Source organism: Vulpes lagopus, chromosome 3 (genome assembly GCF_018345385.1).
Source record: "Vulpes lagopus strain Blue_001 chromosome 3, ASM1834538v1, whole genome shotgun sequence".
In the NCBI taxonomy this organism is placed as follows: Eukaryota; Metazoa; Chordata; class Mammalia; order Carnivora; family Canidae; genus Vulpes; species Vulpes lagopus.
Window position 1 is genome coordinate 159,795,407 of NC_054826.1, and position 72,089 is coordinate 159,867,495.

Below are 72,089 nucleotides of genomic sequence, written 5' to 3' on the forward strand. Positions count from 1 at the left end.
CTAAAACACACCGGTCCTGGGGTGTGGTTCCCTAAGAATGGACTGGCGGTGTGGTTGGGGTGATAGGGAAAAGCTGTACCTTCCTACAGAAGATCAGCTGACCGGCTCTCCTGCCCCAAATCTCAGTGAAGGCAGGAAGCTGGGCTTCTCGGAGCAGAGAAGCAGTTTAAGAGCAGAAAGGTAAAGGAAATCTAGAAAAGAACCGTCCTGACGCAGATTTATCCCATGGTGTGAGGGGGAGGGCAAAGAACCCAGTGGCGCTTTGCTTATCCAGCAATTTCTGTCACTGTGGTGACCAACTTCTCCCCATTCCATAGGGTCCTGGGAATTCATTACAGTCACCCCTTTCGGTAGGAATGAGGACATTCATCTCAGATTTGGCGCTGACTATCTCGCAATCCAGGGAATTCTTGCTCAGGTCAACATGGCAGCCATGTGTTTTGTTGATGGAAATGGTTGGCACTTTACCCATTACCTGAACTTTGACATCCCTACTATTGTTTATCTCCACGATGCCCACCACGTCATCGAAGAGCAGACCGAGTGTCTTACAGCTATCTACCGTAATGGAGTTCATTTTGCCCTTGATTTGCAATGTTGTGTTGACACATTTGTATGTGCAAGCCACCTGCTTCAGCTCTGTGTCATCAATCACCAGGTTGGAAACATTTCCCGGATTTTCCACTCCCCACTTCTTGCCCTCCAGTTCAAGTACAGCTGGCTCCCTCTTTGTGGTTGGCTTGGGGGATGGGCTGACTCCTGGTTTAGGTGCAGGCAAGTGTCTGGGGCCGCTTCGTACTGGGCCTTCAGGGTGGGGTTCTTGTGAGTCTTCATGTCATCAGATACACGTTTTGGGGCACGTGTGATGTCTCCCTCTGATTAATCTGTGCAAACAGTGCTGAGCGGGAAGCAGACTCATCTGAGACTGCACTGGTGGGGACTGCTGGCGGGGGGGGCTGGTGGGGGACAAGGGGGACCCAATCCAGCAGAGGGGCCCGATGGCGATCCACTCAATTCTTGTGCCACAGGCCCCGTTTGGCCCCAGGCCAGGCCGGTGGTGAGGAACTCCTTAATGGAAGCCTGTAGCTCTGTCCATAAACTCAAGTAAGCTTTGACCCAATCCACATGCTTCTTCCCGACGTCTCTGTACTCCTTGGGGACTGGGTCTGCGTGAAACAGGGCAGCAGCTTCATTTCTTTCACACAGGGACCAGGCTTGGGAGCCATAGCCACCCACCCCAGGGCCTGGATACTCTCGCCGACAGCTGACAGGTGACTGAACAACCTGCTGCCTGGGTTCTTGCCCCGGAGGTTATCACTTCTTGGATCTGCTCTGAGATGGGCGCCAAGTCGGAAGGCCTGCTGCCTGCTGGCTGCGCCCCCCCAGAGGCTGGGACCAAGAGGGCTCGCCCCAACCTCAGAGCTGTGTGGGCCACGTCCGCTTGTTCCTGCACACCCCTCGTCCCTGTACTCACCTTGGGGCACTCTGCCACAGGACCAGCAGGGGTGCGTCAAATGCTTGCACACATGGAGCTGCTCTTGCTTTGGACGCTGTCTCCATCCCACAGGCGTGGCACAGGCTCGGGTCAGTGGCTCCAGGGCCCACTGCCCTCTCCAGTCTTTCCACCAGCTTTTGCACGTCAGCCCCCATGTACCACCTGCTCCGAGTCCCACCTCCCCTCCCCTCCTGACTCAGAAGGGAAGCTTCTTGAAAGCAGTTTACTGATTCAAGATCCAGCTGAACAATTAGAGAGAACTGGATGAGCCAATGAGGGGAATTTAATCATGGTTACTTATTTAGAATAGTGGTTGGTTTTTTTTTTTTGAAGATTTTATTTATTTATTCATAAGACACACAGAGAGAGAGGCAGAGACACAGGCAGAGGGAGAAGCAGGCTCCATGCAAGGAGCCTGATGTGGGACTTGATCCCGGGGTGGGGGTGGGGAGCCCACACCCTGAGCCAAAGGAGCCACCCAGGCGTCCCTAGAACGTCGTTCATGTAGTTGTAATGTTCTGTTTCTGTGACTATATGAGGAAGCCCTTTTCAATTTTTTAGGCTCTCTTCAATTTAGTGGACTGAGCTTTTGTAAACTGGAAGTCTAAAATGGTGTCTGATTCTCACGGAGTCCCTAGAACTGAGAAACATTTTCTGAATTTCCTTACATTCTATGGCAACATTCAAAATGAATCTGTACTCACGTTTAACAGGATATAATTGAACAGATTAATTGTGTCACCAAGGCCACACCTGGTGTGTCATATTTGAGGATAATTCTCATCTAATCAGATTTGATAAGCACATTTTTTTTTTAATTTTATTTATTTATGATAGGCACACAGTGAGAGAGAGAGAAGCAGAGACACAGGCAGAGGGAGAAGCAGGCTCCATGCACCGGGAGCCCGACGTGGGATTCGATCCCGGGTCTCCAGGATCGCGCCCTGGGCCAAAGGCAGGCGCTAAACCGCTGCGCCACCCAGGGATCCCAGATAAGCACATTTTTTAAAAAACAAGTTGACTGTGTGTGTTGAGTCAATGCTTACAATGCTGTCCTGGTAAAACTGGAATGGTACAGGGTTCCAGTTTTATAGGAAGTAAGGAAGAGCCCTTTTAGGCAAGCCAGGAAACTTGGTAAATTTTGGAGATGCTGAGAAGAGAAATTCACCCAAAATCTTAGGTATTACCAGAAAGCTTTGGTGCAGAGTTTCTTGGGTTTGGTTCCACAGCCTTGAGATACCAATTATAGAGGCTTTTAAAAGTCTGATTTGAGTGTCCTTATGAAAACTTACAGACAGAGGTTAATCCTGCAGCTTTAGTCATTGTTCAGCACAGTATGTCTCTGGATTTGCAAAGTAAATTCAAGGAGGCTTACATGGTTAATTAACATTGTGGCAGTAATCTGCCCAAACCTAATGAAACCTGTATTTTTGTATCAAGAATAATCTCAGCAGGTTATTTATAATAACAAGGAAGAGGCTGTCAAGAATTTGGAAATGGATAAAAGGAATGACTGAGTGTCCTTTTAGTGGAGCGCGAGGTATTATTTAATGGATCCTGAGGGTATTAGCTGAAGGGGTATATACCTGTGATTGTCCTCCTAGGGGCTAGGCTGTTTTACAACTCTGTAAAGTTAGAAGTTAAATTATAGACAATGGATAGTAATGCAAGTGAATAATGAACTATAGCTGATTCCTGTGCTCCATGGAAAAGATGAGCCCTTTAGATTTTTTTTTTGCCCTGAAAGTTATTAGTTTTATATCTCTTAGCAAATTCTTTTTAAGAATTTCAAACTGCCTATGTGTTTTTCAAATTCTCCCTTATATCAGTTTTGACATCTTAATGAGTTCCCTTCTTCATTAATGAGTTAAATGAAATCTTTAACACATTTTTAAAGTTGTTTCCTGTAGGATTTAATCTACAGTCTCCAAAGACCTTTTGTAGTATTTTCATCATGGGTAATGCATTCGAATTAATGGACTTCATTCTAGAGGCCATATAAAGAGCCATTTTTTTAAAAAAAAGATTTTATTTATTTATTTGGCAGAGTGAGAGATAGAGAGCACACACAAGCAGGGGGAGTGGCAGGCAGAGGGAGAGGGAGAAGCAGGCTCCCCGCCAAGCAGGAAGCCGGATGCAGGGCTCAATCCCAGAACCCTAGGATCATGACCTGAGCCAAAGACAGATGCTTAACCAACTGAGCCACCCTAAACAGCCATTTTTAAATCTGGAGGAGTGTTGGAATAATCTTTTCTCCCTTTATACAAATTGATGACTGTGGCATATTGCTTAAATATTTACTAAAATTTCCAGAAACATACCAGCTATGTTACAAAACATCAATTCAAATGTAGGTAACTAGGAATTGTGTTTGTAGTCTAGGACTCTCCCCATGCTGGCCGGAATGGCCCTAGCCAGTCAGTTTATATAAGTGGCAAGAAATCAAATATATAAATATTCATTCTTAGTCTATCACTGGATCAAAGAAGCAGAGAGAAGTAGGGTACAGGATGAGAAAAAATGAAACATGACAGAAGTAGAATTGAAAGGTAGAAAAATAGTATTTCATGGATTTTTAAGGACTATTTGGGTCCTAGATCCTTCCTAAAACTGACTCCATTCCTGTCCTTAGGACCCATGAGGACTTCAAAACACTTAAAATACATTTGCTCACTCTTTTCATAAAGTAGCTTAACCTCATTTGTGACTAAAAAGTCTTGATAATTGCTTAATACTTATAATCAAGGGTATCTTAAATATTTTCATCATCATATGGCTTTGGAATACATTTGTATGTCTGGAGGCCTTATGTTTAAAACTTGTATGTAAATTTTTGGAGTTATGTATTGTAAGTCCAAATCTGCATTTTGAATATATTCTATTTTACTTAGAATTTCTGTGTAATCTCTGTTTCTCTTTTTGAATTTTCATTTAAATTCTAATTAGTTAATATATAGTGTAATAGTGGTTTCAGGAATAGAATTTAGTGGTTCATCACACATACAACACCCAGTGCTCATCATAACAAGTGCCCCTTTTAATACCCATCATCCATTTAACTCATCCCCCATCCATTTCCTTCCAACAACCTTCAGTTTGTTGTCTATCATGAAGAGTCTCTTATGGTTTGCTCCCACTGTCTCTTTTTTTTCTTTTCCGATAGGTTCATCTGGTTCGTTCCTTAAATTCCACATATGAGTGAAATCGTATGGTTATTTGTCTGTCTCTGACTTATTTCGCTTAGTGTAATATACTCTAACTCCAACTACATCCTTGCAAATGGCAAGATTTCATTCTTTTTTGATGGCTGAGTAATATTCCATTATGCGTGTGTATAGTATATTGTGCATATTGTCTGTGTGTGTACACCACCTTCTTATCCACTCACTGTCAGTGGACACTTGGGCTCATTTCATAGTTTGGCTATTGTTAATAATGCTGCTATAAATATCAGGGTGAATGTAGCCCTTTGAGTCTCTATTTTTTTTAAAGATTTTTTTATTTATTTGAGAGAGAATGAGGAGGGAGAGCAGCAGAGGGAGAGGGAGAAACAGACTCCCAGCTAAGCAGGGAGCCCATACAGGGCTCAATCCCAGGACCCCGGAATCCCGACATAAGCCAAAGGCAGATGCCTAACCGACTGAGCCACCCGGCACCCCTTGAATCTCTATTTCTGTATCCTTAGGTAAATAACTAGTAATGTACTTGCTGGGTCATAGGGTGGCTCTATTTTTAACTTGTTGAGGAACCTCCTTGCTGTTCTCCAGAGTGGCTGCCCCAGTGTGCATTCCCACCCACAGTGCAAGAGGGTTCCCCTTTCTCTGCATCCTTGCCAGCATTTGTTATTTCCTGTGTCGCTAAGCTTAGCCATTCTGACAGGCGTGCGGCGGTATGTCATAGTGGTATATTTGCATTTCCCTGATAAGCGATGTTGAGCATCTTTTCATGTGTCTGTTAGCCATCTGGATGTCTTCTTTGGAGAAATGTCTGTTCGTGTCTTCTCCCCATTTTTTAACTGGATTACTTGTTTTTTGGGTGTTGTTTGGGTGTAAGTTTAGGTTGTATATTTGACACTTTTTTTGTTTCTTGAGGTAGGTTTGATATCACAATGTACTTCCCTCCTAGAACTGCCTTTGCTGCATACCAAAGGTTTTGAACTGTCGTGTTTTCATTTTCGTTTGCTTCCATGTATTTTTAAATTTCTTCTTTAATTTCCTGGTTGACCTATTCATTCTTTAGTAGGATGTTTTTAACCTCCATGTATTTGTGGTCTTTCCAAGTTATTTCCTGTGGTTGACTTCAAGTTTCATAGTGTTGTGGTCTGAAAATATGCAGGGTTTGACCTCAATCCTTTTGTAGTTGTTGAAGGCTGATTTGTGATCTAGCACGTGATCTATTCTGGAGAATGTCCCATATGCACTTGGAAAGAATGTGTATTCTGTTGCTTTAGGATGAAATGTTCTATGTATACATTACCTTAAGTCCTTCTGGTCCAGTGTGTCATTCAAAGCCATTGTTCCCTTTTTGATGTTTTTGCCTAGAAGATCTGTCTATTGCTGTAAGTGGGGTGTGAAAGTCCCCTACTATTAATGTATTATCAATGAGTTTTTTTGTTATTGTCTATTATCTAGATATCTATCATCTATCTATCATCTATCTAGATCGATAATAGACAATATGTTTATATAATTGGGTGCTCCCAAGTTGGGTGCCTAACTATTTACAATTGTTAGATCTTTTTGATATATTGACCCATTATGATATAGTGTCCTTCTGCATTGCTTGTTATAGTCTTTGGTTTAAAATCTAGTTTGCCAGAGATCCCTGGGTGGCTTGGTGGTCTAGTGCCTGTTTTCAGCCCAGGGCATGATCCTGGAGTCCCAGGATCGAATCCCGCATCGGGCTCCCTGCATGGAGCCTGCTTCTCCCTCTGCCTGTGTCTCTGCCTCTCTCTCTCTCTCTCTCTCTCATGAACAAACAAAATCTTAAAAAAAAAAAAATCTAGTTTGTCTAATTTAAATATGGCTGCTCCAGCTTTCTTTTGATGTCCATTTACATGATAAATGTTTCTCCATCTTCTTACTTTCAATCTGCAGGTGTCTTTCGGTCTAAAATGAGTGTTGTAGGCTGCATTTAGATGGGTCTTGTTCTTTTTATCTTGTGATATCCTATTTGAAGCATTTAGTCAACTTATATTCAGAGTGATTATTGATTGATAGGAGTTTAGTGCCATTGTGCTACCTATAAAGTTGGGGTTTCTGGTGGTGTTCTCTGTTCCTTTCTTATCTTTGTTACTTTTAGTCTTTTTTCCCCAAAGTGTCCCTTTTAATATTTCTTGCAGGGCTGGTTTAGTGGTCATGAACTTCTCTAGTTTTTGTCTGTCTGGGAAACTATTTATCTTTCTATTCTGAATGACAGCCTTGCTGGATAAAGTATTATTGACTGCATAATTTTTTTCCATTCAGCACGTTGAATACATCCTGCCATTCTCTTCTGGCCTGTCAAGTTCTGTGGACAGATCTGCTGTGTGCCTACTCTGTCTTCCCTTGAAGGTTAGGGGTTTCTTTTCCCTTTCTGCTTTCAGGATTGTTTCCTCGTCTATGCATTTTGTGAAGTTGTCTATATGTCTCAGTGATGGCTGCCTTTTGTTGCACTTAATGGAGCTCTCTCTGCTTCTTGGATATCTGTTTCCTTCCCCATATTGGGGAAGTTTTCAACTATAACTTTCTCAAATCTTTTGCCCCATTTTCTCTCTCTCCTTCTTCTGGGACCCCTATGATAGGAATGTTATGCTTTAAGAAATTGCTGAGTTTCCTAAGTCAACATTTGTGATCCATTACCTTTCTTTCCCTCTTCTTTTCGGCTTCATTATTTTCCATAATTTTATCTTCTATATTACTAATCCATTCATCCTTGTCATTGCCTCCAGTTGGTTATGCATCCTGATTATAGAACTTTTTGTTTGTCTAGTTTTTAGTTATCTCTGCATTAAGGGATTCTCTAGCATCTTGCTTTCCTCAAGCCCTGCTAGTACCCTTGAAATTGTTGTTTTAAATTCTGGTTCAGGCACCTTACTTCTATCTGTATTGATTAAATCTCTAGCTGTGACTTCTTTCTATCTTTTGGAGTGAATTCCTGTGTCTTGCCTTTTTTTTTTTTTTTTTTTTTTTAAGGTCACTGTTTTGTGTTTCAGAATGTGTGCTAGGCTATTGTGTTTTGGTTGCTCCTCCCCTCAGGTCGGTCCTCTGCAAAAGCTAGATCCTATTTCTCCTAGACCTAGCTGAAGCTTTGCAGCATTCTATGATCATCAGTAGACTTGTACACATGAGAGGTTTGTGCTGGTCTTTTAGGGGAGGGGCCTGCAAGGCCAATTGTCAGGTAGACTTGTTTTAGGGGAGATGCACCTGCAGGATGCAGGGGAGCAGGGCTTGGTGTGAGTGCCTCCAGCCTCCACTGCGGGGTGCTGTGTTGCTCATTGAAGTTGGTTGGTGCTGATGAGTGGGGATGAGAGGGTGGGGTAGGCACTCTTCCCCAGAGTCTGTGCCTTCTACCTTCGGGAATCCCTCACAGAAGAGCAAATAATCACTTGTGTCCCCTCAGCTTCCACCAAATCCCTGCCTTCAACCTGTGTCCAAGCTGTCTGATAGGTGGCACAGTAGTCCCGTATTTTATCTCAAGTGTGCAGCTGGCTTTCAAAACTCTAAATTTTAGAGGCCTGCGCAGCGTGGGCCCACCGTGATCCTCTGGCAGAGGGCCGCAGCGCACTGTGGCTGGTGCTGGCTTGTCTCGGAAAACAGCGGCGTGACCATACGGCAGTTCAGAGTTTACGGTAATGCACAGCAAAAAGCCAGCACCAAGGCTTGCTGTCCCCAGCCAGGGTTTTTGATCCTGTGCTAGTGAATAGGGAAACACATTGGCGCCACCAGTTTTTTGTCCCCCGAGAGGCTGTGCCACTCCAAGAAGGGGAACTGTTTCTCCCTGTGCAACCCGGGGATCCTCGGGCCACGTTGCCCGCTCCCAGGTCTGCACCTTCCCTCCTCACCAGAGCACCACTCAGCCCACCAGGGACGATGCTGGCGATGGCTTAGGCTTCTAAAACTTCAGACTTTGAGCTCTGCTTCTTTAAAAACTTGCAATAGCCAGCCTCTCTCATTTTCCCAGTCAGTGGTTTTGGGGAAGAGTTTTTCTCGTGCAGTTCCCTGTGTGCTGCTTTCACTCTTTCCGTGATTAGGGTTCCTTCCCCTCCAGTTCTTTTCTCCCCCAAATCAACTCTGCAGCTCCTGCCTTCCATGAGGTGGCCACTTTTCTATGTGTGGATGGGCAGTTTGCTCTCTCGGTCCTCATTACTTGGGTGTTTAGAATGATTGGATACTTACCTAGCGGTGTTCGAGGGACGAGGCAAATTTCGGGTCTCCATTCTCCTCCAGCATCTAAACTCCCAGCTATGTGATACTCAATTTAATTAGGAAGTCTCTAAAACTCCTTACCGATCTCTAGCTGTGCCATTAAAGTACAATTTCATAATTAAGCACGAAAAGGAAGTCTTTTAAATATCTTTTGTAAAAGATTAGATTTTTTTGTTTTCTTTAAGATTTTATTGACAGAAAAGAGAGAGAGCATGAGCAGGATGGATGACAGGCAGACAGAGGGAGAAGCAGGCTCCCAGCTGAGCAGGATGCCTGACGCAAGGCTCGATTTCAGGACCTGCGCCGAAGGCAGATGCTTGACTGAGCCACCCAGGTGCCCCTAGATTTTTATCTTCTTAAGTGTAGCAAAAGAAGAAATGTATTTGGCCTTTGTCCCCAGTCCCTGGCTCTGAGCTCCTCAAACCCCTGGAATTTTCCGAGTGTCTGTTTTTATTTATAACCAAACCTTTCCAAAGATGATATGAGTTAATGCTAATGAGGCGACTTAGGGGTGGGGCCCCTAGTTGGGAATTTAGGATGGGGCTGATGAACAAAGACTAAGTATTTAGGTGGTGGTGTTACAGACTGAACGGTGTTCCCACAAAATTTGGTGCTTGAAGTCTTAATCTTTCCCCATGTGACTGTATTTGGATATAGGCTGAGAGAGAGATGATTATGGTTAAATGAGGTCATAAAGGTAGGGCCCTAATCTAATAAGACTGGTATTATATGAAGAGAAAAACACCAGAGCTTTCTCTCTTCCTATGTATGTGCACAGACAAGAGCCATGTGAGAACACAGTGAGAAGCTGGAACTCTACAACCCAGGAAGAGACCTCACCAGAAACCAACCTAGACAGCACCTTGATCTTGGACTTCTAGCCTCCAGAACTGTAAGAAACTAAATTTCTGTTTAAGTCACCGAGCCTGCAACATTTTGCTATGGCAGCTATATAGCCCACTAATACAGGTGGAAACTCTCAGCTCCATACTTGACCTCTAAGAAGGAGATAAGGGCTGAAGACCCTCCATAAAGACTCTTGAATACGAAGAGGTCCAGGAGTTTCCAAATTGGAAAACACTGAGGTACTAGGAGGGTGGTGCATTGGGAGGAGGTATGAAAACTCAGTGTCTTCCCCTATACCTCACCCTATACATCTATCTCTTCCATTGGCTGTTCTTCAGTGTGTCCTTTATAATAAGCCAGTAAAGTATGTCAAGTGTTTTTCCTGAGTTCTGTGCACCATTCTAGCAAATTATTGAATCTAAGGGTGGGTCATGGGAATACCCAAATCTGTAGCCCAATTAGACAGAAATGTGGATAGCCTGGGGACCCAGGACTTGTGACTGGTAACCTGAAGTGAGTGTAGTCTGGCAGGACTGAGCCCTGAAGCTAACTATCTATTTGGAGTTTGCATCAGAATAGGACTGAATTATAGAAGATGCCCAGTTGGTGTCAGCAACACCATGTAGTATAACATATTTTAGCAGTATCTGATGTTAACTATTACAAAGAAACATCAAATTCACAAACTTTCTTACATTATTTAATATTTATATCTTTTGAGATGCCCATAATACCATCTAGTGAAACATGAGTGGGTAACTTTATGCAGTTCAAAATCAGAACAGGACTTTTTTTCAACACAGTAAATAAATCAAGCATACATTATTACACGAAGTAATGAAACTTCCTGAGAGAATACAGATATATGAATAAGCACTCAACAATTTTATTTGTTTCTTTCCATAATGTATGCATGTGAAATGAGATTGTATACAATAGACCAAAGCCTACACAGGTACCAGGAATCATATAAAAATATTTTAAGGCAAATTTTATGAACTTATTTCTAAATAAGGCAAGTGAAATGTAGATTCAGAATTAAAAAGATTTTCAATAACTTCTGGTCATTGTATGGTGAGAATATGAACATTAAATTTTTTACTATTACAAAACTGAAAATGAATGCTTCCCAAATTGTAGCAAAATGAACTCCCCTAATATAATTCCACCAAGTCTAAAAAGACACTAATAAGTTATTTAATGGCATCCAAATCCTATAATGCTTTCTCAATGTAAATTTTGGAACATTCTGAATACTTTTATAAGCCCACTTTTCAAAAATGTCCTTGGAAAAATATTGAAATCCAAAGAACTTCTGTTACTTTAAGTAGTTAACATAAGAAAATAAATGTACTTTTCTAGGTTAATACAATTACAAAGTACTAAAGATAAACACATAATTTTAATGAAACCAAATCTTTTTGAGAAAAAGTAAGTCATAAAGTTAAACAAAAGTGGAAAACGGATACTAGAATCAGCTGCATAGATTTAGTTTGAGTGCTTATTTTAAAGTTTTACCAGAAAAAAATCTTAAAGCTCTTTCTCTTCTTCCAAGATTAAAACAGTAGATTGTGTTCTAATAATTCAGCATTAATCACATTTCTATAGCCATCTCTTTATTTTTTATATCTGCCAATGTGTTCACGGGCTATAATAAGTCTTTGAATTTGTGCCGTTCCTTCATAAATCTGCAAGAGAAAAGGATACATATAGGTGAAATATCTTTAGTACATAAATACTTTGATTACTAAATATTTTGGACAGTACTATAAACTCCATTGCAATAACAAATTGAATCAAACCACATATGGGGTCTGTAATCTATAGAGATTCCGAAACCTGATTTTGTGAAGCCCATGAAAATATATTCTCTAAAGATTAAATTATAAAATGTCATTTACCAAAATTTTGGGAGAGTCTTAAAAACATTCCTAGTAGCCAGCCCTTACTTCCAGTTTAAACCTCTAACCCTAGCAATTTGTTATATATAGTTTTCTCAGATGAACTTCTATCAAATGATTAATGATTAATACCACTTTATCACTGTCTCTTCATGTTGTTTTACTCCCAAATATGCTTTCAGTTAATTCAATAGTTGTCAAGCAAGAATAAAAATAATTTATCTTAAATGATACACATACTTTCAGGAGAGCAAAGGGTGGATTACGATTAGCTAGGATGTTAAGACTCAAAGATGGGTGATCCAGACACATATGTACATGTCTGTGCCATTTACTTTTAGCCTGTTCTCTCTTAAGGCATATACTTAAAGGTAACATTCTTCAGTGTTAATTAGTTTTAAAAACTTCAGTTTACAGCCATCTATGATAGTTTATTATTTTTAAAAAAGATTTTATTTATTTAAGAGTATGTTAGTGGGAGGGGCAAAGGGAGAGGGAGAAAGAATCCCAATGTGGGGCTCGATCCCACGACCATGATCTGAGCTGAAATCAAGAGTCAGACACTTTTTAAAATTTTTTTTTTTTAAGGGTCAGACACTTAACTGACTGACCCACCCAGGTGCCCATATGATAGTTTATTATTTTTAATGGCATAAAATCCCTAAATAATCAGAAATTTGTCATCCATGAGTATTCGTTTACCTAAAAAACAACAAAAATCATTTTTAACCTTACCTGATAGATTTTAGCATCCCTCATTAGTTTTTCTACAGGATATTCTGTATTAAATCCATTGCCTCCAAAAACCTGCACAGCATCAGTAGCTATCTGATTTGCAATATCTGCAGCATATGCCTTTGCTATAGAGGCAAAGTAGGTGTTTCGACGACCAGCATCAACTTCCCAAGCTGCTCTCTGGTAACTCATTCTAGCTAGTTCAATTTTCATTGCCATTTCAGCCAGCAAAAATGATATTCCTTGGTGCTAGAATTAAAAAGGAAAAAATTTAAGGGTATCTATCCAGTAAGTTTTTCTCCTGGAACTTTTTTTTTTTTAACTTTAAAACTAATTCTGACTTAAAAAGTTATACTCCATTTCCTCCAATGTTAACATATTACATAACAATAGTATAATGATCAAGAATAGGACATTACCACAGTATTACCAACTAAACCATAAACTTTATTCAAATTTGGCCAAGTTTTCAACTAATGTCCTTTTTCTGTTCAAAGATCCCATCCAAGATTTCAACTGTTACTGAAATAACAGGCTGTTAGGATTCCTCAGTTTCTCCTTATCTGTCATGACCTCGACACTTCTGAAGAATAGGAAGTGGTTATTTTTTTGCAGAATGTCCCTCAAGTTGGATTTGTTGGATGCTTTCTCTGAGCTGGAATGAAGTTAAGCATTTTTGGCAAAAATACCATAAAAATTTTATGTATCCTCCTGGGTATCTGCTGGGACCTTTTCTTTTTTTAAAAAATGTATATACATATGTATGTATTTTAAAGTAAACTTTATACCCAAAGTGGGGCTTGAACTCACAACCTCAAGATTAAGAGTCACATTCTCCACTAAGTCAGCCAGATGCTCCTGTGAGGACTATTTAACTAAAAGATGCTTCTTACCCTCCCTTTAGAAGTTCATCATCCAAGAGGAGACATAAGACAAACACCTCAATAAAAGACAGTAAGTCTTCTATCAGTTGTATGGCCAAAATGTTATATGATAGAAATATGTTTGCCATCCATTGCTAAGTGAAAAATTCAAATATATAGTGTGGTTATAGCTTTGGAAAAACTTATGCATAGAAAAAAATAATACAGAGCAAAATGGTCACTGTAATTATCTCTGGACAATGGGATTATGTAGTAGTTTTATTACTTAATTTTGCTTATACTGTGTCATAAATTATTCTACAATGAACACAGAATGGAACATATGCTTTTTAAAATAATACACATTAAAAGAAAGCCTATAGGCATTCAGAAACAAGAATACTAAAATTATTAAAAAGATGATTTGTTGTGGGCAACATCAAAATGGGTTTTGAAGACTAAGAGGTTACAAAAACCACACAACTTATGACTATGTACAGACTAATATGTACTAAAGGTCACATAAAACAAAAAACTGAGCTGTTCAATTTCATATATTTACAGTAGAGACGGTAAAACACACTCTACTTTAGAATGACAAGTTGCTTGAGATTAGCATGGTAATTGAGTCTTAAGGAGAGGCAATTATTAACCAATATAATTAATCCCTATATAGAGCAAGGAGAGTAATATCCTCCCGTATTTCTACCTGCCTGATTATGCCCATTATTTTAAGCCAATGATTCTTTCAAGTTGTTTTTAGTTTTCACTCTATTTTTTGAATAGGTAATAGAACCACCAGTTTGAAGCTCAAACTTTCCTCCTCCTTCTATCATCCCTGCCCTCCCCAATGCCACTTAATTCCCCCTTCATTCCTAGAGGTAACCAAGTTACATGTTTTTCATCTTCTCAGAGATGTTGTATATACAGATAAGCAAATACATTTACAGTCTTTCCCCTTTTTACACATATGGTGGCCTACTACGTTGCTGGTTCTCATTTTGCTTTGCTTATCAATAAATCTGATGCTTTCTATAGTGGTTCCGTATAAAGGAACTTCTTTATACTTTTTTTATAGCTGTAAAATATTCCCACTCTATGGATGATCAACATTTTGGTTGTTTCTACATTTGGTTGTTTCTACACAATGCTGAAACAAGCTATAGATAGGTCATATTGCACATATGGGAATAAACCAGAAAGATACATATGAAATACCAGTATAGAATAACCACTGCATACTGGCCCTTTTTCTGATACGTCATCTGCAAATATCTTCTCCCATTCTGTAGGCTGCCTTTTAGTTTTGTTGACTGTTTCCTTTACTGTGCGGAAGAAGCTTTTTATCTTGATGAAGCCCCAATAGTTCATTTTTGCTTTTGTTTCCCTTGCCTTCACAGATGTGTCTTGCAAGAAGTTGCTGTGGCCAGCAATTGTGCTACTTGGTATTTACCCCAATGATACAGACGTAGTGAAATGACAGGACACCTGCACCCCAATGTTCATAGCAGCAATGTCCAATAGCCGAACTGCTGGCATTTGTGGAAGGAGCCACGATGTCCTTCGACAGATGAACGGATAAAGAACATGTGGTATATATACACAATGGAATATTACTCAGCATCAGAAAAGATGAATACCTAACATTTACATCAACATGGATAGAACTCGAGGGTATTACACTGAGTGAAATAAGTCAGTCGGAGAAAGACCATTATCATATAGTTTTAATATGTGAAATATAAGAAATAGTGAAAGGGACTCTAAGGGAAGGGAGAGAACTAAGTGGTGAAAAATTAGAGAGGAAGATAAACCATAAGATACTCTTAATTCTGGGAAACAAATAAAGGGTTGTAGAAGGGGAGGTGGGTGGGTAGATGGGGTAACCATGATGGGCAGATGGTTACCAGATGATGGGCATTAAGGAGGGCACATGATGAGATGAGCACTGGGTGTTATACTATATGCCGGCAAATTGAATTTAAATAAAGCATTAAAAAAAAAAAAAAGAATAACCGCTGCAGTGTGGGCCAAAATATAAGTACTTTTGATATATATATTTCCAAAATGTGGTTCATAAGTTATATCAAATTATAGTCCCACTGGTAAACAGAAGCACTTATATCACCACAGCTTGGGCAACCTGGTATAAGATGCCTATGCTTCTCTTGTGAGATTTTGATGAAAAAAAATCCCAATGTGTCTCATTTAGTTTCTTTTTAGCCCATGCTTTGGGAAATCCTGTTCTAACATAGCTCAGAATCCTGTAATGTCTCTGGCCCACCCATGACAGTTTCTCCTTTTGGTTTCTGTCTATAGCTCTCATTTAGGGACTTAATCTTTCTTACACTGCTCTATAGTATTTCTCAATATTTGTCTTAAGATTTGTATCCTATTTCCAAAGTAAAGTTAAAGATTCCTGAGTACAGAGGCTATGCCAAACTTCTTTTCTGTTCCTGGAAATAGCACATGTAGTGTGTAAAAAGACAGACTCTAAGTGACTACCTGGGTTCAAATCTTGGTTCCATTACGTAGGTAGACCTAATGTTTTACATGCAATAAATATAAATAAATAAATCTCCACAGTACTGTGAAGATTAAATGAGTTAACACATGTAAAACCCTGAGAGCAGTGTCTAGAACACAGAAAGCATCCGATTATTAGTATTTTAATATAGTAGGTAGGTGTTCAGTTACTATTTGTTGAATGGATGCAAGAGTTCACAGTGGAAACGTATTTAAGTGCTAGGAGTATAAGGGTTACCATAACAGGAATTCACAGCCTGTACGGTGCTTACATTCAAATGGGACAGTAAGGAGAGACAAGAACCAAACACATACATGATGATGTAATGCTGAGTGGTGTTAGAAACTATGGAAAAAAAACCCAAGTGGGATTAGTATACAGAATGTTGGAGGTGTTATTTTACATTGAGTGACTAAGGGAGATTCATTAGTGAAATGAATGAGGAAGTGGCTATTGTGGGGGCAAGGGAGAAAAGGTAAAAACAGCAAAAGGCCAGCGTGGCTGACAGAAGTCCGCCATAGACTCTGGATTTTAGGGATGCCTGGGGGGCTCAGTGGTTGTGGGTCTCCCTTCGGCCTAGAGCGTGATCCTCGAGTCTCGGGATCAAGTCCTGCATCGGGCCCCCTGCATGGAGCCTGCTTCTCCCTCTGCCTGTGTCTCTGCCTCTCTCTCTGCATGTCTCTCATGAATATATAAAAAAAAAAAATCTTTATAAAAAAAAAAAAAGGACTCTGGATTATAGTCTGAGTGTGATTTGAACATAACAAGTACAGTCTTAACATTACCTCTACAAGCAGCTTTCCAAAAGTCTTCCTCTCCAGGGCGTATTTGGTAGCTTCATCCAAAGCTCTCTGTCCTAGTCCCACAGCACCAGCTGCGACCTAGTATTTTAACATTTTACAAAGCTTAAGTTCATGCTGTTTTTAAAACACAGTACAATGACTATTTGCCTAAAATTCTAAGTTAAGGATTATACAAAGAGAAGGAATTTGTTGCCAATTCCTTCAGGCAACAAAAGAAGGGGTGGGGGAGAACAAACATTTAAATTTATATTTTTTATGAATTAAAGGCATTTGTGAGGCACAGGATCATAGCCTAGAGAGTAGTCACTTCTTCCGTTTAACAAGGGAAAGCTTCTTAGGGGAAATATTCCTAATGAGTAAAGGATAGGAAATGAGCACATATCAGCAGGAATGATTAAGTATGGACTGCCTCTCTGTAAATCTAGCAGTGACTACAGTAATTTTTGTATTTGCTAAAATAATTTCTGTAACAGTCAGCAAGCCAGTTGAAGAATTCTAAAAAATAAAGAAAAATGACAGTATCTCTCCATCTTTAATAAAAGAAGTAGATATTAAAAAGGAAATAAACACACACACACACACGCAAAAAGAAAGAAACACATACCAAATATTCCATGTCAAAATAAAAATAAAACTACTCAATGTAATAAAATAAAAAATCCTATAAGGACTGTCAAGTCACTGATATTACTTACTGGAGGTCTGGTTTTGTCAAAAGCTCCCATAGCAATTTTGAAACCAGCTCCCTCACCAATTAAAACATTTTCTTTAGGCACTTTCACATCCTCAAAGACAATTCCTCTTGTATCTGAACATCGCTGACCCATATTTAGTTCCTAATAAGGAAAACAATATATGTTAAGGAACACGTTTTGAGCTAAGATGAGGTTTTGCTTTAACTGTTTTAGGATTTTTTGCAATTACCTAAAACGGGTTGACAATCAATGGCTTCTAATGCCCGTTTTGTAAAAAGAAAATTTTATTAGAATAGAGTCAATACCTATTTGTTTATGTATCATCTATGGCAACTTTCTTGTTATAAGAGCAGAATATTAGTTATGGGACAGTAACTTTGTGGCCCTCAAAACCTGAAAATATTTATAATCTGGATCTTTAGGAAAAAGGTTGGTCAAATCCTAGTTTAAAACAATGTTTCACAAACTTTGAATCCAAAACTAGTCTAATGATCTACATGTATGTACACTACGACAAATTTCCTGTCTGAAGACTACCTTTTTTACTATGAATGTCAGCTTAATGGAGCTAGCAAAGTAATGTACCAACGCTTTCTTAAATTTCAGCACCCCCAAATTTCCTTGTGCCCCTTTTAATTCCCTTACTTTACTCCCAACCTGAAGCAACCAATGATCTAACTTCTGCCCGTGTAATTTTTCCTTTTCTAGAATGTCATGTAAGTAGAATGACAGCAGTAAGTGCCTTCTATGTCTAACTTTTCACTTAGCAGAGTGCTTTTGAGATCTACCTATGTTGCTGCCACTCAGTAATTTATTTCTTTGATTGCTGAGGAGTATTTCACTATGTGAGTGTACCATATATCCACTATTTATTCACCATTGATAGACATTCCTCTTTCACTCCAGTTTTTTACCAATTATATAAAGTCACTATAAACATTTGTGCATACCCCTTTGTTTTTCATTTCTCTTGGATAAGTATCTAGGAGTGCTGGGTATGTGGTTAAGTGCATATTTAATTTTATAAGGAATTGCCAAAGTAGCTATATTCCTTCAACTTTTTATTTTGAAAAATTTCAAACCAACAGAAGAGCTGTAAGAGTAATATAACAAATACTTACGTATGCTTTACCTCAATTCACCAATTATCATTTTGTCACATTTGTGAGTGTAACTTATTAGTACTATTTGCTGAATTATTTGAGAGGAAGTTGCAGATACAGTGACTCTTCTTAAGGAAAACAATTTTAATCTCTTTTAATGAACTGTGAGAAGCAGAGGAAATGGGAACACAGAGCTGTGGGCAAACTCTTTAATTTGCTTAGTTTAATATTAATAATCTGCTTCTAGGCTCAAAGAAATGGTAACAATAGAATATATAGTTTTACCAAGAAAGAAACCAACATCACTTTTTTTGGTCTGTAAGTCAATAAACTCTAGTGCCTTAGACCTTCACTCAATATAATGAGAAAACACTGTTTACAAAAATGCTTTACTCCAACCTGTTTCCCAGACTCACCCCAAACACTAGAACATTTTTTTAAAGATTTATTTTAAAAAGTGAGCCTGTGCTCGTGTGAGCAGGGAGAGAGGGAGAGAGAGAATCCCCAGCAGACTCCTCACTGAGCTTGGAGCTGGTGGGACTCAATCCCACAATCCTGAGATCATGATGGACCCTGAGATCATGACCTGAGATGAAACCAAGAGTCTGACGCTCAACTGACTGAGGCACCCAGACACCCTCAAACTCTAAATTATTGCAAACCAAAATATTTCCCGTACTCCTGTCAAGCCAGATGACTTCTAAAACACAAAACATGTTTAAAAATATCAAAATTTCACAAATTTGTCAAACGCTCATATATTTCAAATACAGATTCAAAAAAGTTTAAATATATACAATATAATTATCTGTCTCTCTCAGTAGAAAGTAAGCTCCCCAAGGGCAGGAATTTTTGTCTGTTTTGGTCCATATGGTATCCCCAATACCAGAATAGTGCCTAGTGTATAGGATGAACTCAATAATAAATATTTATTGAATCAGAAATATTTTTTAAGTGAGAAATTGAGAAAAAAGAGACTAGAAATACCATGATAAAATCACAAATGGGTTTACTACTGAAAAAAGTATGAGCTTTTAGGTCCTTCATATTTTCTAGAAATGGCCATAAATTTGGCCCTAAGTTTTCTAGCAACCATCCCTAAAAAGGAAATATGAATAAATATAAATGAAAGCAAACCAGGACACTCAGTGGCTCAGTAGTTGAGCGTCTGCCTCAGGCTGAGGTCGTGATCCCCAGGGTCCTGGGATCTAGTCCCACATCGGGCTCCCTATGGGAAGCCTGCTTCTCCCTCTATCTCTATGTCTCTCATGAATAAATAAATAAAATCTTTAAAAGTAAATAAATAAAAAAAATTTGCTTGGAAGAAGTATATCCATTCTTACAGCTTATATTTTTTTTATATATAACAACCTTACTAGAATTTCACTGGTTAAGTAGTCTACCTTTAATATCTACTTTTAAAAGAGAATATAGAAAAATAGGGTCAGAAACTATATTGGGGAAGTCCCTAGGACACTTTAGTAGTGATCTCAACTCTCCCTATACGTATGTAACACTGCAAAACTAATCTACTTCGATCTCAGTTTAACATTCAGTAAACACACTGAAATAATGTGTACATCTTCCACCTTTAATACTCAATAACCTAAAAGAGAAGTATAACCCCGCTTACATACTCTAGTAAATGCTTCCATTTTCAAGAGGCTTGAGTAAAACAGATTCTGATGGCTTTTAATAAAATAGGATCATATGAATCACATGACTGGTTTAAAAGTTTGCATACATTTGTCGATTCAAATTAGCATTTCCAGGTCAGGCTATGCCACCCTTAGTCTAGTTATCTCACATCTCACCAGATAATCTGTCTCATTCCCCATCTGGGAGGAAGAAAATATAGTCATAGCCTTCAGTAACTCTTAATAAACTTCCATATTTCTCCTTTCCCTTCATTTTTCTTTCTTAAAGATTTTTATTTATTTTTTCATGAGAGCCACAGAGAGAGAAGCAGAGACACAGGCAGAAGGAGAAACAAGCCCATGCAGGGAGCCCGATGTGGGACTCGATCCCGGGTCTCCAGGATCAGGCCCTGAGCCTGAAGGCAGACACCCAACCGCTGAGCCACCCAGGTGTCCCATCTCCTTTTCCTTCAGTATAGATATCATTTGGTCATTAATAGATATTTTTAAAAATTCATTTTGCAAAGAAGAGTTTTACAGTTGTAAAATTGAGTCTCCTCTTCCTATTCTCAGTTATAATCTTAATCCTATTTTCTTTGCACTCACTAGAATGACTTCATTTCCTTCTTTGATTTAAATTTTAAACTCTTCTCTTTAGTCTACTTTAAATACTACTGCTAAATTATCTCCACACATTCAAATTACAACTATTCTCAAATTTGTTACCTTTTCTTATTTAAATAAAATTTCTCACCTTCCCACATTCAAGGCACTTTACCATTTCCATACTTTCCTCAGGCACAGATTTTTCTCTTAGCTTTGTTATCGGATCTGGGGTATTATTTTAATCAGTACAAAGGGCATAATGCCAGTTATCCTACCTGAAAGGCTACTGTGAGGAAGGAAAAAGAGTGGAAAAGTCTTCTGAAATATCTAAAACTCTATTATTGGGGAGGCCACATAAATGACAGTTTCATTGATTTCTGCTTCATTATCCCTCAATTCAAATCAGCATTTCCAGGTCAAGTTATGCCACCCTTAGTCTATTAACAGGTGTTATTAGCATTCTTTACAGTCTGGTACCATGAATGAACAGCCCCTTTTTCAAATAATGAATCAGAAGGATTATTCTCAATAAAATCTTCAACTTAAAAAACAGACTATTTCACCTGATAACATCAAAACATAGCTCTATTTTTAGGGACAGGTTATAGAGGTGATGGGGATTAAGGAATGCACTTGTCCTTGGGACGCCTGGGTCGCTCCAGGCATGATCCTGGGGTTCCGGGATCGAGTCCCACATGGGGCTCCCTGCATGGAGCCTGCTTCTCCCTCTGCCTTTGTCTCTGCCTCTCTTTCTCTCTCTCTCTCTCTCTGTGTTTCTCATGAATAAACAAAATCTAAGAAAAAAAAAAAGGAATGCACTTTTCCTGATGAGCACATGAGCAGAGTGATGTGTGGAAGTACTGCATCACCGTATTGTACACCTGAAACTAAAAACATTGTATGTTAACTGTAATTAAAATAAAAACTTAAAAAAGAAAAAAAAGTTTTATTTTTATACTTACTACAAAGAAAATGTTTTTTCAATAACAGAAACTGGAACAGTAATTTTGAAATGTGTACTTAAAATAGTTTTTGAGGCCTTAATCACTGATAAACAACCACTTTACCTTTCTTCCAATCTGCACTCCTGGGGTATCTGCTTCCACAATAAATCCAGTGAAGGCTTTACCAGCAGGAGCCTTTGGATCAGGATCAGAACGAGCCAATAAGAAATACCTAATATATATATATGATATAGACATGATGACAAAGATAATGACATCAAAAGGTAACACATGGTGATGGCTATCCCATTTTGCAGGTGAGGAAATGAAGGATCAGAGAGGCTCAAGAGCTTGCCCAAGTCGCATACTTAGGATATGGCGGAGCTAGTGTTTTAGCCCAAGTCAACTTCTTAACTAATACGGTCTTTAACTGCTGGTTAGTAGTAGTTGTTAAGTAAACATTCCTCGTATTAATATTACACAACATAAAAGGAAAGGATGTGCCACTGGAAATGACGCTTGTTCTTTCCCAAAACTAACGGGATTCTTTAAGGGATAAGTTATCTGAAAAAGGACAACAAATAGGGCTGCCTGTGAAAGGAATAATGTATGAGACAAAGGCCCCTATATTCTACCTACTGTCCTCTTTTGGCAATAAAATTAGTGTTTTTTTGTTATAGCTAGATTATTATGAATATTTGCTAGGTTTTCACTCCAGAATTTTTCCCAGAGAGATTTTTAAATGAAACATGAGGTATGCAGAAACATCTAAATGGAACCCATGTTCTAAGTAGCCTGATACAGGAGGAGTTTTTAAAAATTCCTTACGCAATTTATTTTCTATGCTTAACACTAATAAATTATTCACTCTATAATCTTACTTGACAATAGTAAAAAAATAGTAAAAACTGTTTTCTAGTTTCATGTTACCTAATTTGTCTTACTACATGTGGAGTTATACTTAATGAGTTCTTAAAATTATGAAAACTCCTAATTGCACTGTTCGATTTCTCTCAACTTGTTAAATTTTAATAGTTCCTTCATTTTTCTCTTACTTTCTGATATTATTACTTAAAGATATGATCTAGCCCTCCTTAATACTAGACAGTCATAAAGGGGTTGCTAGGTATGTTTAAAATATCCAATTTGCAGGTAGGCTCAATCTCAGAAATAATACTCTACTTGCCAGAAAAACTGCACTGCAGAACACACAAATGGATATGGAATAAGAATTTTTGCAGACAATGAAAGATAGCCCATGCAGTTCATCATCCAATCACCAGACAGTCCTTATTACTTATATGATGAGTACATATAGTATTTTCCATGACAACTTAACACACGTTGGACAGCACTGTCGTTGGAAAGCTTAACCTTATGCTGAACTATAGTCTACATTTTTCTAACTTTGACCCGTTAATTCTGAACTGGCTTCCTGATGCAAAGGTACAAGCTTGCTCTTCTGTGTGACATTATTTCAAAACTTTCAAAATTCTTCCAAAATAACCAAACTTAATTCCTTTACTCTTCACAGGCTTCCAGACTCTTTCTAATGAAGGATACTTACTTGTTTTTGAATTTATTCCATTTTGTCAATGCATGTCTTAGAACTATTACCATTCTTCCTTCATTTGTGCTATTATCATTTCAGCAAGAAATTACAGTAGCTTCTTAAAGACAGTACGTCACCCGGTTGATTCCTGCTGAATCTACAGGTATCCCTTTTACTTTCTCCATCTTTTTTTCTACAAATGATGGTATATATGGATTCTTCAACATTTTACATTCATGCAGGTTATTTTATGATCCTTTGTCAAACTTCATGTCATTATTTTGGGATTTATATCTAACGGTTTGGACCTTTAGATTTTACTAAAGTAATATTCTGTCTTTTTTCTAAAAGAGAATCTGAGTTTTAAGACTGTCTTGGCTTATTGTTTGGACTCAGAGCAGTGTACTATACCAATAGTTTTCCTTTTTACTCAGTCTTTGGAGAACAGTTCTAAGCAGGTGCTGGTCTGAGGATATAGACAGCAGAAACAGTGAGCCAAGTAGTGGAGCTCTGGCTTTCCTAATCACATTCAACCACAGCAAGTGTTTTTGTTCTATTTTCTTTTACAAATTAGACTTCTGAGGATTCAGTCTGAAGAAATAATTCAGAGCTTAATAAGTTTCTAAAAATAACTATTTATGATCTCTCATGCACATTCCAGTTCCATGAATAGAACTTACCTTAAGTCTGGTGCTTTAACAAAGGAGAGAAGGAGATGAAATAATTAACAAGCACGACACAGAGATGTTTTAAACAACATACCAATTAGCTTTTCCTCCATTGGTTATCCACATCTTCTGACCATTAATAATATACTCATCTCCTTTCTTTTCTGCTTTGGTCTTTATACCAGCTACATCAGAGCCAGCTCCAGGTTCTGTTACACAGTAAGCCTTAAATATATGGAAACAATACAAATAATTTAAATTTTATTACTAAATTATGAATATTTAGAAACAGGAATGTGTTTTATTTTTTAAGCCAGTATTTTAAATATTTTTAAATATCTAAAAATAAAATGTTCTCAGAGAAACAAATAAACTGCTTAAATGTAGAAGTATTAAATATATAAAACTAGATGTAGGGGGCACTTGAGTGGCTCAGTCGGTTAAGTGTCTGCCTTTGGCACAGACCATGATCCTGGGGTCCAGCCTCACATCCTCATTGGGCTTTCCTGTTCACTGGGGAATCTGCTTCTCCCTCTCCCTCTGCCTCCTCCTCACTGCTCATGCTCTGTCTCTCTTTCTCAAATAAATAAAATCTTAAAAATAAATAAATAAAACTAGATGTAGGATATCAATAGACCATAGCAATGAAAATGTCAGCTATCTTCAACTACGTAAAAATCATTCGTAAGTTTATTTAGTATCTACTATGTACCAAGTTATGAACCAGCAGATGGAAAAAAAGCTAAAAGACATCTTATCTTCAAGAATTCCACAACAGTGGAGATGAATACTAACTATACTGTAATTATATATCTAAGTACTAAAGTCCTACACAATGATCTTGCAAAACTAGTTTAGCTTTAGGGTGTCAGGAAAAGCTTCCTGAAGGTGATGATCAAATCAAGTCTCAAAAAGGAAAAGGAATTCTTTGGGGATAAAGAAGGAATGTATATTCCAGGCAGAGTAACATTTGCAAATGATACTGAGATAAATGTAAGGTTACATAGCAGTTGTAATTCCAAAGCAGCAGAGCTCCATAATGTGTAAACTGTATGCAAGGAAGGGATAGATAGGAAATGAGTCTGGAAAGAAAGGGAGGAAATAAATGACAAATAACTCTTTTTTAAAAATTAAATTATTTTTTGAGAGCCTTCTTTTTTTTTTTTTTTTTTAATTAAATTATTTTTGAGAGGGAGCCCAAGCACACAAATGAGGGAGGGGGCAGAGGAAAAAAATCTTAAGCAGGCTCCATGCTGAGCTGAGCTGGACACAGGGCTCGATTTCACAACCCTGAGATCATGACCTGAGCCAAAATTAAGAGTCAGAGGCTTAGCCAACTCAGCCACTCAGGCACCCCACCAAAGAACTCTTTATATCATGCTAAGAAGTTAAAATTTTATGTAGTAGAAAGTGGGGAGCTTCTTAAAGCTCTTAAACAGAGGAGTGGCAAGATGTAAGCAGTGATGTATAAAGGGGGTGGTGGAAGGCAAAAGGTAATTCATTCAAGTTTAATGAGTGACAGGTACTAATTGATAAAAAAGGCCTTAAAGATACAAGTTCCTTGTCCTTAAGGTGCTCATAGTCCAAGGAAGAGAGAAATCTTAACAGTTAATTTTAACTCAAAGTAGTAAGGGTACATAGATACATTAGAAATGATTACTTGGGCCTGTAGGTAGGTGAGAGGTGATGAGTGGTGAAGAGGGAAAAGAGGAGGAATAAGTAAAACTTATTGGAAAAGATAAATGTTAAAGGATAAAGAGAGGCAAACAGATCTAAGGCACAGAAGAATGCAACAACTGTTGTATAGGAGAAACTACTAGCAGTTCCATACTGGAATGTAAAGTGTGAAACAGCTCGTTTCATGGTTTTGAGTTGGGCGTGGAGACTACTTAAAAAAAAAAAAAAAGTTGGGGCAACTGTCTGGCTCAACCAGTTGAGCCTGCAACTCTTGATCCTGAGGTCTTGAGTTCAAGTTCCATGTTGAGCATGGAGCCTACTAAAAAAAAAATAATAAAAGTGTGAAATTGAAAGCCAGGGAAAGAGGCTAAAAAGGCAGGAAAGGACCTAGTGATGGAGGCTGATGTGTATGCCACGCTGAGAGAGTATACTTTTATGTACTCAACAAAAATACACTGAACACTTTCTATTGTGCCATGGAACCTCTTTAATGAATCAAATACCTGGGTTTCAGGGGACTCCAGAATGCCCTAGGGCACACAGGTGAGGAGTATATGTATGTTTCTGGGCAAGTCAGATTCTAACATGGTTCACAAACTAAAAAACTATATAAGACATTACTGCTATTAATGAAATGGAATCACTGAATGTTTCTGTAAATAGAGGAGAGTGATAGTTACACATTTATATTTTAGATAGTTTATTATTATGAAACTTTTATATAACAGGTGGATTTAAGGGGGACTACAAAAGACTGCAGTTAGGGACACAGATTAGGAGGCTTTGCAATAGCACAGGCAGGAAATAAAGAAAGCTTAAACTAAGACAGAAGATGAGCAAAAATGGAGTTGAGAACTGTGGTGTGAAATCCATAGGACATGAAGACTAAACAGGATCTTGGGGAGCTAGAGAGGATGTTACGATGACTCAATTTTTTTATTTTAGGCAACTTCCAATTAGGGATAACCTAGAAAAGAAGCAGTTCTAAAGAGTGGAGAGAAAATAATTTGGTTTGCAACACATTTAGTTTAAGCTATTTAAGTCTAAAGAAAACATGTCTAATAGGGAAGTGCATAGAGAAGGGTAAAGCTAAAGGGAGAATTCAGGGCTAAAATGGGAGTTAAAAGACTACCCAATGAATATACTAAACCTTAATGCCAGATGAAAAAAAGGTTACGTCATTTAAGTCAAGAGTAAGCTTTACATAATAAGTGAGTAGTGGTAACACTATAAGCTATGTTTACAAAAGTATAAAATCTAAAATAAGAGTGATGGCACTCTTACTCTATATGCATCGGTTCATGCTGGGGTACCAGATTGAGCTCTGTATTTCAGAGTGTGGTTACTCAGGTTATGGGGCTTTACTGTATGAAGAAAAATGAAAAAAATTGGGGATAGTTTAGAAAAGATAAGATCCACATGACAGCTATATTCAAATATTTCAAGGGCTATATAACCAAGGGGGAGAATTTGAAATGATAGAACTACAGTGAAATCATTGAAACTTTCATTGAGTACCTACTATGGCAAGAAACGGCAAAGTTATAAAAGAAATGTCAGAACCTTTTTCTTCAGGGCCATGTAATCTAGCAGAGCTTTCTAATGGTCAGAGATGTTCCCAAATGGAGCTACTTGAGGAGGGTGTGACTCTCAAGCATGAAAACATGAGTTAGATGGCCTTCTGACAGGGGTGCTATAGAGGCGATTCAGGTGTCACATGAGTTAACTAGATTACTCTATCTACTGATTTAAAGATATTTTTAGCATTATAACAACAAAAAAAGGTATTGTACAAATGAACTGTCTAGAAAAGATAACTCTGTAAAATTTTATTTTAACCACCTCAGGGAATTTTCTTTTCTGAAATATGCTATTAGACATTTCCTACTTTATAATTAGGTGAAGTTTTTGTTTTAATTTTTTTTAAAGATTTTTTTTTTACTTGACAGAGAGAGAAAGAGACAGTGTGCACAAGCAGGGGGAGCAGGAGAGAAAGAGAGAAGTAGCCTCTGCCAAGCAGGGAGCCCAATGTGGGGCTCAATCCCAGGACTCTGGGATCATGACCCAACCCGATCATGACCCAACCTGAAGGCAGCCGCTTAATCAACTGAGCCACTCGGGTGCCCTCTAAGCAAAGTTTTGAGAGCTGTTTCTATACAAGATGCCTTATCACAGATAGTTTCTCAGTTGGTCTTGTCTTCTTGTTTGTTTCCTAGTAATTAAAATTAGCATTATAAATGCTCTTTCAGCAGAAACCTTTTTTGCTTCCACTGCAGCTTGTTTTCTTCATCACACCATACGTATTATATACAGTACTACTGTCGTTCATGTGTTTCTCCCTTATGCTGTATCAGAGCTTCCTGAGGGCAGGAATGGGACGTACTCCATTTGGTATCCCTAGTGCCTATCAGTGTTTAAGAAAACAATCAATGTTTCTGGCATTTGTCATCTTCGGTATTCTAACTAGTTTGACTTACAATATCTAAATGTTTCCATGCAAACTAGAAAATCAAGTAAATTAGTAACATTTTAATGCATAATCACTTATTTATGAATAATTTACTTATTTACATACCTCTATGCATAGTAAGTTAATACTTTGTGGGTGAGGATCTGAGAGTCTATCAGATTGTTAACTTCTTGTAAGAAGGATCTCAGTTTTATTCACTATTCCCTGGTACACAGTATTCAAATATTTGAAATAATGAGCATAGTATATACTAGTGATAATACTACCACTTTACATTTGTATAGTTTGTAAAGAAGCTCTCCATTATGTTCTAGTAAAAAAAATTTTTTGCCCTTATATCTAAAGTGATGTGAGGTAGTTTATATAATACATGTTGTTTAAAAAATCAAGGTTAGGGTTGCCTGGGTGGCTCAGTGGTTGAGCATCTGCCTTTGGCTCAGGGAATGATCCCAGAGTCCCAGGATTGAGTCCCACATCAGGCTCCCTGCATGAAGCCTGCTTCTCCCTCTGCCTGTGTCTCTGCATCTCTCTCCCTGTGTCTCTCATGAATAAATAAATAAAAATCTTAAAAAAAAAAATTAGGGTGAAGTGAAAATAAAGATAAAACCAGAAAAAAATATACAACACATGCTTTGAGGTTCAAATAATTAATACTGGACTGTAAAACTGGCTCTGCTTTCAACTTATGCCTTCAACTTACCAAAACAAAAAAATAATAGTTATAAGTACAACTTATAGGTGTGAAGTGCCCATAAGCTCAAGTCTGGTATATAACAGGCAGCTCACATATTGAATGAATGAATGAGTAACAGTTAAAGAGAAACAAAGTTTCTCCTGGTCATTAGGTAGGAGAGAAATTTGTTGGTGAAGAGGACACTATGTGATGATATTCTTTAGAAAAAAATAAGCATTTTGCTTTACCTTTACTATATCCCTGTTAGCTATTATACTCCCTATTTTCAGAAGAGCTTTTAAAGGTAAGTGACTATGAGATCACACTGCTATCATATGGCTGAGCCAAGACTTAAAGCTAGGATCAGTGTTGTTTCAGTTAATTCCAGCTACCTTGTAGCTCCACTGGAAAGGCATTGTTTTATGATAAGAGTTTTCTTCATCATTATTAGCCTTTTTACAGACTTTTCTTTTTTTAAGATTTTATTTATTTATTTGTTCATGAGAGACAGAGAGAGAGACAGACAGACACAGGCAGAGGGAGGAGCAGGCTCCATGCATGGAGACCGATGTGGGACTCGATCCCGAGTCTCCAGGATCAGGCCCTGGGCTGAAGGCAGCACTAAACCGCTGAGCCACCAGGGCTGCCCAGACTTCTGGGTTTTAAGACCATGTTTAGACAAATAAGTTTACTAAAGTCTTGCCCATAACAAGCTTGCCCGAACACTAATGCTGTTCCTAACTGTCTGACACTGCATATATTTTAGGTATATATTTAAAACATTTAGTTCAATTTTTAAAAAAGACATATGATTTCTAATGTGTTATTTTAATATTTTATATAATATATACACAGAAACATAATTAGTTTTGATTTTTGGAAACTTTTCTTGTATTACATAGTATTAAAAAATAATTACAGTGCCCTTATTTATCTCTGTACTCACTTCCTCAGCATACCTGAGGATGTATATCCAGAGTGTATCTGCATGATCAGGCAAGAGATTACATCTTACAAATATGCAATGACAGTGTGTCTGTACTGCAAAGTTAAATCTAACACCTTCTTTCTTTTTAAGATCAAGATCTGAGCTGAGATCAAGAGTGGGACACTTAACCAACTGGGACAGTCAGGCGCCCCAAATCCGAAACCTTGTATCAACTTTTCGCAATAATTTTTACCATGAGATTATTTTTAAAAGCAAAAACCTAAGGAATTTAAGTATATAACAACAGATAATAGTGAAATAATTTATAGCACAGTATGTCCATTAGATAACATATTATGTAATAATATCATAATAAAATTTATCTTTTTAATATTGCAGTATTTAAAAAGGTGTGTAAGAAAATGGTTATGTTACAAAAGATATAAAACTGCATATATGACTCTAACTGTTAAAAACACATTTATATGTATTAAAAAATCTGACAGTGTGGTTCATGCCCACCTAAGGTCACACACATACAAAAACCTGACAGCAAATGTAGCAAAACAGTTGGTAAAATCAGTTAACTTCATATCTGAGGGATTATATAGATGTTTTTACAATCAGAAAAATTAAAAATATTATTTTTTTAAAGTTTAAATAATACATTATATGTAGTATGATTTTATAAGTATTTATTGGAGTTAAGTAACTAAAACTGTAAATTAATCAAGACAAATATATCTACTGAATGTTTTCATTTTCATCCCTGACTTCATATTTTGGGTACATTTACTATTATGCACTAGAAGGGGGAAAATATACAGTAAACCTTTATTAATTCACAAGTTAGAATAACTTAGGGACTACAGTAAATTTATTTTCATATATACTGAAGGCACTGATAACACAAAACAGTCAAAAATGTTTAAAATACTTGAACTATTTTAAAAGACTTTTATCTTAGAAATACATACTTCTAAGCAATAATTATAAATATTCTTATCAGTGCATTAAGGTAGGTTCTCCTAAGAATCTCTAAGCTAAAATTTTTTAGTATTATTTAGTATTATTACTATTTCCAGTATTATACAAGCTACAGGAAAACAATCTAAATGTGTCACATAATTCTTAGACAATATTGAGAAATTAACCTACTAAACTAATTTGTTGAAAAGTGACCATTAACAAAGAAATCTATATAAATGTTTTTATTAAGCAGTTTGCCTAAAATTTCAGTACCTGAAATAAGAAATGTTATCTTTAACTATTAGCTTCTACTTTTGCAGACCAATTTTCACAATTAGCTCAAAACTAACAATTTACTATATTTTGGTATCACAATCACACTCCAAATTGAAATCTGTTCAACTCATAAACAAAAGAAGTAAAAGTCCTTATGTAAAAACACTTTGAGAACATGTATTTGTATATGTTATAATTATCTTTTTTCCTTTTTTTAAGTAGGTTCCATGCCCAACATGGGACTTAAACTCATGACCCTGAGATCAAGAGTCACATGCTCTACTGACTGCCAGGCAGGAGCCCATATAAATATTTTTTTTAAATCCAATTTAAACTTTTGTTGAGTAGTGCTCAAGAAATTAAATAAATTCTATAAATGTTCTTCCCAAGTCATTCAGTCATTCAACAAATAAAATAACTTTTCAGTCACATTAATTTCTTATTAGTTCAAAAGACTAGTAGTTCAAAGACTATTGTCATACATTCAATCTGAACTTCCTGACACAATCATGCAGTTCCTGAAATGCAGAGTACTCCATTAAGCAGATATTTCTTTCCTGGAAATAAGCTAGCAGATTATTAAGACACTTGTCTGGTAACCCAGAAACATCATACCTAAATATATTGCTAACTTTTGTCTTAATATGTTACAGCCCAGTGTACACATTTGTATTGGAAAGGAGAAATAGCATCCTTCTTTCCAAGTAGCAGCCGCACATACTCACACACATCAATGGCTCCTCGGTCAGCCTCCCCAAATATTTCTTTTGTTGTTGATCATTTCCAGCAATAATTAGAGGCATTTGCTACCAAAAAGAAAAGCGACATTGAAAAAAAGCAAGATATTTTTATTAGGTATGTAAATTCAGAGATACTATAATTCAAAACAAGAGAACTACTCCCCCCACTCCCAAAGGCTAAGTCCAAAGAACCGGCCTTTATTCTTCCTTTAAGAGAGCTAAAAACCATGAGGAAATAAATCTGTGAACCCAGTATTTTCAAAAATTAAGTTATATAGGACTATTTGGTAATATAATATGTAAAAATCCACTGCAGTAATATGCACTAAAAATTAAATTTAGGACAAATGATGTGGTATATATGATCAAACCTCTTAAGAACTGCTCACTAAATTCAGCATTGCCAGCAGTGGCAGCAAGCCATCCCGATCCTTTTTTCCTGAATGCTAGTTTTTGGCCTTGCCTATACCTAAGAAATGCCACTAAAGCAGCAGCCAAAGTATAGTGTCCCTACAAGGCTAGCTAGAACTCCAATTACTGGAGACAACAGGGCAAGAATGATCGACTCAGGCAGTAAGAAGAGCTCTAGGCTTCAATGCAGAATCTTGTGTTTTTTCTTTTTTTGTATCTATCTACTTACCCATTTACTTTTTAAGATTTTATTTATTTACTTGACACAGAGAGAGACAGTGTTCACAAGCACAAGCAGGGGGAGTGGGAGAGGAAGAAGCAGGCTGCCCACTGAGCAGGGAGCCTGATGGACTCAATCCCAGGACTTTGGAATCATGACCTGAGCTGAGGGCAGACACTTAGCCAACTGTGCCATCCAGGCCACCCCCTGTTTATTCCATTTAAAGAAAATTGTGTTGCACCAACTTAACCTAACCTATATCCCATTAACAGCTCAGTTAACTATTAATTTTCTAATAACTATTTATTTTCTAAAAGACTTACCCCCAAAGAATTTGCTTCAATAGCTGTCTGAACCCCTGTGCATCCATAAGCCAATTCTTCAGTAATTAAACAAGCATCAAAAGTTCCAAGTCCAAGACCTCCTATAGTACCAAAATATTTTAAGATCCATTATAATATGTAGTATATCTTGTCAGAAATAAAGGTGAACTATTTTAACTAATAAGAAACTAAAAAAGTGTTCTGGTTAGCACAGTAACAAATTATACTTCTCTAAAATAAGTTTTAAATATTTCAAAAATATTTTTTTTAAATTTTATCTATTTATTCATGAACGACAAAGAGAAAGAAAGGCAGAGACACAGGCAGAGGGAGAACCAGGCTCCATACGGGGAGCCCAACATGGGACTCAATCCTGGAACTCCAGGATCACGCCCTGAGCCGAAGGCAGACGCTCAACCACTGAGCCATCCAGGCGTCCTTCAAAAATGTTTCTATTTGTAATCTGGACCTGTCTTCCTGTTTCAACTTGATATTGTAAAAATTTGATTCAACTGTGCTAAAACTTTGACTTTTTCACCTGAAGAAGTGACAATGTCACAGAAAAAAAAGTCTTAATAAAATGCAAAATCAAAGGTAGAATCAAAATGTAACAAACTGACTAAAGAGAAATTACCAATGTCTAAGATGAAGTTAAGGTTGAAACCAGTTAAAATGAAAAATGCGTCTAAGTGTTAATACAACATTTCTAAAAGTAGGCAACTACTGAAGTCTGAACAGGAAAATAAAAGTAGAGGCCCTAAATCATAAGTGAAATATAAATGGCAGCCAATATTTGAAAGAATGAGTACAGTCTTATCATTTTCCCTGTTCATACTCATTCTAGGATTAAAAATGTCATGAAAGCTTACCACAACTCTCTGGAATGTGTGTATTCATTAAACCAAGTTCCCATGCTCTTTTAATTAGGGGGACAGGGTACTAAAAGAAAAAGGTAAAAACAAAAAAAAAAATTATATTAAAATCTACATAGTTTGATTATATAATCTTATAAAAAATGTAAAAAACTTTTTCTCCTTTAATATGCATACACCTACCTCGCCAGTTTTATCATATTCTGCAGCAACGGGGATTATTTCTTCCCTGGCAAATTTACGAGCAGTAGCTTGAAACTCTTTTTGCTGTTCAGTGAACTCTAAGAGAAAGTCATTTAGAAAACATTAAAACAAGACAATGAGCTGAAGATGAAGAGTAAAGTCCCATGAACTCAATATGTGAAGATTTATAATGGAGTCTTTAACTTTTGATTAATCAGAAAGTCCACGAAGTGTACTTTCTGCAAAGTGCAAAGACCGCAACACACTTTTGGACTAGCAAGATTCCACTGTACAAATGTAAGTAAACCCATGTCAATACAAGTACAAGAAGGAGGTAGGGAAGATTTCTAGCTTTTACAAGTGAGTAACAGATATAAACTTGTTTTTCTCTTCCAACTGATGAGAGTAAAAAAATTTTTGTTTTTACTTGTTACTAGTTCCTATACAGATTTATCAAATGTTTACTAATACTGAAATGAAACTAATATATAAGACATTCCCTCACCTCAAGAATCAGTCTAACTAGGGAGACGAGACATGCTTAATGACCATAAACCAATAAAACCTGCTCCAAAATATCATGTAAGAATACCAAAACAATCACACTCTTCCTTTAAACTCAGATTTAAAGGGTATAAATTAATACTTTAAGGTTATATATTAGCACAAAGCAACTGGTAAAAGTGGTGAGAGGGTTTCTCAAAAGTTAACAATAACATAAAACTAATTCAATTACATAAAATATGAGGTTCTGTTGTTATAACACTAATGAAATGAATATGCTGGCTCCTGAGGACAGGAGCTGATCGCTTGGATTTTTTTCAAATCCACACTACCGCAAGGTTTAAATGTGGTTGTGTACAACGTCCAGGGATATGTAAGATTTTAAAAGAGATAAAGGCTGGGCAGCCCAGGTGGCTCAGCAGTTTAGCGCCGCCTTCAGCCCAGGGCCTGATCCTGGAGACGCGGGATTGAGTCCTACAACAGGCTCCTTGCATGGAGCCTGCCTTTCTCTCTCTTTCTGTCTCTCTCTAATAAATAAATAAAATCTTTAAAAAAAAAAAAGAGAGAGAGACATAGGGTATTCTGGGCAAGAAAAATAAGAGCAAAAGCAAAGACACAAGAATGAGCAAGCATACTGATGACTATAATAATTATTTGTATGGGGATGTAAGAAAATGTAAAAGGCATGAGAATTTTGGTTTTGGATCAAACAGCCTAAAATCCAATCTCCCATTTTATTGATAAGGAAACAAGAGCCCAGAATGAGGAAATGATAGTCTTAAAATGAATTAACATTGTATACTTTTTTTTTTTTTTTTTAAGATTTTATTTGTTTATTCATGAGAGACACAGAGAGAGAGGCAGAGACATAGGCAGAGGGAGAAGCAGGCTCCCTACAGGGAGCCCGATGTGGGACTCAATCCAGGACTCCGGGGTCACGCCCGGAGCCAAAAGCAGATACTCAAGCACCGAGCCACCCAGGCGTCCCTAACATTATATACTTACATATATTTAAGAGTTTTAGTCATGGTTCTCTACATCAGAATTTACTTCTAATATTGGGACCAGCAGATACCAAGGTTGTGGGTGAGTAAAGGACAGGGAAGGTAGGTACCTGGTTTGTATTATTTATTGAGAAACTATTTAAATCCAGCCACTGTATACTAAGGACTTTACATACGTCATTATTCTTCAAATAAATCCTATGTGGCAGATATTATCTTCATTTTAGAAAAAGAGCCATATACAACTGCTCAGAGATATTACTTCTAGTCCTTTTAAGCTTTACAACCTCCCTCCTAAACACTTGTATCTAGATCATCTTGTTACTCAGCAAACTAGCACAGATTTCTCCTGCTGGCTTTTTTTTTTTTTTAAGATTTGATTTATTCATGAGAGACAGACAGCGAGAGAAGCAGACTCCCTGTAGGGAGCCTGTTATAGGACTCCATCCCAGGACCCTGGGATCAGGGACACAGCCAAAGGCAGACGCTCAACCACTGAGCCACCCAGGTGTCCCTCTCCTGCTGGTTTCTTACTATTATGAATCTGTATGTGGGCAAACCGAAACTAAATAGCAATTGTACCTAACCTATATTAATAAGAGAAAATCCAATGCCCCAAACTGCTATCCTTATATGGCCTAAAATTTTTCATTTAATTCTCTTTAAAAAACTGTAAGGAAACTAACAATCTTAAAAAATAAAATAAAAAACAAAAATGATAACCTGTTATTTGTATCTGGGTATGAGTTAATTTTTTTTTTCGTTTCTTTTTTTTTTTTTTTTAATTTTTATTTATTTATGATAGTCACACACACACAGAGAGAGAGAGAGAGAGAGAGAGAGAGAGAGAGAGAGAGAGGCAGAGACACAGGCAGAGGGAGAAGCAGGCTCCATGCACCAGGAGCCCGACTTGGGATTCGATCCCAGGTCTCCAGGATCGTGCCCTGGGCCAAAGGCAAGCGCTAAACCGCTGCGCCACCCAGGGATCCCTGGGTATGAGTTAATTATCTGAGCTCCCTTGTAACTATTTTCTGAGACCAAGAAACCAGAGAAAATGGATTTTTAACTAAAGGAAAGGTAATAATTTTGAAGCAAGAAGCATTTTAGGAGGCAAGGATGCTAAAAATAGGAATTACTATTATTATTATTTTTGCTCAGGATCTTCATTTTAGAGACCAAAGGGGAAGGGAGATCTTATTCCTTTTCCTTCCAATACCACATGACTCCCCAAACCCAAAACGTTAAACTATTCATTAGCATCAAAACTGCAGTTCAGATGTATCAGGGCCCAAATAGGCTTTGGCTTATTAGCAGGTACCTAGCACTGTGTACCTAAGTGTTCAAAACATGTTTTTTACACTCGAATTTCTAACTTGAAGACTGTACCTAATAGTACATTTGTTATTTATGTAGGGGTACATACTTAGAAAAAAAGGCACAGGTATTTATGTTTGCTGCTAACACAGATCTCCACGTAGGATATTACACCGAAAAAAAAAAAAAAAAAAGAGATCAAGAAAATTGTGTATGACTGAACAATCTGTGGGTGGTAACTGGTTCTGATCATTGACAGACATTACTAAGACGATTTACAAATACATTCCTGACATAAATATATATTAAATATGTTTAAAGTCAAAAGACAGAACAAAACACATACCAAAATTAAATCCCAATCTTGGTTCATGCTTTAGGGCAGGTTTTGTATGTTGTAGTCTCCAGTCAAAACGAGAAAGGCTTTTTTTCAGGACCTGTAAGGGACAATTTTACAAAAATAAATTTGACAAATTAAACATCAAATAAGAGAATACTGGCAATTACAAGTAAGTACAGCAACTTGTTTGGCTATACTCAACAGCATAGTTTTTTAAGCCATTACTTAAATGCCTTCAACCGTAATTTGATTTCTATATTAAATAAGCCACGTACCAGATGTGTGAACACTTAATACAAAGAAAAAAACTTTTTAAAGCAATGAAAATAATAGTAGTATTTGTACTACTTGAGTGTCTACAAGACAAACAATAGGGATTGAGAAGCAAAAACAGGATGGTATAGTGCTGCATTCAAGAGTCCCCTAGTCTGTCAACTTTGATACCCTGTCCCTGTGAGCCTCACAGGTATGCCTCTGGGAATCTTCCCCGTGGAGGGTTCCATTTTCTAAGATACTTCACTTTATTTAACAAGTTAGCCTAAAACCATGTTCTGTATCTCCAGCTGTTGTCTACAAGCATTCCTAGAATATTCTAAAACAGTAATCAGCACACTAAGGCAGCCATCAGTTTTTGTTTTTTGCTTGTTTGTTTGCAGCCACCAGTTTAATAAATACAATTTTACTGGTACACCATATTGTCAATTGCTGCTTTTCCAGTTGCCAGAAACCAGATAGTCCACAAAGCTGAAATTATTTACTCTCCCTTTACAAAAATATTTGTGAACCCTCTTCTAAATAAATTACAGACGTGGGCAGCCCAGGTGGCTCAGCGGTTTAACACCGCCTTCAGCCTAGGGCGTGATCCTGGAGATCTGGAATCGAGTCCCATGTCAGGTTCCCTGCATGGAGCCTGCTTCTCCCTCTGCCTGTGTCTCTGCCTCTCTGTGTCTCTCATGAATAAATAAATAAAATCTTAAAAAAATAAATAAATTACTGACATGCTTTTATTAATATCTGCAATATACTCTTATTTCTTCAAAAAGATATATAATGTTCCTTTGCAATCCATTTTTATACTCATGATAATTTAATGTACACAAAAGTAACCATTTGCATTCTTTCTCTACGATTTTATTTATTTATTCACAGAGAGAGAGAGAGGCAGAGACACAGGCTCCATGCTGGGAACCTGACGTGGGACTCTGGGACTCGACTGGACCCTGGGTCTCCAGGATCATACCCCAGGCCCAAGGCGGTGCTAAGGCTGCCCACCTTTTGCATTTATTAATGTTAATGGAAACCATAGTGGACCTCCTTCATGAGTTATGTTTGAGGACACCAGAATCAGTTTACATTTCAAAGGATTTGATGGAACTATCCCTATGCAATTCTAATATTCCAAAGAAAAGAGAAACTGAACAATATACTAAAAGATCAAGAATTGAACTTGTGGGGATCCCTGGGTGGCGCAGCGGTTTGGCGCCTGCCTTTGGCCCAGGGCGCGATCCTGGAGACCCGGGATCAAATCCCACATCGGGCTCCTGGTGCATGGAGCCTGCTTCTCCCTCTGCCTGTGTCTCTGCCTCTCTCTCTCTCTCTGTGACTATCATAAATAAATAAAAAAAATTAAAAAAAAAAAAGAATTGAACTTGCTTACGTTTTTTGAAAATTGTAAAAAGAAACTGTCCATTTTGTAGATGACAACCTCAGCTTATAAAGAGAATCACCTACATTTACTTTTTTTTTAAGATTTTATTTGACACAGAGAGAGAGAGGGAGAGAGAGAGAGCGCATGCACACAAGGGGGGGGATGGGAAGAGGGAGAAGCAGGCTCTCGACTGAGCAGGTAGCCTGATGTAGGGCTCAATCCCAGGACTGTCACCTGAGCTGAAAGGCAGACACTTACCTAGCTAACTGAGCCACCCAGGCGGCACCTGAACCACCTACACTTAAAGTGACGGTATGGATTGTCAAATATCTTCTTTTTTTTTTTAAATTTTATTTATTTATTCATGAGAGACACAGAGAGAGAGGCAGAGACATAGACAAAGGGAGAAGCAGGCTCCATGCAGGGAGCCCGATGTGGGATTCAATCCCAGGACTCTGGGATCACGCCCTGAGCCAAAAGCAGATGTTCAACCAATGAGCCACCCAGGCAACCCTGTCAAATATTTTAAATAACTCTTCCTAAATAACACTTTATACAATTTTGAAAAAAATAACTACAGAGTACAAAAATTCATATCTTCTTTGCAATTTTCATTAAATTAGTTTGGAAACAAATCATGGTTTCTCTAGCCCTTATTGTTCAGTCATCATAGACCAAACATACTTGTCCAGGGTCACATTCTACATGCCAATTCACTTAATCTCCAAGTCAAGCCTAGGATTAAGGCACTATTTTTATCCTTACTTTGCATACGAAGAAACTGAGGCTCTGAAAGTTCCAAGTGAAACTGGCCAAGGTCACTCTGCTATTAGGTAGTGTAACCAGGATTCTAATTGTAACATTAACTGTAGAGTAACCACCTTGCTTTACTGCTCTTTCAGTTTAGGTCTCCTAATTGGTTACTACATCCAATAAAGAAAAACATCCCACAAAAACCAGACCAAAAAAACCTTGCTCTTCTAGTGGTTTAGACACCACTGCACAAAATCAGACCTCATAAAACAGGTAAAACAGTCTGCTGTGACTTTAAATAGGGAATTATTAGTGGACTTAAAATAATTTGTAAAAAGTTTACATATTACTCTTCAGGAAAATGTCACATAAAGCAAAATACGGAAGTAGCTACAGACAGGAAACAATCCCCATCCATCTGCTAACGATATATAATGTTAGCCATTTCGAGAGGTGGCCCAATGCACAGAGAATATAGAATTAGTAGATTATTTAGACTTAGAATGGCTTGAGTCTAGATTCCCCCAAGTGTTTTTGAGACCTTGGGCCAATTACCAACTTGCTGTAGCTTCTCTTCAAATCTAGAAAGTGAAGCTCTTTTTTTTTTTTTTTTTTCTGGATGATTTGTTGAGAGGATTTAAAACAAGAAAACATCTTGGATGCATCTTGCCAAATAAATGCTGACTTATCACTCTGGGCTCTCTACCCAGAACAACCAGATTCTGAATCTCCAAAAGACAAAGGATACGGGGGAGCTTGGCTCTGGTCTCACAGAGTCAAAGAAGGGAATCTGGACAAAGGGAAGTGAGTAAAGCGATAGAAGTTTATTAAGCAAAGGTGCAGAGAAGGCTCTCAGGTGTGAGAGGGGTCTGGAGAGGGTCGCCACTGAGGACTTGCAGGGTTGGTCTTTTATTAAAAGCCAACCGGGGAGCCTCAATCCTTTAAACATCTCTATTGATATCACCATAGAGTAAGGACTAGTGATAATATCTTCAAAGGCTTACTTCCTTTTTAGGTAATTCTTTATTGGTCACAAGCAGCTGTTATAACAAGGCCTCACCTGTGGCACCTGGGATTGGATGGTCTGGCTTATTCACCTCTGGTCTGGGAAGCCGCTTTTGTCCCTAACTCAACAGCATCTCCCATCAAACCTCAAGTCTGCAATCACAGTACAACTATAATGAAACACTTTTGTGTATTTCTTAGGAATATAAGAACCTGGGCAGCTTGGGGGGGCTCAGTGGTTTAGCACCTGCCTTTGCCCCAGGGCGTGACCCTGGAGACCTGGGATCGAGTCCTACGTGGGGCTCCCTGCATGGAGCCTGCTTCTCTCCCTCTCCCTCTGTCTCATGAATAAATAAATAATAATCTTTAAAAGAAAAAAAAAAAAAGGAATATAAGAACCTTAAATTTTATGGGAGTGTCAAAGAAGAGATACACGGGTGTAAGTTTTCTGGATCAGGGTTTTCTATATTTTCCCTTGGAGAGATTGAGAAATTCGTCTTTTTCTGGTTGAGAAATTAGCCTCTTTCTTTTTTTTTTTTTTTTGGTTGTCAGTTAATCATCATTAAAAAAAAATTTTTTTTTTTTAAATTGGAGTTCAATTTGCAATCATCATCTTTGAAATCCCCCGGTTTCCATCGGCCCGGCCCATGACCTCGCACAGCCATCGGGAATACCGGGCAACTAGACTTTTCATAGATCCTAAAATTCCGACTCTTTTTGGCCGAGAACATGAATTCCTCACTGACAGGTGACGTCAGGACGGCTGTGTTAATGGGCCAGTAATACTCAGGGCGAAGGTCAGCAAGCGGCCGAGACGGCGTCGAGTGCGCGAGCCACGACCCCGGGATTCCCGGACCCGCGTCCGGCGAGGCTCCGCGGCAGGGGCAGGTTCTGCCTCTGGGCACCCGCGGCGGGGCGAGCGCGGCGGGCTCGGGCAGCCCCGGCCGCCGCCGCACGGTCGCACGGTCGCCCCGACTCCGCGGGCCCCGCGGGGACCCGACCCCCGCGCTTTCGGGCCTCGCCCGGCGGCGCGACACCTGCCGCCGGCCCCGACTTCCCGGGCTGGAGGCGCACGCCCAGCGGCCTCCCCTCGAAAGCTACAGCCGGGAGGGCAGGCCCCGCGGCCGAGGCCGAGGCCGGGTCACGGAGGGGGAAGGTCGCGGCGAGCCCGGGGCGGCCCGAGGGCGAGGCCAGGGCGGGGGCGCGGGGGGCGGGGGGGGGCGGGGGACAGCGACGCCCGGGCCCCGCCGCCGCCTCGGGCCCCCGGGCCCCCGCCCGCCCGCCCGCCCTCCCGCCGCCACCCAGCGCAGCGCCGGCGTCGCCCCGCGCCCCCCCCCCCAGCGCCGCGGCCCCCGTGTCCGCGCTCACCCCGCAGCTGCGCCTCAGCACCGCGGCCATGGCCGCCCCGCGCCGCTCCTCCGCGCTCCGCCGCCGCCAGCCGGGGTCCTCCCGCGCCCAGGGCCCGGAGCCGCCAGGCCACGCCCCGACACGCCCAGGCCCCGCCCCGACACGGCCTGGCCACGCCCCCGACACGGCCTGGACACGCCCCAACACGGCCTGGCCCCGCCCCCGACACGGCCTGGCCACGCCCCCGGCGTGGACGCGGGTCGGAGGGAGGGAGGGAGGGAGGAAGGGCGGGGAGCGTGTGCCACCGCCGCGGGAGGGCGCTTCAGCCGCGGCCGCGAGACCCCCGGCGGGAGCGGAGGGGAGGGGGGGGGAGCGGAGGGGAGCGAGGGGGGGCGTGTTCCACGGCGGCGGGACCCCAGGCGGGTGCGCAGGGACAGGGAAGGGACGGGGAGGGAGGGGAGAGGGGGAGGGGAGGGGGAGGGGCGTGTTCCACGGAAACCGGACGGCGCTCCCGCCGCGCACGTGCGACCCCGGGTGGGTGGGGAGGGGACGAGAGAGGAGGGAGGGAGAAGGGAGGGAGGAGAGGGAAGAAGAGGGGAGGGAGGGAGGACAGGGGAGGGGAAGACACGAGAGGGGTGGGAAGGAGGGAGAGGGGAGGGGAGGGAGGGAGGAGAGGGGAGGGAAAGACACGAGGGAGGGGGGAGGGGCGTGTCCGCGGAAGCCGGCCCATCCCGCGCGCTGCCCGTCCGGGGAGGCTGCAGCCGGGAGCGCGGCGGGCGGGGCCGCGGGGAGTCCGGGCGCGGGGGCGGCGGGGCGACGGAGAAGCGCGCCCGCCGGGCCGGGTGACGCCGACCTTCCGTGCCCTTGCCCGGCGCTCCCGGGCCCCTCCGCCGCCCGCCCTCGGCCTGCCCTCGGCCTGCCCCGGGTCGGGCCGCTGCTGCGGGGCCTGCAGGGCCTGCGGCGCGGCGCGGGGTCGCGGCTTCCCGCCTCCCGCCTCCCGTAGTGCGCGGGACTTGCCTTTTTAATCGCCACGGTCCGGGCTTGGGGTGGATCCCTCACCGCTACTTCGTGTCAACTTGCTAAACAATCTTTTTTTCTTTTTCTTTTCCTGCAAATGCCCTGCAGGCCAACCGCAATCCCGTTGCGACCTCGTCTTTTTAATCCCGTGCCTTGCTCCGCCAGGCCTGCGGGTGCACCGCCTTCGCCGAGGCCAGGCACGAGGAAGAAGCGTAGTTTAGGGCCAAATTCCAAGTTACAAGCACCGGAAAAGGGAGAACTCGGTTTGTCCAGGAATCCCCCAAGAAGGCCTTCAAAGACCTGGGCAAAGCAGAGGACTGTTAAAGAAGGGTAGGATGGGGGGGGATGGGTATAATAGGACTAATGCACCTCAGTTCTATTATTCTGAACATTTTTCAAGACGATGAAGATGCACAAAAGGATACGAAATCACCCTTGTGCTCATCACCTGGATTTAAAAACTGTTCCAGTCCACGCGCATGTGGAATTTAGGAAGCAAAACAGGTGAACGCGGGGAAAATTAGTTGTGACTTTTGTCATGATTGTTTTACTTATGTGAGTGTTTGGTGTCATTCTGTTTTTGTCAGAATCCTAAATTGAAACATTAAGATACTTCACTTATAAATAGACTTTAGGGCAGCCCCGGTGGCTCAGCGGATAGCGCCTCCTTCGGCCCAGGGCCTGAGACCGGGGATCGAGTCCCACGTGGGGCTCCCTGCATGAAGTCTCTCTCTCTCTATCTCTGAATAAATGAATAAATTTAAAAAAATAATCTTTACACTCCCCCACAATAACGGATTTTTTTTTTTAAAGAAACAAAGCCAATTATCCTGAAGAATACCTGTTTCTGAGTTGTCTGATTGTATTCATTTTTCCTCCTAAACCTTGTAGCTTCTATAAACAGCAAATTCCCGGAGGCTTCTGTAGCTTGCATCAAACATTTCACAAGGATGTTTTTTAGGTCCACTGTGTGATGTCAGGTTTATCTCACTGTTAGTAACAATAAGTTTGATCATTTGATTTTTTAGAAAAGATTTTTTTATTCATGAGACACACACACACACACACAGAGAAGCAGGCTCCCTACAGGGAGCCTGATGTGGGACTCGATCCTGGAACTTGATCCCGGGAATCCATCCTGGGGCACAGTCCTCGGACTTCCAGGATCATGCCCTGAGCCAAAGGCAGAGCTTAACCACTGAGCCACCCAGGCACCCCTGGTCATTTGATTAACGCGCTGACAGTTCTGTTGTAAAGGCATGTTGTTCTCTTTGCAATTAAGTAATCTATATATTTCTATTCGATATCATGCCAAACAGTATTTCTAAATATTGCTCACATGGTGGACATGGAATCAGCTCTCAAGAAACACCTTTTAAATTGGACACTGTTCACAAAACTGTGACTATATTTTTAGGTGAAATGATTCAAATAGCTTGCCAATGTTGCTTCATCCCTTGCCATCGCTTCCTAACTAATGGGAATATGACTTTAACCTGGTGGTTAAGTGGTTCTTAACCTGGGGCCCTTGAATGAGCTTTAGGTAAATGTGAGAATCCTTTGGAGTTAAGTGGAAAATTTGACATGTATGCATACATTTCTGAGGAGAAAATGCTCACAGAGGAGAGTAAGCGTATATGAGATGCTGATAGTGTAGTCGATGTGATGGAGAGAGTTGTTGGAGGTTTTCTTCACATTGTTTTTGTTTCCCAATGAAATCAGAAAAAAAGGTTATCAGTAGAGAGTGAGGAAATGTTGGAAATTTGAAAAGTGGAAAGAATGAAAAATTATAATAGTACGGACACTCTTTCGTCAGACTTTCCGGATCCAAGGTCAAGTCAGACACTCAACTGAAGTGAGCCATCCAGGCACCCTAGAAAAGGAATTTATAATAATAATACCTCTGCCAGGCCTTTGGGAGTCCTTTAAGGCTTTATCAACCTTGACATTGAAAAACCAGTTTCCCTTCCCATGACCCTTGTTTTTTTTTTTTTTTTTTTTTTTTTTTTAATTTTTTATTTATTTATGATAGTCACAGAGAGAAAGAGAGGCAAAGACATAGGCAGAGGGAGAAGCAGGCTCCATGCACCAGGAGCCTGATGTGGGATTCGATCCTGGGTCTCCAGGATCGCGCCCTGGGCCAAAGGCAGGCACCAAACCCGCTGCGCCACCCAGGGATCCCGACCCTTGTTTTCAGAGCAAAGATCACACTTAAAAATTGCTGATCCCACTTTAAACACTAGATGTAGCTATTTGGCTTAGATCCCAGGAACTAATATTTTATGGTGAGTTTTTTCTCCTAAAGACCTCTTTTACACGTGAAAGATTAATCTGTATATTCCTGGGTTTTGTTTTTGCTTTTTTTAACCTGCCGGCTCAGAAATTTAAAATGATCAGTTTTTGCCAAATAAGAACAGAATGTAAATTCAGATTCTCATTTGGACCACAACAGGTAAAGGAGCTAAGATTCACCGAAAGGTAAAACCAGTCTTTACTTCCTAGTGTATATTCCTCAAGCCAGAAAATAAAAACATGTAAAGGGACAGGGTAGGATTTCTTGGGTCCTCGGAACTGATAGAAGGACGAAAAGAATGCTTGTAAGACCAGATTAGGTGCACAGTGCTTAGTAAATGTTACCTTCCCAGGGAAACCAAGGAGTGGAGCACAGTCCAGAGCTAGAGGGAGAGGACTATCATTGACAGATTTCTTTTCTTTTGTTTTCTTTTCTTTTTTTTTTTTTTTTTTTTTTTTTTTTTTTTTTTTTTTAGGATTTCATTTATTTATTTGACACAGAGGCAGAGAGCCGTGGGAATGACAGGCAGAAGGAGGGGAGAAGCTGCCTCGAGGAGCAGGGATCCTAATGCAGGGCTCATCCCAGGACCCTGGGATTATGACCTGAGCCACCCAGGTGTCCCTATCCTTGGCAGATTTTAAAAAGCAGCTGAATATACCTCAGCCTGAGCAGCAGTCCTAATGGAATTCTTACTTAGGCCAGAAGTCAGAGCAGCATGGTCAGAAAAGGTGATCACATGGAAGGGGACTATCAGCAAGGGCTACTTGTACATACCTGGTTTGTGAGCTAATTGCAGCAGGAAATTAGTCTACTAGAGATGTCAAGTACTGGCTTCTGTCCTAATACCATCCCTATTTTTGGAAGTCTGCCCTGCCCGCTGTTGTGTTTGCAAAACAGTTGTGTTCTGCTTTGAATGTGTGGACCTTCCTGCCTCTTGACCACAGTCGTTTGGACCAAAATATCGGCAGTCTGACGTTAAAGGAAGTCAGTTCATGAGCTGATCAGTTTATCAATGGCCTGGTACAAAAAGATGAATTTAGCTGGTCGGGTTGCCCGTCTGGGGAATTTGAATCAAACAGAGAAAGAGGTATTTGTTGGTAGTGGGCCAATGGGCAATCCACCAATTAGCTCATTACATTCATGTGCAAGTTAAAAGTTCTAGAAGAACACAAACCCTGAGCGTTGGAAACCAATGGGTAGAGGAAAATGGAATTCCCATGAAAGGCAGGCAAATAAAAATATCACGTCTTCAGGGCACCTTAGTGGCACAAAGTGTCCAACTCTTGGTTTTGGCTCAGGTCTGATCTCAGGGTCATGAGACAGAGCCCAAGTTGAGCCCTGTGTTGGACTCAGCTCAGAGTCCATTTGAGTTTCTCCCTTTCCCTCTGCCCTTATCTTTGTGTGAGTGCACACACATTCTCTCTCAAAAAAACAAATCTTAAAAAAAAATAAAAAGATAGCCAAGCTCAGACCTTCAGATAGACATTATTAGACTAGTTCTTTCCAGCACCTGCCTTCCAGTGCAGTTGTCATTAGGTCCTATGGTACTTAGGTGCCCTGTCCAGGTTCCATAAAATCCAGTGTATTTGTATAGGAAAATTCCTTAAAATCGGCTATACTTCCTTATAAGCAGAAAAACCAGAAACCATTTCTCTTTTTCCAGAGAGCTATGCTAATCAAGCTAAATTGTACTTATCTATATTCTTGTTATATAAACTCCTTTGTTGCTATATTTTGGGGCTCTTATTTAGCAGCTTTATTAAGGTATAATTGATGTACAATTAATTCACATTTAAATTGTACAAGTTGATGAGTTGATGACATATTTATACATCTATGAAACCATCACCACAGTCAAGATAGCAAACATTTTCATCACTCCAAAGTTTCCTTATGCCCCTTTGTAATCCATCTTCCTCTTTATTCCTGTTCCCAGGCAACCACTGATCTGTTTTCTGATACTGTATATCAGTTTATATTATTTTACAGAATTTCATATAAATGGAATCATATATTATGTACTCTTTTCTGACCAGCTTTCATTTACCACAGATTTGAGATTCTTTTTTTTTAAAGGATTTACTTTATAAAAAAAAATACTTATTTACTCATAAGAGACAGAGAGAGAGAGGCAGAGACACAGGCAGAGGGAGAAGCAGGCTCCTTGAGGGGAGCCTGATGTGGGACTTGATCCCAGGACCCCTGGATCACACCCTGAGCCACCCAGGCATCCCCACAACTTTGGGATTCATTCATATTTAGAGTATCGCTAGTTTGTTTTTGGTTTTGTTTTTTGCTGAGTAGTATTTCTTTGGATATAGCACAGTTTATTGATAGACATCTAGGTTGTTTCCAATCTGGTGCTGTTATAAATAAAACCACTGTAAATATGTGTCTGCAAAACCAGACACTAATGTAGTAGAAAATAAGCGGTTGAATCAACAAAATCAAAAGCTGATTCTTGAAAAAAATAGTAAAATAGATGTGCCTTTAGCAAGACTGATGATTTTTTTTATTTATTTATTTATTTATTTATGATAGTCACACACACACACAGAGAGGCAGAGACACAGGCAGAGGGAGAAGCAGGCTCCATGCACTGGGAGCCCGACGTGGGATTCGATCCCCAGTCTCCAGGATCACGCCCTGGGCCAAAGGCAGGCACCAAACCGCTGCGCCACCCAGGGATTGCTAGACTGATAAATGTTTAAACCATTTTAGAAATTAGAGGCGATAATTATGGATTTAGGAAGATTAAAAAATTATTTTTAGTACAGATTTTAAAATATCACAAGAAAATGCTTATAATGAGTTTTATGCCTCCTTTCTGGGCTCCTGCTTGCCATGGTGGCAACCTCGATATGCAGAATGATGGCCATGAGCTTATATACTTGTACCTCCCCCAGTAACCGTATCATCAGCTCAGAGGACCACCCATCCAGCCAGATGAGCATGGCTGAAGTTGACAAGGTGACAGGCAAGTTCAATGGCCAGTGTCAAGCCTCCACTATCTAGGAGGGGCCATTCCCAGGATGGGTGAGTCATATGTCTCCATTCTCTGACTGGTCGGGGCCAAGGCATTGTTTCAAAGAACTTTTGACTGGAGAGGATCACGGATGTGAGATAGTTGTCACAAATCAATAGTAACCCCACCCCCAAAGAGTTTTATGCCAATGCATTTAGAAACAGACAAAACATACCTTTCTAGAACTATGCAGATATCAAGAAGAAAAAAATTATACCAAGAGGAAAGAAATAAAAACCTGGTATAGAACATTATCCACCCTCTGAACTATCCTACCTCCAGATGGTTTGTAATAATTCTTTGCTATGTAAATATTTTGAATCTGTAATTCAACATATGGTTCCCATAAGTTTAGCTTTTCTAAATATGATATATTTTTCAAAAAAATTTTTTATTAGGGACACCTGGGTGGCTCAGGGGTTGAGCATCTGCCTTCAGCCCAGGTGTGATCCTGGAGACCCGGGATCGAGTCCTGCATCAGGCTCCCTGCAGGGAGCCTGCTTCTCCCTCCACCTGTGTCTCTGCCTCTCTCTGTGTGTCTCTCATGAATAAATAAATAAAATCTTAAAAAGTATTTTTTTTATTAAAATAGATCTTAGAGTCTCAGCATTTACTTTTATCTAATATTTTACCTAATCTAAGGAGCGAGGATCCAAAGTGATAGCAGCAGCCTCCTGGAGAACGAATTAGGGCAAGGCCAGCTGGATTTGGGTGGACTATTGTTTGGAATATGAGGCTTATAGAGTCCACAGCTGAGCCGGCTTGTTATGGAAGGTTGATATTTGTCAAAGAGATTACCTGTCAAGGGGATTATCAGTGAGTGAATTATATGTCGCTGACAGGACAATTATAAAAGGATAGCCAGAGTCTTCAACTGAGAATCAGTTTAACTTCCCAGAGAGCTTTGTATATTTGGTTATAGAGATGAAGAGTCATTGACTGTAACCAGGGAGGTCTCATGGATTCAAAAACTCTTAAGAGTAAGGTTATAAGTGCCTGAGCCACTGGTGTGTCAAAATCATAGTGCAAACAAACCTGATCAAGATCAAAGGATTAACAAAGGCAAGTTTAGGCGAAGGCAAAGTACTAAGAACAAGGAAGATAGTGGAACTGGCACGAAGGCCAGTTGTTTTGACAAAGTCTAAATTGACTTATTTTCAAAATAAGAAAGATTCATCTGATTATAAGTACTTACTAATTATTTAAAAATCTCACAAATAAAGGTAAGTATAAGGAAGAAAATAAACAATGGTTAAAGTTAATATTTTGGTGTGTGGCTTTTAGGTTTTTCTCCGTGCATAGAACACATATATATACTCCTTTTCTTTTACAAAGTTGGATTTTATTACGTATATAATTTTGTACCTGCATTTTAGAAATGTAATGGGAGGGGCAAGATGGTGGAAGAGTAGGGGTCTTTGTTTCACCTGGTCGCCTTAATTTAGCTAGAAAACTATCAAATCATCCTGAACACCTAGAAATTCAACCTAAGGTGTAAGGAAAGCACAGCTGGAACGCTGCAAATAGAAAAGTGACCACTTTTTGCAAGGTAGAAGTGCAGAGAAGAGAAACGGAGGGGGTATATCAGAAGTTAAATGAGTGGGGGAGGGAGCCTTGGTAATACAGTCCTGGGGATCAAAATGAGGACTTTTTAGAAATCTGCTGCTGTGAACGACTTCCCTGCCTGAAAGGTGCTCAGGGGTGAAGGAGGTCAGAGTCACAGGTGGGGCAGTGGGTGGGGAGGGGTCAGTATTCCCAGAGGCACAGGAAGGACAGAGGTGCCTCAGCTGGCACAGTTCCCAAGCTTGGGGCGAGGAAACAGGTTTAGATCAGTGAGCTCAGGAAGACATTCAGCTTGTTCTTTTTTTTTTTTTTAAGATTTATTTATTCATGAGAGACAGAGACGCAGGCATTGGGAGAAGCAAGCTCCCCACACGGAGCCCAATGTGGGACTCGATCCAGGATCCCGGACCGCCACCAACCACCCCGCCCCCGCTGCCCCGAGCCAGAGGCAGACGCTGAGCCACCCAGGCGTGCCAGGTTCAGCTTGTTGCCATAAAGCTTGAAACTTGGCCAGATTGGGTAACTGCTCTCCGTGTTGGGTCCCTGCAAAGGACTGGATTGCAGCAACCCTCTGCCTTCCTCTGGGAGAGGCAGAGGGGGTGCTCATTAGGCCTGGTGAACACTCTCCAAGCCAGGGTCCTATAATGGACAGAAGCGGGGAGACCCTCTGCTTCCTCCAAGAAGGGCAGAGAGGGGGTGCACATGAGCAGGCAAAGGCTCTCCCTGCTGGAGGCCTACAAACGGCACAGATCAGTGTCTCTGCCTGCGCCTGGGGGGGATCTGAGTGGCCTGGCCCCATAGGAGTCTGTGAGCTTGGGTGCTCACCAAGATCTCTTGGCTCCAGGCCTGCAGATCCAGGCACGGTCATGTTTTTTTTCCTTTCACCCTCAAAAGAAGTGCTGAAAGCTTTCAGGGAACAAAAACCTCATGCAGCAAACAGCTTATACTGAGCCTGGCCGCCTGGCCCCCTGGCCAGAGGTGGTGCAACTCCACCCAGGCACAGACCCATGAGAATTAGCACAGCAGGCCCCTCCCCAAGAGGACCAGCTGAACGAACAGAACAGCAAGTTTAATGACCAAACCGGACTGGAATGGAAAACTCCAGGATTAGAGGAAATAGTATATAGAAGTTGAGGGTTTTTTCTTATGATTCATTTATTTTTCAATTTAAAATTTTTAAAATTTTTCCTGTCTCAGCTAGTTTATTTTATCAACTTTTTGTCTTTAAGCCTTTTCTTTTTTAACTTTCATATTTTACAATTGCATGTTATAGATATATTCTTCATTTTTGGCTTCCTTTCACTGTATTCAATTTTATTTTTGCATATATATATGCAAAAATATTACATATATTTAATATTTGCTTTCTTTATAGTTTTGGAATTTAGTATCTTCTAACACACAGATCAAAATACACTCAGGACCAAGTGGATAACCCTGTTTTGCACACTCTGTGAGATTATATTCTCTCTCTCCTCCCCCTTCCCCAACTTTTTTTGTTTCTCTTTTTTAAAATTTCTTTTTCTTTTTCTTTGTCTTTTTTCTTTTATTTATTAGTTCCTGATCTTTTCGGAATAGTCTAGTGTATATTTTGCTTGGGTCGTGGTTGATATTTTTGACTGCTTGTTCATACAACCATTCTGCACTGGCCAAAATGACTAGAAAGAGGAATTGACAACAAAAGAATGAACTGAGGTTAATACTCTCTGCTACAAATCTAATAGATATGGATTTAAGTAAAATGTCAGAGATGAAGTTAGGATAACAATTATAAAGTTACTAGTTGGGATTGAAAAAAGAATAAAAGACTCTAGAGATTCTCCTGGTGCAGAAATGAGATCTAATCAGGCTGAAGCTAAAAATATTCTGAGATACAGTCTAAACTGGATACTCTAACAGCTAGTGTAAATGAGGCAGAAGAGATAATAAGTGACATAGGAGGGGTGCCTGGGTGGGTCAGTGGTTGAGCATCTGCCTTCAGCTCAGGGCATGATCCTGGCATCCTGGGATCGAGTCTCACATCAGGTTCCCCACAGGGAGCCTGCTTCTCCATGTACCTATGTCTCTGCCTCTCTCTGTGTGTGTCTCATGAATAAATACGTAAAATCTTAAAAAAAAAAAAAAAGTGACATAGGAGACAAGTTGATGGAAAGGAAGGAAGCTAAGTAAAAGAGAGAAAAACAACTAAAAGCCCCTAAGGAGAAGCTCTGAGAAATAAGTGATAGTTTGAGAAAAAAGAAAAATAACATCCAAATTATTGGAATTCCTGAGGGTGTAGAGAGAGAGAGGACCAGAAGATATATTTGAACAAATCATAGCCAAGAACTTCACTAATCTGGGGAAGGAAACAGGCATGGATTCATATCCAAGAAGCAGAGAGGACCCCTCCCAAAATCAATAAAAGTAGATCAACACCCTGACATATAATAGTGAAGCTTGCACATTTCAGAGATAAAGAAGGAGAAAATCCTGAAAGCAGCTCAAGACAAGAGATTCCTAACATACAGAGAAAGAAATAATCAGATTAACAGCAGACCTATTCACAGAGACCTGGCAAGCCAGAAAGGGCTTGGATGGTATATACAGGGAACTAAATGGGAAAAACATGCAGCCAAGAATACTTTATCCAGCAAGGCTGTTGTTCAGAATAGGAGAGATAAAAAGCTTCCAGGATAGGCAGAAACAAAGAATATGTGACCACCAAGCCAGCCCTACAGAAAATACTAAGGGGCACCCTGTAAGTGGAGAGGGAACCCAGAAAAATAGGCAATCTGCAGAAACAGGGACTGCACAAGTAATACCATGGCATTAAATTCATATCTTTCAATAGTTACTCTGAACATGAGTGGGCTAAATGCTCTAGTCAAGAAACATAGGGTATCAGATTGGATAAAAAAGCAAGACCCATCCATAAGCAATCTACAAAAGACTCATTTTAGATCTAAAGACCCCTTCAGACTGAAAATGAGGGGGTGGAGAACAATTTACCAAGCAAATGGTCCTCAAAAGAAAGCAGGGGTAGCAATCCTCATATCAGATAAATTAGATTTTAAACCAAAGACTGTAGTAAGAGATGAAGAGGGACACTATATCATACTTAAAGGGTGTATCCAACAAGAAGACCTAACATCCCCTAATGTGGGAGCAGCCAATTATATCAACCAATTAATAACCAAAGTAAAGAAACGCATAGATAATAATACCTTAATAGTAGGAGATTTCAACACTCCACTCTCAGCAAAGGACAGATTATCTAAGCAAAAGTTCAACAAAGAAACAATGTCCTTGAATGACACACCGGACTAGATGGACTTCACAGATACATACAGAACATTTCATCGTAATGCAGTGGCATACACGTTCTTCTCAAGGACACATGGAGCTTTCTCCAGAATAAACCACATACTGGGTCACAAATCAGAGCTCAACTGATACCAAAAGATTGGTATTCCCTGCACATTTTTGGACCACAATGTTTGCTTTGAAATTTGAACCCAAGAGGAAATTTGGAAGGAACTCAAATGTTTGGAGGTTAAAGAGCATCCCACTAAGGAATGAATGGGGTCTACCAGGAAATTAGAGAAGAATTAAAAAGGTTTATGCAAACTAATGAAAATAAAGGCACGACTGTTCAAAACCTTTGGGATACAGCAAAGGTGGTCTGGAGATGGAAGTACATTTCAATACAAGCCTGTCTCAAAAAATTTAGAAAAATCTCAAATACACAAGCTAACGTTACACCTAAAAGAGGTTGAGAAAGAACAGCAAATAAAGCCTAAACCGAGCAGGAGAAGAGAAATAATAAAGATTAGAACAGAACTCAATGAAATAGAGGAGAAGAATAGTAGAACAGATTAACAAAACTAGGAGCTGATTTTTTTGAAAGAATTAATGAGATAGATAAACCCCTAGCCAGACTTACTAAAAAGAAAAAAGACTCGGACACCTGGGTGGCTCAGCAGTTAAGCATCTGTCTTTGGCTCAGGGCATGATCCTGGAGTCCTGAGGTTGAGTCCCACATGGGGCTCTGTGCATGGAGCCTGCTTCTCCTTCTGCCTATGTCTCTGCCCCCTCCCTCTCTCTCTGTCTCTCTCTCATGAATAAATAAATAAAATCTTTAAGAAAAAGAAAAAAAGACTCCATAAAATCATGAATGAAAAAGGAGAGATCATGACAAACACCAAGGAAATACAAATGGTTTTAAGAACATATTATGAGCAATATATACCAACAAATTAGGCAATCTGGAGGAAATGGATGCATTCCTGGAAACCTATAAACTACCAAAACTGAAGCATGAAGAAATAAGAAACCTGAACAGACCAATAACCAGCAAGGAAATTGAAGCAGTCATCAAAAACCTCCCAGGAAACGAATCCAGGGCCAGAATTCCCAGGAGAATTCTACCAAACATTTAAAAAAGAAATAATACCTATTCTACTGAAGCTGTTTCAAAAGAGAAATGGAAGGGAAACTTCCAAACTCCATTCTATGAGGCCAGCATTATCTTGATCCCCAAAAAGACAAAGACCCCATCAAAAATAATTACAAGCCAATATCCCTGACAAAAATGGATGTCAAAATACTCACCGATGGGATCCAACACTACATTAAAGGATTATTCACTACCACTAAGTGTAATTTATTCCTGGGCTGTAAGAGTGGTTCAACATTTGCAAATCAATCAGTGTGATAGATCACATTAAGAAAAGAAAAGAAAAGAACCATATGATCCTCTCAATTGATGCAGAAAAGGCATTTGACAAAATATAGCACCCTTTCTTGGTTAAAACCCTCAAAGTGTAGGTAGGGATAGAGGGAACATACCTCAATATCATAAAAGCCATCTATGAAAAGTTCACAGTGAATATCATTCTCAATGGGGGAAAAACTGAGAGCTTTTCCCTCAAGATCAAGAACAAAACAGGGATGCCCACTCTCAGCACTGTTGTTCATCATAGTGCTAGAAGTCATAGCCTCAGCAATTAGATAACAAAAAGAAATAAAAGGCTTTCAAATTGGCAAAGAAGTCAAACTCACTCTTTGCAGATGACATGACACTGTATATGGAGAACCCAAAAGATTCCACCCCCAAATTTTTAGAAGTCCTACAGCAATTCAGCATCGTGGTAAGATACAAAATCAATGCACAGAAATCAGTGGCATTTCTATACACTGATAATGAAACTGAGGAAAGAGAAAATAAGGAATCAATCCCATTTAACTTGCACCAAAAACCATAAGATACCTAGGAATAAACCTAATGAAAGAGGTAAAGGATCTATACTCTAAAAGCTACAGAACACTGATGAGTGAAATTGAGAAAGACACAAAGAGATGGAAAAACATTCCATGCTCATGGATTGGAAGAATAAATATTGTGAAAACGTCTGTGCTACCCAGAACAATCTACACATTCAATGCAATCACTATCAAAATACCATGGACTTTTTTCACAGAGTTGGAGCAAACAATCCTCTAAGATTTGTATGAAAACAGAAAAGACCCTGAATAGCCCGAGGAATGTTGAAAACCAAAGCTGGGGGCATCACAATGCCTGACTTCAAGCTATATTACAAAGCTGTGATCATCAAGACAGCATGGTACTGGCACAAAAACAGCACATAGATCAGTAGAACAGAACAGAGAACCCAGAAATGGACCCTCAACTTTATGGTCAACTAATCTTTGACAAAGCAGGAAAGAATATCCACTGGAAACAGGACAGTCTCTTCAATAAATGGTGCTGGGAAAATTGGACAGCCACATGCAGAAGAATGAAACTGGACCAATCTATTACACCAGACACAAAGATAAACTCAAAATGATTGAAAGATCTAAATGTGAGACAAGAATCCATCAAAATCCTAGAGGAGAACATAGGCAACAACCTTTTTGACCTCAGCCACAGCAACTTCTTGCAAGACATGTCTCTAAAGGCAAGAGAAACAAAAGCAAAGATGAACTATAGGGACTTCATCAAGATAAAAAGCTTCTTCACAGAGAAGGAAACAACCAACAAAACTAAAAGACAACCTACAGAATGGGAGAAGATACTTGCAAATGATGTATCAGATAAAGGGCTAGTGTCCAAAATCTATAAAGGACATATCAAACTCAATACCCCAAACCCAAAAAATCCAGTCATGAAATGGGCAGAAGACATGAACAGAAGACCTACATATGGCCAACAGGCACATAAAAAAATGCTCCGTATCACTTGTCACCTGGGAAATACAAATAAAAACCACAATGAGATACTACTTTACACTGGTGAGAATAGCTAAAATTAACAAGATAGGAAACAACAAATATTGGCAGGGATGTGGAGAAAAGGGAACCCTTTTATACCTTTGGTGGGAACGCAAACTGGCGCAGCCACTCTGGAAAACAGTATGGAGGTTCCTCAAAAAGTTAAAGATAGAGCCACCCTATGACGCAGCAATTGCTCCACTGGGTATTTACCCCAAAGATACCGATGTAGTGTAATGACGGGATACCTGCACCCCAAGGTCCATAGCAGCAATGTCCAATTGCCAAACTGTGGGAGGAGCCACGATGTCCTTTGACAGATGAATGGATAAAGATGTGCTATATGTATATAGTGGAATATTAGCATCAGAGAGGATGAATACCTACCATTTACATCAACGTGGATAGAACTCAAAGATATTATGCTAAGTGAAATAAGTCAGTTGGAGAAAGGCAATTATCATATGGTTTCACTAGTGTAGAATATGAGAAATAGAGCAAGGGGCCATAGGAGAAGGAGGAGAAACTGAACGGGGAAAAATCAGAGAGAAAGACAAACCATGAAAGATTTAAAATTTATTTATTTATTTATTTATGATAGTCATACAGAGAGAAAGAGAGAGAGGCAGAGACACAGGCAGAGGGAGAAGCAGGCTCCATGCACCGGGAGCCTGATGTGGGATTCGATCCCGGGTCTCCAGGATCGCGCCCTGGGCCAAAGGCAGGCGCCAAACCGCTGCGCCACCCAGGGATCCCAAACCATGAAAGATTTAACTCTGGGAAACAAACTGAGGGTTGCAGAAGGAGAGGTGGCTGGGGGATGGGGTGGCTGGGTGATGGGCATTAAGGAGGGCACGTGATGTGATGAGCACTGGGTATTATATGTTAGCAAATTTAATGAAAAAAAATTTTAATACAAAAAATGTAATAGATCATGAATATTTTTATATGAATATATAATTGTTATCATTTATAGTGTTTCCATCACTTATATGCTACTTGTAACTTTTTTAAAAAGTAATTTATTTATTTGAGAGAAAGAGTGAGTAAGAGAGAGCAAGCAAGCAAGAGTCCTAGCAGGAGGAATGAGCAGAGGGAGAGGGAGAAGCTGACTCCTCACTGAGCAGGAAGCTTGATATGGGGCTTGATCCGAGGACCCTGGGATCATGATTTGAGCTGAAGACAGATACTTAGCTGACTCAGCCACTCAGGCGCCCCTGTTAAATATAACTTAATTTTCTAATTCCATATTGTTGTACATGTAGATTAATGTTTTCGCTCATATAAGCACTGGCATAATAGCGATTTTAAACTGGCATCACTGTGTACTTGTCCAATTGCTTCCTTAGTGTGTATTCCTGAGAGTCATGTACTTCCTCAGTAAAGAGAATAATAAACATTTTAAAGAGTTTTGATATAATTTCTTTTTTAAAAAGATTTTATTTATTCATGAGAGGCACAGAAAAGAGAGGCAGAGACACAGGCAGAGGGAGAACAGGCTCCCTGTGGGGAGCCCGATGGGGGACTTGATCCCAGGCCCTTGGGATCACACCCTGAACCAAAGGCAGATGCTCAACTGCTGAGCCACCCAGGGATCCCTAATTTGTTATATATATAATGTTTGGTCAGTTTACATTCCCACTAGCCTTGTCAAAACCAAAAATAATATTATTGAGAGTAATAATAGCAAACATCTATTAAATAATTACCAAGTGCCAACCACATGTCAAATAATTTGTTACTAACTTTAATCAATAGCAATTTCTTCCCAGCCTTGCTTATTTTTTAGTCTTTGACAAATTAATAGATGAAAATTTGTAGCTAATTCTAGTTTGCATGTTTTGATTAATGATTATATTAGGTATCTATATGTATTAATTAATCTGTCTAACCTTTTGATATTTTTCCATTGGAGTAATATCTTTCTTTTGATATTTCTGTTCTTTTTTCCCAGGCATATATTTGGAAACCCTTTAGGTGGCCTACTCTTCAGTTTTCAGAAAAGTGGCAAGACAATAGGACTTTCATGATAAAATCATAGAAGATTATCAAGTTAAAACAGAAGGGACCTTTTATTAGTTTGTCATTAGCTATGCTTATTTTTTAAATTTTTTATTAGCTATGTTTGAAAAAGTTCCATTATTATACACATTATTTTCTGTATGTACATATTAAAAATGTGATCAGTTTTCTGTTACCATATTATGTGAAAAAAACCAGTCAGATTCTCACCAGAATTTGAAAGTATGTCTGGAATAGTCAGGCTGAACTTATAGAATTGGTAGCAAACATAAAATTTATTTAAGGTATCCCAGGGAGCACCATAAAGATATAAGCTGAGTCATCCTCCAGAAAAGCTGTAGCTGAGATATAATAAGAAGCTTATGTAATTGCCAATTGAGAAACATTCCACCTGTACTAGATGCTGTGGACAGCAACTAGAAGTTCAAAAGAAAAGGAAAACAAGGTATTTTATCAATCCACTAGAAGAGAAAAAGAAAAAGAGAAAAGATTGGTAAATGGGACATGAGAATAATATGACAGAAATGAGATAAATATTTCACTAATCACAAAATCACCTTCTAGAAGATTTCAGATTTGTTACTTGCAAGAGACATATATAAGACAAAACCATACAAAAGAATAAAAATAAAGAAACGAGAAATACTTGAACATATTTAGCAATAGAGCCCACATTTACAAAGGGCAAAAATAATAGATATAAAACTGACAAATCTGTAATCTCACTAGGAAATTTTAACGTGCCACCATGAGAAATTTTTAAAAGATTTATTTATTTTATGGAGAAAGCACATGCAAAAGTGAGTGGGGGAGGAGGGAGTGAGTGAGGGAGAGAGAATCTCCAGTAGACTGCTGAGCATGTCTCCTGATATGGTACTCTATCTCATGACCCTGAGATCATGACCTGAGCTGAAACCAAGAATTGGCTGCTTAAGTCAGCCCTGAGTGACCCAGGTGCCCCTTCACCATTAGAAATTAGTAGCTAAATCAGAAAATCATGAATAAAATAGATTAACAACAAAATTAACAAGTATGATCATATATACCATTGTGTACAACAAATTATATTCTCTTAAATAGGTATGCTTCTAGCAAGACTGAGGAAGAGAAAGTGCATAAACAGTGTTAGAAATAACAAAAGGGATAACTACAGATTTAGTTGGTTTTGAAACATTAGAGAATGCATGAGAAATTTTATAAGGTTAGAAACAGATAAAACAGAAATCTGTAAACCACCAAAATTGTATTGAGAAGAAAGTAAACCTGAATAAACTATTCCCCATCCACCCAACCACATTGCTTTAAGACACCAGCTCCAGATATAGGTACATATTTCAAGACACAGCTAATTCCTATCATGTACAAACTATTTCAAAGAATAGAAAAAGAAACCTACTCAACTCATTTTTATTAAGGTAATATTACCTCAATACTAAAACTAGATGAGTAATATAGGGAAAGGGTATCACTATTATGAATGGAAAATTAAATTCAGTAGCATATAAAAAATATGTCATGATGATGAAGTAGTCTCTGTAATACAAAGATGATTCAAAATCCAAAACTCCATTGTTAAAAGATACTACGTAATTAAAGGCAGAAGAACCAATCATATGCATTTCAATAGATACAGAAAAATCATAATTTAATGTCCATTCATATTAAAAAACTCTTTTTTAAAAAGATTTTATTTATTTCTTCATGAGAGACACACACAGAGAGGCAGAAAGATAGAGGTAGGCTCCCCGTATGGAGCCCAGTGTGGGACTTGTTCCACGGACTGGGATCATGCCCTGAGCTGAAGGCTGACGCTCAACTGCTGAGCCACCCAGGTGTCCCATCATGTTAAAAACTCTTAGCAGACTAAGAAAAGAAGCAAACTTGCTAAAATTTGTTGAAGAGAACTAAAAACCAATATCAAATACCAAATGATGCTGAAATATTAGAAACATTTCCATTAAGATAGAAACAAGATAAAGTTACCTACTGTTAATTCCATTATTCAGTACTAGAGATCTGAGACTATGTAATGTAATAAGAAAAAGAAATAAGAAATTTAGGAGTTGGAAAGAAAAGCTAACACTGTCATTTGAAGATGATGCCATTGCTTACAAAGGAATAATATTAAACAGTCATTGTTCATTTACTGCATGCAAAGCACTAAATATGCTTCAAGATCAACATAAAAAAATTGATACCTTTTCTACAAACCAACAATAAGCCATTACAAAACATAACAGAAAAGAAGATACTTTTCATGGTAGCACCAAAAAACATAACACAGAAGAAATATAACAAAATAAGTACAAGTTTATTAGGAATAAAATTACAAAATTGTTTTGCTTAAAGAAACACAAACTTAACCAGGGCCCAAGAATCTTACTGTGCAAAAAACTATCTTGGAAAATTGAAAATTTGGGGCCACACTTTCCTGTTGTTGAGGAGAACTTGTGTTGAATCATCGCTGATAGAGTGTTTTTCAGTGAATTCCCAGAAAGCTGTGTCTGCACAGGATTTGTTACTGCCCAGAAAGTTTTTGGGATTGGGTTATAAACCGGTACAATACATACACGTATAATGTATAGATTCATTTTCTTAGTCATTACCCCCCTCCATTTCTTTTCCTTTAATTCCCCTTTTTAGGTAGTCTGCTAATTTATGTGAAGACAGGGATCCCTGGGTGGCGCAGCGGTTTAGCGCCCGCCTTTGGCCCAGGGCATGATCCTGGAGACCCAGGATCAAATCCCACGTTGGGCTCCTGGTGCATGGAGCCTGCTTCTCTCTCTGCCTATGTCTCTGCCTCTCTCTCACTCTCTCTCTGTGACTATCATAAATAAATAAAAATTAAAAAAAATTTAAAAAAATAATTTATGTAAAGACAGTACTGCATTATAGCATGTTCTGGCCTATTTTTCAGTCCCATAAAGCCTCTTCTACTCATGAAAATTGTTCTGATACTGAACTTGACTTTCAGAAACATATGAAGAGCGAATCTGTGTAGGCCTTCTGACATCCTCTCAGGAGTACACTCCCAGATTCTTCAGTCTGTCCTGATGGATGTATAGATTGTATGGCCACATTTACATTTTCTATACCATTCTGATTATTTTTGTTTTGTTTCTGAATGGTCTGTATCATCATCCCCCACTTCCCTGAATTCTGTCCCAGCTACCCTTAAGATAACTGCCAGATGTCAGACTCAATCTTGTGCAGGACTTGAAGTAATGAAAACAAAGCCTAGGGCACCCGGGTGGCTCAGTCTGTTATGTGTCTGTCTTTGGCTCAGGTCATGATCTCAGGCTCCGTGCTCACCAGGGAGTCTGCTTCTCCCTCTCCCTCTGCCTCCACACCCCCCAACAGATGCTCTTTTTCTTTCTCAAATAAATAAATGAAATCTTTTAAAAAATGAGAACAGGGATGCCTCAGTGTCTCAGTGGTTGAGTGTCTGCCTTTGGCTTGGGTCATGATCCCAGGGTCCTGGGATCAAGTCCCACATTGGGATCCCCGCATGGAGCCTGCTTCTCCCTCTGCCTGTGTCTCTGCCTCTCTCTGTGTGCCTCTCATGAACAAATACATAAAATCTTAAAAAAAAAAAAAAACCTGAGAACAAACCTTAGAGATATATTTGGAGTTTTCCCTCTGCCTGATTGTGGAGGCTAAAGTAATCTGTCTGTACCTTGTCTCTGAATGTCTAGAAGTTGGCATTGAAATATAACCTCCTAATTGCTTTCATTGTGTATGGGTAAAAATCCTATCTAACTTGTCCTCCTCTGTGTCTGGAGCTGAACATTTCACTTTTGCTTGAATCTGTAGTGTTTGACCATCCCCTCAGCATTTGTTCCCTGAGAAAACCAGAGACCAATTCTAATCCTTAGATAGATGACAATATGCAGTTTTAGCTCAGGCCACTATAACAAAATACCACAGACTGAGTGGCTTATTTTCTCATAGTTCTGGAGCCTAGGAAGTCTGAGATCAGGGTGTCAGCACAGTTGGGTTTTGGTGACACCTCCTCACTTGCAGACAACCACCTTCTTATTATGTACCAGCATGACCATCTCTCTCTCTCTCTCCCTCTTTTTAAAAAAGATTTGTTTATTTATTTTAGAGAGAGAGGAAGAGAGTTCATGTGCATGCACATGTGGGGGAGGGGCAGATGGAAAGGGAGAAAGAGTGGGAGAGAATCTCAAGCAGATGCCCCCACTGACCGTGGAGCCCAACTCAGGGCTTAATCCCATGACCTGAACTGAAATCAAGAGTCAGATGCTTAACCAACTGAGCCACCCAGGTGCCCCCTTTTCTTCTCTTTTTATGAGGACACTAATCCCATTATGGGGGTCCTAGGACCTCATCTAAATCTAATTATTTCTCAAAGGTCCTACCTCCAAATACTATTGGTTGTGATCCCAATGAACAAATTATTCTTTGCAAAAATGCCTCTAGCTAAAGGTGAGTCTAGAGTTTAAAATCCAGTCTGGGTTCTGCTAGTTAAGATCTGCATCCTGATGCAGGGAAGGAAAGGGCCTCCCTGCCCTTTGCCCCCTTTTTTTGTAATTTGCATAAACATACTCTATGGGTTAACAAAAACTTGATTGTCCTGGTATCTTCTTATCAGATTACTCTTGTTTAATTAAACCAGTGTCCTCTAAATGTTCTTGAGAACACAAAATAAATATTTTCTATTTTCTAAGATTTTCTTTTGTTTTTGGCAGAAAAATTAGTCGTGTGAAATTTTATCCTCTTCTTAGTCATAAGAACATTGCTCTCATCTCTTGCTGTACATTTGTATATAAGTTCCTTGGTGTTGTGTGTGTGTGTGTGTGTGTGTGTGTGTTTACTGTTTACTGAGGTGTGGCATAGATCCTTTCATCTCTGAATGTGGAGGGTGAGGTGATTTGTAGAGAGTTTAGGAAATATCCTGGTATGTTTGAGCTTCTATTTCTGTTCTCAAGGCAGTGAAGAAACTGCTTGAGCAGTTAAGGCTGAGTGTCAGCAAAAGGGTGTGTGTGTGTGTGTGTGTGTGTGTGTGTGTGTGTGTGTGTGTCTTGGGGGGTGTGGGGAATATAGTGGAGAAGATTTATAATGACTTTGAGATTCTGAAAGCAAGAGAGTTAGAGAAACTTTCTTTATTCATATTGACAAGATTGCCCAAATATTGTCTTCCAGGGATTAAAGGATTCCTTATCTATCTCTGCCACCACCTCCTAAATTGGGGCAGCAAGGATGGTTTTACATAGGATCTCATTTTTGTCCTACATTGGGTGAGGCTATCTAGTTAAAGGTGAGAAACTCTAGGGGCTGCCCTAGGAGATAGGCAGAGTAGCAGGTCTTAGAGCAAAGTCTGTTGTATTATACATGCAAAGCCAGATGGGAAACTAGATATAGAGAGAATAGACCATAAGCAGGTAATCAATTCAGTGCCCTAAGGTATAGAGAATCCATCTACCAGGCTTGGGATTCAAAAAGGAGACTCAGGAAAGATTAAGGACTGGGATATCAATAGAAATGAAAAATCTTTAAATATTTTATTTATTTGGGAGAAAGAGGGGGGGAGAGAGAGAGTGGGGAGGCAAAGGGAGAGGGAGAGAATCTCAAGCAGACTCCCCACTGAGCATGGGGCGAGATGAATGTTGGGCTTAATCTATTGACCCTGAGATCATGACCTGAGCTGAAATCAAGAGTCAGATGCTCCAATGGACTGAGACACCCTGCTGCCCCAATAGAAATGAAATTTAAGGAATCATCACCTGATTAACAGTATTTTACTTGCCAGTGTGTGAGCCCTCAAGAGAAAACAGAGGAACAAATTGGATTGGACATTTAACAGCTGGTTAGGGGTCGGACTCTTGGTTTTGGCTCAGATCATAATCTCAGGTGTGCTGGGATCAAGTCCTGCACTGAGCTCTGTGCTCAGTGTGAAGTCTGCTTGGGATTCTCTCTCTCTCTCTCTCTTCCTGCCTGTTCCACTTGTGCTGTGTGTGTCTCTTTCTCTAAAATAAATTCATAAATCTTTTTAAAAAAGATTATGCTTAAGACCTTATACTTCTATATTGGTCTTTTCCTTTGTAGAAAGTTAAATGTTCTTTCATCTATAGAAAGATAAATAAGAAAGTTTGGAAAAAGTCTATCAAAAGGCTCCTAGGAGGGGTGCCTTGGTGGCTCAGCTAGTTGTGTCTGCCATTCGCTCTGGTTATGATCCCAGGGTCCTGGGATTGAGCCACACACACATCAGGCTCTCTGCTCAGTGGAAAGTCTGCTTCTCCCTCTCCTTTTGACCTTCCCCCTGCTTCTGCTCTGTGTCAAATAAATATATAAAATATTTTTTAAAAAAGGCTTCTAGGATTCAGAATTCTTGCTATGTAAGTCTCCCCATAGAATATGACTAAAGACAGTTAATAGCTTTCTTTCTTTTTTTATTAGCCCCAGTGCCACTTCCCCAATATAGCTTACTATCTCTTACCTGGACTACGAAAATAACTTACCTAAAAAGTTTTTTTTAATAATTTCTATTAGGTAATTCTGTTGTTGCCTCAATGGGACTACAACATGTTTGGCAGAAAAATGACAAAAGACAGAGGATTCAAAGTTTCACCAATGCCCAAGTATATAAAGCCATTATCCAAAGTAAGAGACAATCATGATGCTTCCAGGCTTTTGGAGGGACTTCTGTCTGGAAGCATGCTTGTTTATATTCTGCTTTTTGGAAATATCTCCATATACCCTCATATTCCTTCTTTTGGTGATGAACATTGAGTCCGTCAGTTACATCACATTTTCTTTGTGATAATCATACAATAATACATTCACATGGTTAAAATAACTTCAAACAATACAAGAGAAAAAGTAATTCTTCCATTTATTTAAGCACTTGCTTCCATTCCCCCGAAGCAGCCACAGTAACCACCAGTTTCTTGTGTATCCTTCCAGATATTCAACACATATCTGTTTCTAAGTATCCTGATCCGAGAAAATGGAGTTTGGAGTTAGTATTTTTTTTGGGAGGGTGCACAAATGAAGGCACCCAGACACAAAGGGTTGTGTCTGATGGTGTCTCTTGGAATGTGTGGCTTGCACCCATTGATTATATAATTGTGTACATGATATTGGTTTTTGAGAGTGTCTGACAATTTAGAATATAATATAGGATATAAAATTCCTCTGAAAATTTGAACAGTTTTTACTTTAAGGTAACATTAGCTTATCTTTCCAGAGCTTGCTTTATATAGACAAAGAATTTCTGTTTAAAAGGGAGAACCTTATATAATTCCTTAAGTATTTAACCTGTATTTCTGTTTTTTTTTTACACGGCATTGAATATATTCCTTATGTGAGGAACATAGATCCCATGAACATTTTTATTGCAACAGCTGCAGGATTCATCTTTTGGCAGGAGAAAATACAGACCAATGAGAAAATTTCAGATTATTTCTAAAATATATTTAAAGTTTTAGTTTAGGCACCTGAATGCAATCTATGTGTAAATGTTTAGATGGTCCTTGAGGTTTATCCTACCTTAATAGTTGTTTCTTGAGTTAGAATTGCAATTTTTTTTTATTTATGTAGTCATACAGAGAGAGAGAGAGAGAGGCAGAGACATAGGCAGAGGGAGAAGCAGGCTCCATGCACCGGGAGCCTGACGTGGGATTCGATCCCGGGTCTCCAGGATCGCGCCCTGAGCCAAAGGCAGGTGCCAAACCGCTGCGCCACCCAGGGATCCCTAGAATTGCAATTTAAACAAGGTTTTGTCACTAGTTGAGCCTATCAGGTAGTATATTCAACTATCAGGTAGTATATTCAAATGTTTTGTAATGTTTTGTCCAATTGGTCCTACTATTGTGGGTGCTTTCATTTAACAGGAAAACAAAAGTTCTGATGGTGGACATATGCACCCCCAAGGTGCCTTCTGTGAAATGCCAAGTCCATCTTGCCATGCATGAGATAGTATTGAGATAACCAATATCCTTTTCTCTTCTATGGTGAAAGAATCATAGTTTTATTTGCATAAATCATTACAAGTTCATTAAATCAGATTGGGCAGCTATCTTTTATATGCTAGTAGTGTACAAATCACATCAGTGTCAGCTGTTGGTTTCACAGAGTAGTAGCTTAGGTCATAACCTTTAGCTTAAAAATTATCTCGTGTGTGAACTTCAAACATAACAAGCTGAGATTCCCTTCAGATGTTGGATCAACTCTAATAACATTAATTTATTTTTCATTTTTGAATGGGATTTCTGAGTTTATTTCAATGACCTGCCAAAATCATAAACAACTTGAAGGCATATTTATTAGTATAGATACTAACTATTAAAACTTTATTAAACATAGACCTTTATAAATTCTAAGTTATGAGCTATCACCAAAAGTACCATATCTTTGGGGAAACATCAGTAGAGTCAGGACATCACATGCTTGGATTTTTAAAAACTGCTAGTCATGAGATTTACCTTTTTCACAACAGGAAAATGAAGTAGCTGTATTTAGATTTGGACAGCATTTGTCAATTATGAGGGAAGCAGACAAAAAAAATTTTAAGTAGTAATTTGGCTGGCTAACAAGAGTTGAATATGGTTTAGAATGAAAAGGCTTCTCCCACAAGAGACCCCTAAGGGGGAGAGGTTAATCTAGAACATCTGTAGAGGTTCAGTTAAATTAAATGCCTCTGCAACAACATGTAAGTAAGGTGGATAATTCTTAACTATACAGTCCAGGGAAATGCTCGGGTATGTAATGTGCCTATAATGAATTCCTAATTTCTGAAAAGGTATCCCTAAAGCACAACCACGTCTTTAGGTACAGAGTTTAGCATAGTGAGGAGTGCTTAAATGCTCAGCGGCTATGTATTTAAGAATCGTAAATGCCTTGTTGGCACCTGTCTCCCAAGAAAGGGTGTCTGAGTCATTTGTTATAGTTATTATATCATAGTGACTGAGCTAATTAAAATATGGCAAATGTAATGAATTATTTTAACACCATTTCTTTTATATGGTGAAAGAACAAATTTTAGTGTTATCAATGACTGTCTGGGAGACATCAAAGATATGTGAGGTATAAAAGGCATCTTGACAGTTTTATTATTTCCAATTTGTGGTTTGAATTTGGCAACAAAAAGCTGCATGTAAAAGGGTTGTCAAAGAAATTTTGATTATACTAAGAGGTGTGTGTAGGGCATATATCCCTAAAGACAAGAAATAGTCTTGACTTAAAGCAGGAATTCTCTTGATCTTTTGTGGCAACTCTCCAGACCTTTTCTAACAAGGATAGGTGTTTTTTTTGTTGTTGTTGTTTGTTTGTTTTAAGGATATGTTTAAATGCATACATGAAATGCATGGAATTTCAAAGAAAACCAATTATATTGAACTTTCCTTCTGGAATTTGACAATTGTCTCATGTGTTGTCTTGTGGTATTCTGTGCTTTCCTGAAATAATGGTTCTCATTTCTGATAGCATTCACTTACTTATATAATTATTTAAAAAATTTGTAACATTCTCACAACTAAAAATCCATAAGCACTATTTGCATAATATACAACATGTGTGTCCCTTATGAAATTACATAATATAGACATAATATAAAAGAAGAGTAAAAAAACCCCACGAAAAACAAAAGAAAGAACCTCTGCTATAGGATTTAATTGATAAAAAAGATTTACAAAAGCAACAGATGTTACTTAGTATCGAGCTTTACTAAATAATTTCAAGGATACAGGCAATCTAGAGGTTCAGAAGGAGCAGAGAGATTTGGGGACCCTAAGACTCTCCAAGGTTCCCCATGTCTTTCCCTCCTACTCGAAACATGCACCTCTTCCTCTGAATAGAGGGGGACCCAAAATGAGGTTCTGGGGTTTCTCATGGTTAGTGTTTCAACTTTGAAGCATCTCTATTTTATATATTAGAGAGTTTTATAGTTTATGTGACATTCTCCAGGAAGACAGGCCTCATAGATCTTAATGCTATTTACTTTGGGCCTTATCAGGACCAGTCTGCTAAGGACAGGTTCTCTTCCTTTTAGCAAATATCATTTATCTATTGACCTGGAGGGCCAGTTGACAGATTAGATTGTATCACCAGCCTTCTTTTATATCTCCCAGGGGTCTCCATTCCCTATCCTCTTCTTGAAGAAAGTGAATGGAAGGCTGACTAGCTGCTTTAACACCTTCCTCCCACTTATTCATAGAAATTCAAAACCTTGTATGACTTATGGCACTGGACAGTCTCTTACCAATAATAAAATTTAATTCTAGGTAATAAATATAAATAACAACACTTAAAAAATTACTTCACCTGTCAAATGTGTTCAAACTTGTCTAGTCTTCCATATTGGCTGCACACCTATTATTTCTACGTAAAAACCATGGTGTTTTAGGGATTAGGGATTGCTTAAGGATCACTCATTTGAACTTCCCATCTTTGCAAAGTAGTATCATTTTAGGTCATTTGTCAATAAGCAATTATAGAGATATCAGGGTCACCATTGTAAAACATATGATTTCACCATTTTGCTGCTGAGCAAGTACTAGCCACAGAGTTGCCCAATAGATTTCAGTAATATCACAGGAACATTTTGACAGAAAGACTACAATCAACTTCAGGTCTACGCCTGATCTTAGCCAAAAAGCCAAGAAGTAATATAACTTCAGGTCTAATAACCATTGTACTTTCAAAGTAGCATGAAACTAAAAGATATTTCAAGCTCTCTCCAACAACTTAATATGTTATAAAATATCTATAATTACTATGTAAGACAACATGACAGGCACTGCAAATCTTACGGTGTTATTGATTGATTGATTCATTTGCCTATGTCCAAAAGTTAAAGATACATTGAGTTTCGGATTTCTTAAAACCCTCAGATTGGAGTAAAGGTATTAAAAGCAAGTAACAGAAATTGTTAGAAACATTAGCTTCCTCAGAGGTGAATTTTTGTTTAAGAGTCATTCAGGTAGGCGATAAAAGCACAGGAAATCAAGGGACAGCCTTTAAAGAAGGCAACAGAGGAAGTTTGGAATTCTCCTCATCTCACAGACATGCTGAATGAACAGCTACCTGTGGAGCAATTACCTCAGAGAAATCCAGAAACTAGCAAAGTGATTCCCACACTTCAGGCTAATAAAAAAATACCCACACCAAAACAGGTAGGAAAGATTGAGCCACACTCTCCAGAAAGCCTACCGCTGGCACAGTGCCGTACATTAAGAGGGAAGTCCTAGTTTCTCCCTGAAGAGTAAAGGGTTGGAACCCCACATCTAGCACCTCAACTTTTAAGACTCCCTCAAGCATAGAGGTTGCAAAAAAGATGAATCCAAAGAGAACCACACTGAGACACATTTTTTTAAAAAAGATTTTATTTATTTATTCATGAGAGATACAGAAAGAGAGAGAGGCAGAGACATAGGCAGAGAGAGAAGCAGGCTCTGTGCAGGGAGCCTGATGTGGGACTAGATTCCGGGACTCTAGGATCATGCACTGGGCAGAAGGCAGGCACCAAACTGCTGAGCCACCCTGGGATCCAACACATTATAATTGTCAAAAACAAAAAATAGAGAGTGTTAGAAATAGTGAGAGGAAAACAACTTGTTACATACAAGGGAATTCTCAAGACTATCAGTAAATTTTTTGGCTGTAACTTTGCAGGCCTCAAAGAAGTGGCATAACATATTCAAAGTGTTAAGAAAAGAAACCAAACTGCCAACCAAAAATACTCTATCTGGCAAAGTTGTCCTTCAAAACTGAAGGAGAAGAAAATAAGTTTCTAGATACACAAAAACTGAAGGAATTCATCACCACTCACCAGACTCATAAAAATGTTAAAGTGAGTTTTCAAGCTGAGATGAAAGGATGTTAATTAGTAACAGGAAAACATTTGAAAGTATAAAACTAGAGGTAAATATATACTTAAATTTAGAGGTAAATATATACTTAAATTTAGAATACTTCAATGTACTCACGGTGGGTAAATGACTTATAACTTTAGAATGAAGGTTAAAACACAAAAGCATTAAAAATAACTATAACTACAATAATCTGTTAATAGATTCACAAGGGAAAAAGATTAAACTGTGACAGTAAAGGCATAAAATGTGGAAGGATATAGACTGTAAAAATGTAGAGCTTTTGTTTGTGTTCAGAGTTAAGTAGTTATAAGTTAAAATAGATTATTATAAATATTAGATGTTTTATATAAGCCTTATGGTCACCACAAACCTATAGTATACACACAAAAGATAAAGAGTAAAGAATCCAAACACACCACTCAGAAAATCATCAAATCATAAACGAAGAGAGAAAGAAAGGAACAAAGGGATTATAAAACAGCCAGAAATCCATGAACAAAATGACAATAGGAAGTCTATGTTTATTGGGGTGTCTGGCTGGCTCAGTTGGTAGAGTGTGGGACTCTTGATCTAGGGGTTTGTAAGTTTGAGCCTCAAGTTGGGTATGGAGATTACATAAAAATAAAATCTTTAAAAAAATCTATATTTATCAATAATTACTTTAAATGTAAATGGATTAAATTCTCCAATTCAATGGCTGATAGATTAGACAAATAAGACATATTTCACCTTTAAGAACACATATAGACTGAAATTGAAAGGATGGAAAAAGATATTCCATGTGAATGGAAACCAAAAGAAAGCGGGGGTTGGTATATTTACATCAGACAAGAGACAAAAGAGGTCATTATATAATGATAAATGAGTCAATTCATCGAGAGGATATAATGTTTGTAAATATTTATTTATTTGCTCACACAACATAGGAACACCTAAAAACAGAAAGCAAATAAAACAGATCTGAAAGGAGAAATAGTAATATAACAACAGTAGGAGAATTCAGTACCCTACTTTCAACAACGGATAAATCATCCAGACAGCAAATCAATAAAGAAGCATAAGTCTTAAATTACGTGTTAGACCAGGTGGACTTAACACACTTTTACAGAACATTCCATCCAATAGCAACAGAATACACATTCTTCTCAGGTGCACATGGAACATTCTCCAGGGTGGATTATATATTCAGCCACAAAATAAGCCTCAATAAATTTAAGAAGATTGAAATCAAATCAAGCATTTTTCCAAATACAATGGTATGAAACTAGAAATCAATTATAAGAAAAAAATCCTGAAAAATTCATGAGTATGTAGAGATCAAACTACATACTACTGAACAACCAGTGGATCAAAGGATAAATCAATATATTGAGACAGATGACATGCAAACAGAACACACTAAAATTAGAGGATGTAGCAAAAGCAGTTGTTAAGAGAGAAGTTAATAGCAATAAATGCCTACATTAAGACAAAAGAAAGATTTCTAGTGAACAATGTAGCTTTATTCCTCAAGGAATAAAAAAGAACAAACTAAGCCCAAGGAAGTAGAAGGAAGGAAATAGCGAAGACCAGAGTAGAAATAAATGGAATTGAGACAAAAAAGATAATAGAAAAGTTCAATGAAACTTAGAGCTGTTCTTTTTTTGAAAAGATAATCAAAATCAATAAAACTTTGAGATTCACTAAATAAACACACATATACATACACATGTGTGTATATATATATATATATCATCTATCTACATATTTATATATAGCAAGAAATAGGTGAAATAAATAAAATTATAAGTGAAAGTGGAGACATTAAATTTTGTAATTAGAAGTATGTTTCATGTGAAAGTAAATGGAACCAAGTTTTCCCATTACAATTATATATAGAAAATCTTAACAACTCTACCAGAATTCAGTAAAGATTCAGGATACAAAATCAACACGTGGAAATCACTTGTGTTTTTATACACTAACAGCCATCTATTGGAAGGAGAAATTAAGAAAATAATCCCATTTGCAAAGCATCAAAAAGAATAAAATGCTTAGGAATAAATTTAACCAAAGAGGCAAAAGGCTTATACAATGAAGACATTGATGAAACAAATTGAAGAAGACACAAATAAATAGAAAGATATTGTGCTCCTATATTGGAAATTAATATATCATTAAAATGTCCATACAATGCAAAGTGATCTATAGATTCAACGCAATCCCTATTAAAATTCCAAAGGAATTTTTTTTCACAGAAATAGCACAAATACTCAAATTTCTATGGCACTGCAAAAGACTCTGAATAGCCAAAGCAATCTTAAGAAAGAAGAACAAAGCTGGAGGTATGATGCTTCCTGATTTCAAATATATTACAAAACTATGATAATCAAAACAATATGGCAGGCCTTTGGGTGGCTCAGTTGGTTAAGCGTCTGCCTTCCACTGAGGTTGTGATCCCAGAGTCCCAGGATCACGCCCCCATCTGGCTCCCTGCTCAGCAGGGAGTCTACTTCTCCCTCTCTCTTTGCCCTTCTCCCTGTTCATGCTCTCTCTCACTCTTGTTCACTCTCTCTCTCTCTCAAATAAATACAATTTTAAAACAGCAACAACAATATGGCATTGGCATAAAAACAAGCACATTCATCAATGGAACAGAATGGAGA

General features: G+C 39.0%; 2 protein-coding genes and 1 pseudogene across 2 annotated transcripts; 1 reads left to right on the plus strand and 2 right to left on the minus strand.

Moving 5' to 3' along the window:
* Positions 1 to 266: 266 nt before the first annotated feature.
* LOC121487171 lies at positions 267 to 1,650 on the minus strand (annotated as a pseudogene).
* An 8,781-nt stretch (positions 1,651 to 10,431) lies between these two features.
* On the minus strand, positions 10,432 to 41,576 carry ACADM (acyl-CoA dehydrogenase medium chain). The gene is made up of 12 exons (XM_041749097.1): positions 41,460 to 41,576; positions 36,692 to 36,782; positions 33,524 to 33,621; positions 33,338 to 33,407; positions 32,469 to 32,569; positions 31,500 to 31,580; positions 23,876 to 24,006; positions 21,685 to 21,793; positions 17,272 to 17,412; positions 16,559 to 16,654; positions 12,384 to 12,632; positions 10,432 to 11,435 (listed from the first exon to the last, which is right to left on the minus strand). Exons 1-12 carry the CDS (start codon positions 41,487 to 41,489, stop codon positions 11,364 to 11,366), a joined length of 1,269 nt encoding a protein of 422 aa, XP_041605031.1. The 5' UTR covers positions 41,490 to 41,576; the 3' UTR covers positions 10,432 to 11,363.
* LOC121487411 (nascent polypeptide-associated complex subunit alpha, muscle-specific form-like) lies at positions 41,472 to 43,072 on the plus strand. Its single transcript, XM_041749098.1, has 2 exons — positions 41,472 to 41,784; positions 42,564 to 43,072. The coding sequence occupies exons 1-2, from the start codon at positions 41,488 to 41,490 to the stop codon at positions 42,597 to 42,599; spliced, it is 333 nt and encodes a 110-aa protein (XP_041605032.1). The 5' UTR covers positions 41,472 to 41,487; the 3' UTR covers positions 42,600 to 43,072.
* Positions 43,073 to 72,089: the final 29,017 nt, after the last annotated feature.

Coding starts and splice junctions, on each gene's coding strand:
- LOC121487411 (XM_041749098.1), top strand. CDS start 41,488: ATGGCCGCCCCGCGCCGCTCCTCCGCGCTCCGCCGCCGCCAGCCGGGG. Junction 41,785..42,563: donor CCGCGGCCGCGAGACCCCCG/GCGGGAGCGGAG, acceptor AATGCCCTGCAG/GCCAACCGCAATCCCGTTGC.
- ACADM (XM_041749097.1), bottom strand. CDS start 41,489: ATGGCCGCGGTGCTGAGGCGCAGCTGCGGG. Junction 36,783..41,459: donor TGCTGAGGCGCAGCTGCGGG/GTGAGCGCGGAC, acceptor TGTCCCTTACAG/GTCCTGAAAAAAAGCCTTTC. Junction 24,007..31,499: donor CCGAGGAGCCATTGATGTGT/GTGAGTATGTGC, acceptor CATATATTTAAG/GCTTACTGTGTAACAGAACC.